General features: G+C 39.7%; 5 protein-coding genes across 9 annotated transcripts in view; 1 reads left to right on the forward strand and 4 right to left on the reverse strand.

Moving 5' to 3' along the window:
* Positions 1-330: 330 nt before the first annotated feature.
* fam83e (family with sequence similarity 83 member E) lies at positions 331-8,320 on the reverse strand. 2 transcript variants are annotated; one of them, XM_061728543.1, is made up of 8 exons: positions 7,781-8,320; positions 6,965-7,111; positions 3,217-3,338; positions 2,707-3,135; positions 2,468-2,527; positions 1,309-1,519; positions 1,012-1,221; positions 331-754 (listed from the first exon to the last, which is right to left on the reverse strand). In XM_061728543.1, the coding sequence occupies exons 1-8, from the start codon at positions 8,243-8,245 to the stop codon at positions 569-571; spliced, it is 1,830 nt and encodes a 609-aa protein (XP_061584527.1). In that variant the 5' UTR covers positions 8,246-8,320; the 3' UTR covers positions 331-568. The 2 variants fall into 2 exon arrangements, with proteins under 2 accessions (XP_061584527.1, XP_061584528.1); XM_061728544.1 differs by lacking the exon at positions 6,965-7,111.
* Positions 8,321-9,240: 920 nt separating this feature from the next.
* emp3a (epithelial membrane protein 3a (MAM blood group)) lies at positions 9,241-14,567 on the reverse strand. Its single transcript, XM_061728545.1, has 5 exons — positions 14,429-14,567; positions 12,018-12,125; positions 11,743-11,845; positions 11,440-11,580; positions 9,241-9,573 (listed from the first exon to the last, which is right to left on the reverse strand). The coding sequence occupies exons 2-5, from the start codon at positions 12,093-12,095 to the stop codon at positions 9,398-9,400; spliced, it is 498 nt and encodes a 165-aa protein (XP_061584529.1). The 5' UTR covers positions 12,096-12,125; positions 14,429-14,567; the 3' UTR covers positions 9,241-9,397.
* A 1,511-nt stretch (positions 14,568-16,078) lies between these two features.
* On the forward strand, positions 16,079-30,822 carry si:dkey-264d12.5 (coiled-coil domain-containing protein 30). Its single transcript, XM_061728288.1, has 14 exons — positions 16,079-16,250; positions 18,480-18,653; positions 20,084-20,204; positions 20,590-20,795; positions 21,050-21,145; positions 21,662-21,827; positions 23,542-23,613; positions 25,234-25,349; positions 25,520-25,732; positions 25,859-25,971; positions 26,147-26,288; positions 29,030-29,166; positions 30,236-30,274; positions 30,542-30,822. Exons 1-14 carry the CDS (start codon positions 16,236-16,238, stop codon positions 30,648-30,650), a joined length of 1,719 nt encoding a protein of 572 aa, XP_061584272.1. The 5' UTR covers positions 16,079-16,235; the 3' UTR covers positions 30,651-30,822.
* Positions 30,823-31,003: 181 nt separating this feature from the next.
* On the reverse strand, positions 31,004-56,925 carry LOC133448651 (alpha-1,3-galactosyltransferase 2-like). Of its 3 annotated transcripts, none has more exons than XM_061727373.1 (6): positions 56,774-56,925; positions 34,544-34,636; positions 34,342-34,428; positions 33,996-34,080; positions 32,660-32,797; positions 31,004-32,470 (listed from the first exon to the last, which is right to left on the reverse strand). In XM_061727373.1, the coding sequence occupies exons 4-6, from the start codon at positions 34,067-34,069 to the stop codon at positions 31,786-31,788; spliced, it is 897 nt and encodes a 298-aa protein (XP_061583357.1). In that variant the 5' UTR covers positions 34,070-34,080; positions 34,342-34,428; positions 34,544-34,636; positions 56,774-56,925; the 3' UTR covers positions 31,004-31,785. The 3 variants fall into 3 exon arrangements, with proteins under 3 accessions (XP_061583357.1, XP_061583356.1, XP_061583355.1); XM_061727372.1 differs by lacking the exon at positions 56,774-56,925 and adding an exon at positions 38,389-38,410 and having other exon boundaries at positions 33,996-34,091; XM_061727371.1 differs by having other exon boundaries at positions 31,005-32,470; positions 33,996-34,091.
* A 2,784-nt stretch (positions 56,926-59,709) lies between these two features.
* Positions 59,710-71,111, reverse strand: part of znf362a (zinc finger protein 362a) — a 20,358-nt gene continuing 8,956 nt past the window's right edge. Inside the window, exons 3-9 of one of the 2 annotated variants that reach the window (XM_061727375.1) lie at positions 70,287-70,494; positions 69,994-70,119; positions 68,224-68,551; positions 65,844-66,068; positions 64,995-65,073; positions 63,855-64,013; positions 59,710-63,757 (exon numbers count right to left, since the gene is read on the reverse strand). In XM_061727375.1, the coding sequence (XP_061583359.1) occupies positions 63,638-63,757; positions 63,855-64,013; positions 64,995-65,073; positions 65,844-66,068; positions 68,224-68,551; positions 69,994-70,119; positions 70,287-70,494 (1,245 nt within the window). In that variant the 3' untranslated portion in view covers positions 59,710-63,637. Of the gene's footprint in view, positions 63,758-63,854; positions 64,014-64,994; positions 65,074-65,843; positions 66,069-68,223; positions 68,552-69,993; positions 70,120-70,286; positions 70,528-71,111 lie in introns of both variants that reach the window. The other variant, XM_061727374.1, reaches the window with a different exon arrangement.

The following is a 71,111-nucleotide window of genomic DNA, read 5'->3' on the forward strand; positions in this document are numbered from 1 at the left end:
CTCCTTTTGGTATTTATTGCTCAGTTATGGCATTGAGCAGACGTGTCCCAGAAGTCATGGAGTGGGCCAAACTCGTGTTGTGGTGTGAGGTATGAGCCAGATGAGTCCTATATTTTATAAACTAGCTTATCATGGGGTATGGCAAGAGTTGGACTATAGGGGAAAGAAACAAAAAAGGCCATCCATCAGTCAAAACTAGATGTGGGCCAAAGAAAACTGCAGATAAGGACCACGTTTGAGCCAAAAAGCCATGGCAGGGCCGGTGGATATTTGAACAGTTGGAAATAACTCAAGTTAGACACAATAGTTTTTATTTTTACCCTGTTATTTTTTTTTTTAATCCTGTTATTACTCATGTCAATATTGTTCAAAGTAAGCAGCAGCCATACAAGTATTTCATTATTCATTTATAATTGTTCAAGATACAGTACACAAAGCATCTACAGGAAAACATTATCCCTTGTATGGTTTTGTTTGCAGAGTGTGATTTGAGCAGATATAGTCAGTAAATAACACTCCAGACGTCCCCTGGTGCCGTTCCTCAGTGACAGATGTTTATCCTCACTCGTCATTCCGCTTCTCCCTCTGTTCTCTTGGCCAGTGAACTCCTCCAGTCCCTATTGTACATAAAAGTGGAGCTGCGAGGCCTCATACTGGGCATAAAGGTTTCTGGAGTTCTGTGTAAAGACGTTTTCACATCATCATTCCTTTTCCTCATCAGGGTTAGAGCAGGCGTCATTTGATCCAGATCAAGCTGTAGAGGAAACAAAATGAGAAGATAAAAGTTTTGAGGCAACGGTGCTTTACTGGTGCTACCATTAAAACAAATTAAAGAAGAACACAATGAATCTTCGGGAAAACTTCAAGTGGAAATCTCAAAACTCAGCAAATAACAGCTGATGAAACTGAGTATACAAAGTAAATTCATCAGGTGAAGTGTTTAAAGAGAATCATCTGTATGGGAACTGTCATTTCTTTGTCTAAAGATAAGATAAAAACAGAAACACTCACGCTTGACTGAAACCTGGGCACTTGGATCGCTCTCTGATGGTGTGTGGCACCTAGGATTGGTCCTCTCAGGTCCATCATAGACTGGGTCCGTTCTGACAACGAAGAACTGGGTTGTTCTCTCTTGAATATGCCTGCCGTGGAATGCTGGATCTTCTTCAGGGTGTCACTTGGACAGCCGGTGTACTCTGGTACCCTCAAGATTAAAGGTCTCTGTGAGAGGGTGAGGGAAATTAATCTCACTTCTCGATTCTGTTAAAGTTAATTCAAGTAGTTTGACAGCGAAGACCAGTAACTTACTCTGGAAGATGGTGTGATCTGTTTGGAGCAGGCATCACCTAATGTGCTCTTCACCTCCGATAATGACTCCCCCCTTGAGTCCTGTTCTCTCTCGGAGGAGGAAAGCTCTGGAGCTTTATATCTAAGTCTTGTTGAAGTTCTGTCAAGTAAATTAGTGCTATTCTCTCTAGAGAGTTGCCTGGAAACAGCTTTCTCTCTTGCATGCTCCTGCCTGACGGGGAAAAAAACAAAAATAAAAAAATCACTTTGAAGTTACATCATAACTGAAAAGTACTTTTGAAGCCTGGATCCGCTTTGTACTGTGCAGCGCTACAAATGGGCTGAACGAGCAGCCCTGGGAAGTTGTTCGGACTTTCCGGTTGTTCTGATCAAATCTGTTTAAATCTGTCCAAATATCAGCATCATTTTATTGAACCAGGCTGTAAAGATGTTTATTTCTGTAACCAAGCGAGACATTTTAACATGGAAGTCAATGCAAATTGATTTGCTTTTGGAGCCACCCCCAGTGGTCAGTTGAGGAACTGCAACATTTCTTTTTCGCGCATGGCCCCTCACAGTTGTTGTTGTTGTCAACTACATTTACCCAAAATGAAATATATAATTCGATTTCTTGGGAACATCAGGTCAATGTCTAGGATACAACACGTGTTCCTCGGCTACAACGTATTTACCCTGCATCATTTTGAGAAGAAGCCTAATGAACAAAGTGCATGTGTGCAGCAGTAAAAAGAAGCTACCCTGCAACAAATAATTTCAATCACAGAATCATCTTATATTGGTTTTTCTCCTGCACATGTTTATACAATATTAAAGGCAGGATGACAAAATCAGCAGTGCTGGTTGATCCATCTCTATGCAGTTGTTCACAGCATCAGTAAGGAATGTCTGTGTGTTGTGTTCAGGTACAGACTTGGAGAATAATGAGACAGAAAAGCACATTTGTGCACTATGTCCTCATTCCTATAGGATTTCAGTTTTGGCCGTCCTCATTAGACCATAACAGCCGAATACGCAAACAAAAACAGGTTCTGCCGCAAACAGAAATTGTCATTCTTGGTGAATGGCAGGTGTTACTGTAACAAAAGTTTCATAGTCTGAAATGTAAAAACGAACTAAAGCTTATGCAGCCTTAATTAATCAGAATGATCACAAAACTTACTTGAAACTTGGTGATTTTTCAGGCACATCGGCTGATTTTGGAGAGCAGTTTTCAAGCATCCTGTCAAATTGAAGATGATTACTGCACACTCAAAGAATGCAAAGGAAACTGTTTCGCCCTGTTTCATTTGATCAAGTAAAAAGCTAAGTTACACTGGTGCCGCTCTGCTCTGTGCATCTATGAACATTTAACATCCATATGTGAAAATTTGTTCAGTCAGGGTCATCCGTGCACAATACCTTATATTTCCTCCAAACTCCTGCCGATTGTTGGAGAATGTTCTTGTGATGGCTCGGCCTGTATCGTCATCATGTGGTGGCATTTTCTTTGCCTCGCTTTCATCATGCAGATCCAGAGAACTGCTGGGGAGGCTGCAGTCTCTCTGAACAACACCCATTTTTTCCCAGTTCAGGATGACATTGGGTTCCGGCAATGGAGGGGTGGCAAGGTCAGGCTCCACAGGATGCTGTTTTTCAACAGAGATATGTGAGCGGTATCGCAGCCGACGAGCCTCATTAACACGACTAGCAGCTTCAGCCGTCCTCGTGTCAGTGGTCGGCTTGGACTGAGCAAAAAGAACCCGAAACTCCCTGTCGAACAAGTCGACAGCTGGTCCTTGCAGAACGGTGATCAGCTGCCGGTGCAGGTGTGCGTCTGTCCAGGTGAGGCTGCGGAGCACGGCAGCAGCTTGTTAGTTCACTCTCACACACAAGTTAAGGGTGAAAAGGTGAGGAGGGATGCATGTTTACCTGTAGCTGCCATGAATCACAACTGAGTCCACCAGAAGGAACCGTTCTTTCATTTCTCCAACCACCATTTTTCCAGTTCTTGAACAAAACATCTGCCCCTCGAGAACTCGCACCCGCATGTTCTGTCAGATTACAAAAAAAAAAGAATCTCAAACTGAAACTCAGGATTGTGTAACATATAATGCACATATGTGACTTCATGTTAATGATCAACTTTGGGTTGAACTGGCTTGTGATATCTTAATTTAAACGCAAAGATTGGGAATGTAAACTGCCAGAATTACTGCAGATGGCACAAGCAGGGACTTGACATAAAAATACATAAAAAAAAAACCTGCAAATCTGTAGTACTATCCATTTATAAGGGGAAGTTTGAGCCTGGTCCTGCTGCAAATGTATTTATGAGAAAAAAAAACACCTGCTGGGCCAAAAACTCTTTAAAGTTTTTCGTGTTTTGCTCGTTTATATTTATGTTATGATTCTTATCATAATTATTTGTTTGTTTGCATAAAGAATCATCAGTCCGAAACTATTTCGTTAGCGGCAGGTGTTCCCCAGGGATACATTTTGGGTCTACTTTTATTTTCTTTATATGTGAATGATTTGCCAACTGTGTGCCCTAATTCAAACACCATAATGTATGCAGATGACACTGTAATTTTTTATGCATGGTTTATGCATGGTGCAGCCCAAGTCGCTGATCGCTTAACCAACTCAATGCAATGCATCACAAAATGGTTAAAGCAAAACTGCCTTCAACTGAATGTCACTAAAACAGTGTGTATGTGTTTTAGTAAAACTAAAACTCACTCTCCAGAGCTCGATGTGGTTGTAGATGAGGAGCGACTATGTGTTGTCTCAGATTTTAAATATCTCGGGGTGGTCATTGATAGTAATCTTAAATTTAAAGAACATATCAAAAAGGTTTCTAAGTGCATCAAATTCAATCTGGCAAACTTTAGACATGTTCGCAGTTGCATGTCAACCCAAGCTGCACTAATGTACATGCACTCAATGATCTTCTCCCATATAACGTACTGCTTGACAACCTGGTCTCAAGCTAGTAACACTGCACTTAAACCACTACTTTCTTTATATAAAAAAACCATTAAGGTACTGGATAAGAAATCCAATGACTATCATCACTGCCATATTTTATTGAAATATAAGTTGTTACATCTGGAAAATCTCATCAAATACTCGCACTTATGTCTATTGTATAAAATCATCCATGGACTTGCTCCTCCTGTACTGAACCGGTTTATAAAAGTGGCATCAACATCCACACGGAGTGCAGCTAGAGGAGATTGTGTGGTCCAGTTTAGGAAAAGTGCTTTTAGCCAGTCTGTATTTTCAATCAGGGCTGCTCGTGAGTGGAACTTCATACCAACTGAGATTAGAAACCAATCAAATTATTCTTCTTTTAAATTTTATCTAAAAAAGTGGTTAGTTAGTGGCCAAGGCTGTCAACATTAAATTTTAGTGCTTAATTTTCCTGGCTTGCTCCCCTGCCTGTCGGTGTTTGTCTCTTGCCACCATGTTGCCTATTAGTTTGTGTAGTTACACTGTTGCTCTTTGTGCATGGCTTTTTATTCTGTGTTTAGTGCTTTTGTCTTGTTTGTTTTTAATGTTGATGTTACTGTTGCTGCTTCATGTTGTTTCTGTTTTCGTTTGTAGCAATTATCTGTTGTTGAGCTTATGTTAACCTGTGTGTGTATGTATTTTAGCTTAGTCTCTTACCTTTTAATCTTTATTCTGATGTAGCCTTCTTATTCGGAAATGTTTTATTGTTTATATCTTTATAATATAATTTTTCTTTTAGGTTGACTATTTTTACACCAGTCCAGGGACAGCAGATGCAAAATAGCCTTTTTGGCTAATTCTGGCATATTTTACATTTGTTTAAATGTATTATTAATGTGCATTGTCCCTGATAACTAAACCTTTAAATAAACAAATAAATAAAAAACTTTAGTACGTTTTTCAGTGGAAGCAAAAACCCTGAGATTCACTACAGGTGTGTGTTCACATGTCTTCATTTTCTTGAAGAACAGCTGTTTACAAATGTTAAAATTGTCTTAGAGGTGCATATTAGGTAAAACATAGAAACAGTGACAGGTTTGAAAGTACCGTAGTACAAGTGAAGAGAGAAGTTGTATAACTCTCTCAAAGAAATTAATTTATCCAAGTAATCCTGATACTTTTCGCTTTAAGCTAAGGAAGATGAACTGGTAATCAGGTTCATGCTCATGCGGCCTGCACTTGCTCGATTACATTGATGGATCACAGACTCCTGATTATTCAAGAGGACTGCCAGTCTGCGACTCTGTGATAACCTGCTCTGCTCCAGAGAGACTGTTGTTGTTATTTAAATCCATCCATTTTTGGAACGACCCACGCTAAACTTGAAACTTTTTATGATTCAGAAACATTTGCCAGGCTGAATAAATCTGCTTTCTCAGTAAATTCCAACGATCCATCCATCCATCCATCCATCCATCCATCCATCCATCCATCCATCCATCCATCCATCCATCCATCCATCCATCCATCCATCCATCCATCCATCCATCCATCCATCCATCCCTCCATCCATCCATCCATCCATCCATCCATCCATCCCTCCATCCATCCATCCATCCATCCATCCATCCATCCATCCATCCATCCATCCATCCATCCATCCATCCATCTTATTTATATTAATTTTCTCCTAATCAGGGTCACGGTGGGTAAGTGGAACATTTCTCCGCTCTGTTCACGTTCATTTAAAAGTGTCTCATACCGACAGATCCCAAAAGTTTTTTGGTCCCCATAGCTGTGAAAGTACACGGACTGAACTTAAGGATGTTTCCAGGGAACAAATGGGAAAAACCTAGACATGAAGATTTTTCTAACATGAAAAGGTCCAACAGCTTACATAGGTTTTTCAAAAGGATCTTTCTAACTAGATGCAAGCAATGCGGCACTAAAGTGGGAGTCTAAACGTCTTGACGTATTTACCCCTAAAAGCAGCATACAACACAAGCAATGACACTCCTGAGCAGCATTTGTGAATTTGATTGTGGCAGGATTCAAAACGGCGTCAACCCCCAGTGAATGATTAATTTATAACCCAAGAGCAGAAACCAAAGAGCACCAAATGTTATATTTGAAACACAGTTTAGAGAATGTCAAAAAGTATGTTGCCTAACTTGAATTCACAGAAACAAGTTTGACTTACTGCTTTTAAGAGCCCTGAAGAGCAACATATAATATGTATGATATGTGCCAGTCTTTGGCACAAATCAATCATTGTGCATCGCTACTGAGAGTCGAGTCGGGACGGCTTAACACTGTGTGATTGGTCTTGTAAAATTAATCCAAGCCGCACTGATCGGCTTAGATCTGCTTAATCTTTGGTTATGAAGCATTTCTACTTTTAGAGCTGAGGAGTATATCTGTAATTCTCTAACAGCTCTACTTAAACATTGGCACAGCATTCAAGAGTTCCTTTTTTTTCATTTTGCTGTTATCAGACAGCCCGGCTTTTCATCGCCTGAACAACACGCAGGTGGCACTGAATGCTGTGCAACCAGTTTAGCTAAATTCTTACTCTACGTTTCTAGTGTAAGCATACCAAAGTGACAGGACACATTTGCGGTTTATAACATAACATTCCAGACAGAGGCAACATGTTCAGCTTTCACTGTCTCTGAAGGCCTATACCTCAAATCTCAGTTAGGAGCACGACCGCTCGTTCACTCACCGGATGCTTCAACCTGTTGAGGGTGAAATTTTCCTGAAGGGACCTCTTGTTCAGGATGATGTAGACGGCGACTCCCCGCGAGGCAGCCATATGCAAATCACTAATTACTGCATTGTCTGTCAGTCTGTCTGTCACAACAGCAATTACCTGCACAGCCAGCAAAAGACTTTTAGAAACCAAAAAAAAATTGAGATGCTCAATGGGTAAATCTGAGGAAAGACATTTTTTTCAAGACGATGATGTTAATTTGAAGGACTCATTCCATCTTTCTGGTAAAAATACACTGCATTGTTATGTAGCTGGGGAAGGTGGCTTCCTGTGTGATTACTCTCTAGCACATGTGAAACAGATGCAAAGCATCTTTTATACTAAATTATTTATCAAATTCTGTTTTAGATTAGGGCCGCTCACTCCCGGTGCGTGTTTTCTGTTGGATTATTATGAAAAATATCTAAATTCACTACAAACTTAATATTTTACACACATCGTTCATGTAGCCTGATTGATTAAATAAGAAATACCTAAAAATATATACTGTATATATTTTTTTAGTAAACTTTTATTTACTTAAACATAGGTTTCCATGTTAGAAAAGCTTACTGTTCAAATTTAGGTGATGAATAATGCTGTTGAGAAGATGTTTAACATACCCTAATAATCTGTGATGTAATATTATTTTTAAGAAGGTACCTACTGAGAATAAAACTAGTTTAACAAAATTGTTTAAGACGCCTTTGCATAAAAGTATATTCTGAGATATCACCTCTACCTTTATGATCCATGAAAACTGAATGAGTTAAGGTCATATTTGCGTACTTGTTGAGCCTGTTGCAGATGTCGTCTGATGATCTCCCTGACAGGTGGCCCCCCGTCGACTGCAGGAGTGGTGTAGACTGTAATGCTTCCCTCCTGCACACAGTAGGGGTTGACGGGCCAGCCCAGCTCTAATTCTGGGACCGGCAAGTCTGTGTGGGAAGGGAAATAGGTGGAGCAGTAGTCCTCCATCTCTGGGCTGCTTTCCACTCCATTCTCCACTTTTAGTGGGATTGAATCAGAATGATAATTCTGAGCCCAGCTGGCGAATTGGTTGACCTCTTCGGGAGATAAGAAACAGCTGGAGTGCTCGGCTCCAACGGCGCTGTAGTAGGCCTCTGGTCCTGCACTCAGGAGCGTCTCCACTGCTTCACGCTCCTTCTCGCAGTGGAGAAACTGTGGGCAGGATTCATCCACAGGCAGGAAGACGACATTCTCGTTCAGGCTCTGTTCTTGAGAGTTTGACATCAGTGCAGGCTTGTGTGTCTCTGTTAAAAGATTCAACCTCTTAATGATCCCACTCTTTGCAGACGACTCTATTCACTCCCTTGAATAAAGTTGTAAATGATACTTCCATTCATATCTCTGATAAAAGCCACTTTAGTTCCATGCCATCATGAGCTGTCAGGGACTACATCAGGTATCTTGATGTTGCCAAGAGTCTTCATGGTTTCAGAGTCCTTTCCGATAAAAAGCCTGAGGACAATTCAAGGTCTGCAGCAGCTTTGCCCCCATGAACATGAGAAAAAAACAAGATTATGCTGAAGTGATCCGCTGTGCAGCTGTGCCTCAGGTTCAAATGTTGCCTGTGAACTTTCAGAGCTCTGATTCATGCTGTCTCCTCCCCTTTGTGGGCGTCATCACGCTCCTCTAAACCTTCCACACCTTGTTGGTGACGTTGCAATTGGATTCCAGGCATTGAATGGAGCTTATGCATCACTTAATCACTTAGCGGAAACCCAGTCATCGCCCCAATTAATCAACCTCAGGATTAAAGCCAGCTACAGTGCTATGTGCCATGTACAGGTATATTCTGCAGCTCACAAACAGCCAACTAACTTTTAGTTGTCCTTTTGGGCTGGTCCAACCGGACAGGTAGGTTTATGAGTAACATGAAGCACTATGTGACTTCGTCGTCTAGATGCAGCTGGGCTGTCACAGTTGCTTCTGTTTTCATTTTTGTAAATGCTTTCTATTTGTCAAATGAAACCCTGCCTTTTTTCTGCAGATACCAGCGTGGGTAACAAGGTAAACAGGGAATTCCACAAATTGATGAGGGATTAAAAGACAACGAGGGAGAATTGTTTCACAACCGGTGTATTGCACCTGCTGCACACAAAGCACTTAATGCTAAACTAAACAGGGCTGACAGATCCAGACATTTATTAACACAGGAATGTTCTTCAGTAAAGCAGCAATACATGCATTTCTTATTTAAATACAATTCAAAATAATCAAAAGGATTAAACAGAAGCCATGCCTTTTATTATTGATTTTTTTTTTCAATAATCCTTCATGTGGTACAAAAACATAAACCGTCTCTGACTGTAGCTTCACAGCAATGTTGGACGGAGATGCAATGAAGATGATGTTATGTCCCTTTCCTTTTTAATTATTGGCTCATTGCTTCTTGCGCAGATGGACATAAAGGACTCCACTAATGAGGAGGAGAGGGACACACAGCCAGGCCAGGATGAAACAGTAGCCGAAGCGCCCTTTGCTCTGATCTCTGGAGTCACCTAAGATCTCATTTTTGTGGAAGGTGAAGATTAGGCAAGCGGCAAAGTCTGTGAAACCTGTGAAAGACACAAATAAAGCTTTAATACTCATATTTAAATCAAAGCTCTGAAATAGATGTGATCATAAAGAGCAGACGCTCAGCTTAAATTTAGGGTGTTTAGAAATCATAGAAGCCTCTTTTACAGGAACTCAAACAGACAATTTCAACAATTAACATGAATACTTTTTCCTATTTTAAGAGTATCCTCTTGTCATGCTTTACCCTACAGGTACTGCAGACATGACAACAAATGTTTTGTCACTTTAATGTATAAAGTAATTTAAAAAAGGCTTATTTTAAAGTATAAATCTGTTTTTATTCTATATTAAATTTTACATAAAAAAAAAACAAAAACAAACAGTTCCTTCGTCAGGCTCAGTTTAAATCCACTCTTTGTAGAAAAACCACTTGTAACCATGCAGGGGCATGTAGACCTGCTGGGTTGACATGAGAGCCACCAGCAATACGGGACTGACTGTGGACATCTTGTAATTCCACTTTGTCCCACTAGAGCTGCTCTTCAATGTGTGTTATGCCCTAACCATCCGCTACATCACTCTTGCTAGTTTGATGCAACCACGAAGTGGCTTTATGTTGCACTTCCTTGAATGACCACAAGGGGCTGGCTGCAGAAGTTGGCCACTCATTGACCTTAATATTAAAATGTCAAACTTTTATTTCTGCAGTAGAAATAAACCTAATAAACCTAACTTCCTCATGCTCGCACACGACAGCTCAGCTGTGCACACTCTAGCGAGGACAGCCCACTCCTCGACAGGAGCAGGAGGAGGAAGAGGGTGACAGCTCTGGAGTCCAACGGACAGGTTGGGAAGGGGATGAACTTGTGTGCGTTCAAGGCCAGTTACTGTATTTTTGGGAGACTCCCGACTTCCCGAGCTTTAACTTCCTTTTGATTTGTTGCCTCATGTAGTCAGATGTCCTATTATTACATTGTTACAATTACAATTTCCCTTTAGGTAATAAAGTATGTTGGAATTTGAATTTTGAATCGAGTGGCTGTTAAAATCCACAGATTCCTCCTGAGATATAACAGTTTTATTAAAGGGCCATTTTGTAACTGTAATATTTCGAAAACCTACTAAAACAAGAGTTCATTCAGCATGGTTTAATACACATTTGAAATACACAATTGAGTTTCATTTGACATTTTCATACCATCAGTTCATGGGGAAAAAAATTTCAGCTCAAACATAGATTTAAGCATTTAAATAAAGCATATCTTTCAGTGTGTGTCTTTAAACAATCGGTATATTCGCGGACAAAGAAATCAAAAAGTAGTTGAGTTATCTGTTTCTGTAAGATAATAGCCCCTTTCACACAGAGATTCCGCAATATTGGTGTAAAGAAGTCCTGTCAATACGCCGCCTTTGTTGGTTCACACAGAACCATACAACGCCGGCATAACGCCGCTCCCGTCTGTAAATTCACACAGCATGCCGGCGTTCCGCAATCAGAGGCGTGACGACAGCGTCAGCGTCTAGTGGCATGCCGGCATGCCGGCTGTGTCATTCACACAGACCCCGTTTCGTCTCTGTGACGGCTCTGTGACTACCTCCGCTGCCGGCTTATTGGTGGGGCCACTTGGCCCCCCCATTCCGCCTCCGTGACTTTCACACAGAACAGCGAGGCGGCTTAAAGGCGCAACGTTCCCGCCTCGAACTGGCTGTGTGAAAGGGGCTATTGAAAACTTTGTCCATATGTGAGCAAAATTGAAAGTGTGTTAATGCCATCCTCTGCACTGTTTAAGACCTGTTAATTACCAGTACAGGGGGCGTGTGTGATCTGAGAGCAGAAACTTGAGAAAAAGCTGGTAGGTCAAGGTAAAAAAATAAAAAAAATAAAATAAATAACTTTCAATAACCTGCAAAGGCCTGGCAGAGGCCTGTGAAGTAGAAGATGCTCCCTCTGTTTAAGGTGAACAGCTGAGCTAGAAAAACCAGGAATGAGATGGAGGAGAAGACCACAGAGAGGACCATAAGGGCCTGGACAGACTGCAGCCAGTCTGGGAAGAAAGAATGAGAGTAAAACACTGAAATACACCCAGAATCTTCTGGCAGTCCCACAATATTCACTTATACAGATACAATTTATTTCTTCTGTCTTAAACAGTCCGGACTCAGGATTGCCTAAAACTTGTGGCTAGTACTGTACTTTGGGGATTTACCGCTTTCTGTGGTAGCAGCACACATCCAAGTTTCTGTGTCATTATCGTGGAGGCAGTTATACCAGAGGTCTGTGATTTCTGAATCTGTCCATACCCACCACGACTGCAGAAAGAAAGAAAGAAAAAAAATACTTTTTTAGATTTTTGTCTTATCATACTGCATCATTCAGCTATGTTGACATGCAACATGTTGGTGACTAAGTTAATAATGATAGTTCGAATACAGGTGAGGAAAAAACATGAGTAAAGAGTATTTGGGCTGTACGTGGTCTCACCTTCTCCAGAGTGGCTATGAAGAGCATGGCCAAGCTGACCAAATGCAGCACGACGATGGATAAGAGCAGAAACATCATAGCTGTTTGGAGTGACGTAGGAAAACCTCCCTGTGTTTTCAATAAAAGTGAAAAAGAAATAAAGGGAATTACACTTAATGATGAAAATCATTTTATAGATGAATGAATTCGTTTTTAGGCAAGGGACACAACACCCAGATACCAGTCTTCCTTCTGCATTTTTACAAAAAAGGTCCAGCAGATGTCAAAGATCTGAAACGGGCTGGAATTCTGGACTTTTTGCCTCCCACCCGAGGAAACTCTGAAGGCTTTCATCATGGATTTCTGCATCTGTGCTGACCATCTCCAGACATTTATCAAGCCACAAACAGGCCAGTAAGAAGAGGAGGTGGGAAGACCGTATCCTCTGTCCGTTCTCTGAGGAACACACTAAAGCATCCACGCCCTGGAGCCTCTGTAAACAAATAACTACTCTGTCTGCCAGGGATTAGCTTTTGATGAGTCTGTGCAAAACATCTATATGAATGAATGATAATGATCAGTTTTTACACTGAAGGGCCTGCAGGTATGACAAAAGGGGGATTCAGGGTTTTTTTTGTTGTGATTTGAAGTCATATTTAAAAAATGAATTGATAATAAAATGATAATGAATACTAAAGACCTTCTTTTATATCATACATCACAGCCTCTATATTTGCAAAGAAGTTGAATGAACATAACTCTTCATTTTTAAAGATTTTTTTTGTCATGATGCGGAAGAATTTTAGTTCACCCAGCTGCTAAAAATAAGGCAGTGAAACAATGCCAAAATTAAAAATATAGTACGTTGTATTTTAATGAGATAGTTGCCTCTCTTTTTACACTGTTATTTCTACATACTGTAAAGGATATATCAGTTTGAGGAAACAAAAGTCTGTTCTGTGCTTATTATTATGATTATGATTAATAATAATAATAATAATAACAACAACAACAACAACAATAATAATAATAATAATAATAATAATAATAATAATAATAACAATAATAATAATAATAATAATAATAACAATAATAATAATAATAAAACTTTGTCTGCTCATGCTCTACTGTCTGCACCCTCACTCAAAAAATCATAGTCAGTAACTGTGAAAAAACAATAATAATAAAACTAGGATGCAACACCCTTCTACAGCATGGAACTGTCATTAGTTTATCAGTGCATCTGGAAAATAATCAATAACTCTGCTAGGGTTTTTTCCCCCCGAATTTGGCACACTTGTAACGATGTGCCATGTTGAGCAAGTATGCAAACAGAACTGAAACTCAGCAGAGATTTTTTGAGAGTGCAAATTACCCTCTTTTTTTGGCTCGATTGCAGTATTCTCTGTTTGGAAAATAACATATTTTCAAAATAAAATTGATGTACTTGCAAAACACAATTTTCTATATTTAGAACGTTCCATTGCATGCTCGGTTTATGGCACAGATTTTACACCAGTTGAAATCCTAATCAAAGATAAAATCCTTATGTCAGTCTGAACTTCCTGTCACAAAATGCTGACAAAACAGACTCAGAACACTCATATTTAGTTGTGTAATAATTTCAATTGTTTATATTGGCAGCAGTTGTTATTTCTGGTGAACAGTTACTGGGATTTGCTTTCATCCCAGTAACTGTTCACTGGCTGCCAGTGAACGAAGGAATGAATGACGGCTTCAAATTTTTCTTTTTTCAATTTCCTCAGAATAAATATATATATATATATATATATATATATATATATATATATATATATATATATATATATATATATATATATATATATATATATATATATATATATATATATATATATATATATATATATGAAGCACATTTGGGTGAAATCTTTAAATACTTCATACAATGCACCCTGAACTGAGATCATCAACTTTCCTGCATCTCACTCATGCCACTTTTTTTATTGATGTTTTTTATTTGTGTGTATGTATGTGTGTGTGTGTGTGTGTGTGTGTGTGTGTGTGTGTGTGTGTGTGTGTGTGTGTGTGTGTGTGTGTGCGCCATCTGGTACAGGTATAAATTACATTTTGGCTATGTCATTGAGGCTTAAAGAGACACAGCTTTAATCAAACACTTCTATATCTTGTTTACACAATAGATTGAGGTTATTAGCAGTTATTAGCAGATTCTGTATAATCACACAACATGCCAGCTTATGTTAGATGAAAAAAAGTAATATCTTTCTAAATATTGAAGAAAAATTGGAAATAATTATTTAGGATTGCTTTCATGAACATTTGATTACATTCCCATCACTTTATCCAGTTGTTTAATAAAACGTGTATCACTAAATACAGGCAATTGATTATATAATGACTGAAAACAAGCTTGTTGTAGGAGAAGATCTTACCCGTTTGAACCCTCTGGAATCTAACTCCTGTGATCCTGGTGATCCTCAGACTTATTTTTCCTTAATTGTGCTTTTCCTCTGTTTCTGCTTTTTCCTTCGTTATGTTTTCTTGTGTCTTAGGTTTGAAACTTTAAGTAAAAGTGTGCAGAAGGGGAATGTTGAGTACAATATGGGAGGAGTCCTCAACACCCATTTCCTCAAAAATACTCCTGCCCTCCTCGTCAAAACTGTGGTCTGGACCAACACAGCACCAAAAATAACATTCCTCTGGACCTACGTAAACACAGAGGTTTTTCTCAAACGCTGTACTGCAGACATGAAATGTACTTGAAATGACAGAAACAATATGGTAAACCTGAGCATCTATGCATCTTTTAAGGTCTGGGACAGAAAGAATTGCATAACTGAAATGTAATAGTCAAAAGTGTGTTGGACCCAGACTCCGGCAACAATTTCAGTTTGGCTTGGTTTTTTGTTTCCCACCACATTTCTGTCCCTGCGCTGCTCATGTTCTCATGCTGTACAACCAAGTGGATGAAAACTACTACACTAACTCCTACATGAGGTAATTGAACGACCGGAAAATGATGATTACTGCCTGCTTTTGATTGTAAATATGCAGGAAATCTCAGACCACCCAGGTTACAAATCACACCCTAAATGTAATCCCCAGAGACCAGATTCTTCCCAGTCTTCCCAGAAGTGACAGTTCCAGCAAGTTCACCTCAAGGTCTAACCATTAGAGAAATGACAACAACAACACAGGAAAACTACCAGATAATGGATCATTTAAAATTCAAATTGAAAAAAGGTTAAAAAAAAAAAACTCTTTAAAATGTTTTTTTTTCTGGTAAAAGACTAAATATTATTTGTGTCATTCCTGTATGCACTAACAGGAGACTGAATTTGAATGTAAATGTTTGTTTTTTCAAATATGTAATTACTCTGTGTCTCTTTGTATTGATTATTCTATTACTTAATACATATAGAATAACTACAAATGCAAATCAGAACAACATGATCGATTTCACTAGTTATTATACACTGCAAAAACTCAAAAGTAAAAAAAAATCTCATTACATTTAAGACAAAAACAACCATTTTCACCTGTTTCAAGTAGATTTTCACTTAAAATAAGACTCTTGTTTTAAGTGTAATGAGATTTTTTGACTAAAAATGAGACATTTTAACTAGAAATAAGACAAATATTCCTGGTAAGATTTTGAGTTTTTGCAGTAAACGAGATTGCATTTGAAAAAGTTGCAATTTTCTTGACCACACAGATAAGCTACATAGACTTCTGTGATGAGTATTTGCTGGACGTGTTGATTGATACTCTAGTTAAGTTCTGTGACTCGTAACCTTGCCATACCTTAGCTTCGACTGAATTGACGCCACTGTTTTCAAACAAATGCATTTGTACATGTTTCAAAATCATAGTTCGAATCTCGGCAAAACGCATGACTTTATTTTGAAATTCCTCTAGAAACCCACAAACTGAAGTTACGGTTTGTGGGACCAATCAGCACTAACATCTTCCACTTTTATTTAGGGCATATAATAAAAGCTTTTTTGTGATTGGTTGTCAGGAAGAGAGTGGGTGGTGCCAATCCAGCAGCAGAGAAGAGCGTCCTCGTCGTTTCACAGTAATTACAGGGTGCGCAGAAAGCAATGTAGTTTATTTTAACACATCATAACAGTGAGACCTGTGCGCCAGTCGATAGTTGAAGTTTGTTTTGGACATTTTCGACCTAAAAAATTAAGATTTCAACATGAACTACTAAAAGTTGTTCCTCGGCACGGGAAGATGGATCAAGCAGAGGTACTGGATACACTTTTATCAGTAACAACAAGGCCAGCGGGCTTAAAATCTGAGGCTTGAAATACTCAGCGTTAACGCTTCTTAAATACAGATTGGCTTCTTTGCGCAAAACGTCTCCTCCAATTGGAAATATTTTAAATGTATTCAAAATTACTGAATTTCCTCACGAAATTGTCCCTAGCCTAGGACGTTAAAGGTACACGAGGTGGAAAAGTTGAAGTGCTACAGTTAAAAGTCACACAAAGTCATTTATTTTAGGTTTTGCACCATCAATCTACAGCCGGAGGAAAGATCTCAGCAGTAAAAGCAGCATCACCAAAACTAGACAGAAACTGAGCTGTCTCCCGCTACTGATCTTTGTACTTTCTTGATAAAACAACCTAGACAGTAATCATTGCTTGTGTTTACCTTTTAAAATTTGGCACATTCACTCTCCATTTTTTATTGGCAAGATAGGTGTATTTGGCTTAGATGGGAGTAGACATGTTCAGTAAAGCCTGAATTATGGTACTGCGTTAAATCGACGCAGAGGCTACGGCGTAGGGTACCGCCGTAGCCGTAACCATACGGTGTGCGTCGCCGCGTAACCTACGCCGTAGGCTCTGCGTTGGTGTAACGTGGGACCATAAATCAGCCTTAAGTCTACTACTAGAGTCCGATAGTGAAGCACAAAGATGGGATGAGGTGTTACTATATGGATACAAAAGGTCTTGCTTAAGTGGCACATAGGCCCGTTTTTTTTAAGTTTTTTTTTTAGTTTAGTTTATTTTCGGTCATGACACACAAATTAAAAAAAAAATAAATAAAAAATAAAACTGACAACAAGAAAACGTTCAATTGTTCAAGGAAAACATAACAAAGAAGTTTCCAGTATACAAATAAACAAATAACATCTAGACCGAAAAAGGGGTAGGCTGAAGCAAAGCTTATTATTTGCCTACCCTCAAAAAGATTAATTAAATTAATAAAATAAAAGCAAAAAGTAAGAGAAAGACTGCCCGTAAAACAAATTGCCTCTGTGGGGATAACAAACATTCCTCAAAAAATAAAAAAGATTTTTAAAATAAAGGTGCAGTCTACATGTTACCATCATCCTTAAAAAATCAAAGCAAATCACCAATTAAATAAATACCCAAATTAACATCAAGCCACTCATTAATTTAATATAAGGAAATCATCCTTCTTTTCAATGTTTTTTTAAATAAAGTTAAAGTTCTACATAATTTCAAATCTATATCTAATTTATTCCATACATCCACCGCTGCCACTGTAATGCATCTCAGTTTAGTGTTGGTTCTGATTGTTGATTTTCTGTATATGCTATCCCCTCTGAGGTTGTAATGGCTTTGTCTTAAATTGAACATATTTTGGATACAGTCTGGCAACATGTTATTGTTGATTTTGAACATGAGCTGTGCAGTTTTGAAGTCCACCAGTTCATTGAATTTAAGCTCATTTGAATCTATAAATAATTGGTTGGTTGGGTGCTTGTATCCAACTTTGTTTATGAGTCGCATTGCTTTTTTTTGAAGTAAGAATATTGGTTCTTACTTACTTCTATAGTCGTTTAGACTTGATAACATCCGTCATAAGTGGACAGCCTCATGTGTAAACCCCTGAGGACACAGAGCTGATCACTGAAACCTACCTACCTGATGTCTTGTGTGTTGGTGAAATGACAAATCTCACAAAAGAGGCTTAGTATTAAAGTGCAGCTCAACAAGTGGGTGTCATAATAACCGTCAGCATCTGTGCTGTTTTGATTTGCCCTCCAGTTTCTTCTTCTTTAGCGTTCTTACGTATATATGGCAGCGAGTGAGATCCAATCACAAGTTGTTACTGGAGACAGATGTGAAAATAAGTGCTTTAATCACTCAGGACAGATGTTAATACCAGGTCTAAACAGGGCCTTATAGATGACAGCATAAATGTATGTAGACATAGCAAGTTGCTGGAAGGGGTTTGTGTTTTTTTAGTAAATCAAAACTGTTACTTTTTTATTTTACATAAAAGCAAATGCCCAAAAATCAGTTTAGAAGCAATTACATTAATATAAAACACTATAAATCTTTTGGTCAGGTAATTTCTAAACAATAGTACATAACAGAAATAAGTGTACACTGTCATATCATGTACCCTCTTCTTCACAATGTTAGAAGCTAAAATAGTTTGAACTTTTCGAAGCAGATACCTTGTCATGGTCACATGTTTGTGTATTTTCACTATTAGGAGTTGGAGCAGATCAGTACGTGGGTACGTGAGGAGGGACTCGCTCCCGATGCTTCTCAGGAGGCCCAGCTGCGTTTGTTGTGGCGTTCCTTGCAGCATACAAGACTCCGCCTGAGCAGCGTGACCAAGGATCTGGAGACACACCGCTCAGAACACCTAGCAGAAATGACCGAAGTAGGTTAACAGCTGACATCAGGGACTGTCTTGATGGCGCGGTCAGAAAAAAAATGGAATGAAGTAATAAAAGGGTTGTTATTGAATTTAGAAATGACTGACTTTATTTCAAACATATAGGAAGGTGATTGCATTCATGATTTGGTTCAAAATGCAGCATGCATGAAAGGGTGAGTCTTTGAAAAGCAAAGATGGGGAAAAAAAAATCTCCACTGTGTTGACAAACGCAAGAAAAAGAAAAATATTCCTCAAAGAAAGACTGGACAAGAGGGTGTAAGAGATTCCTCTTGTACCGTCCATAACATGCATTGTGACAAAATCCAAAATAACCTTGCTTGACACATGGAGGAAGGAGACAGTACAGACCAGCAGGGACCGATGGACAGACAAGACAAGATACAGAAGGCTTGACGAGACACAGGCGCAGACAATCAGGGAAGATGGGGAACAAGGGAAGTCAAGACGAAACTTAAACCGAAGGACATGGAGTTTCAAAATAAATCAGGAACCTAAAATACCAAAACTGTGAAAAGCTGTGACATTAACTCAAAAACCGTGACAATATCACTGTATTTAGTGGAATTTGGAGGAATTGCAATCCATATTAAGGAATGGGCACAGCAAATGGGAAAGGAAAGATAAAAAGGAACATACAGACACATAACAACAATCCCAAAAGCCAAGTTTTGTGATGGTAGAGGATTTTATTGGTGTCTTTTTTTTTTTTTAATACTCTTTTTATTGGTTTTTCAATTTTATGGGTACAAACATTAGAACAGAACAAAATGAAATACAACAAAACATAAAAATAAAATTAAAAGAAAAAAAAAAACCCCACCCCAAACGAACAGAAAGCGCTGCGCAGCACATATGCATAAAATGAATAAATAAAATAGGTAAATTAAGAGACAGGTAAATGAAGAGCACATACATGGGATAAGTGAAAGAAAAAATAGGCAGTCCTCATCCTTCAGGCGCAGAAGCTGAGTTAAGGCTTCTGTAAGAAGGAGTGCAATGGTTCCCAGATCCTCCAAAACTTGTGATGAAATTTGTGATTAAGGTCATGAGTCAACTTCTCGAGAGGAATAAGAGCAGAAATCTGTGACATCCACATGTCGACTGTAGGGACCTGGGGAGTTGACCACCGCAGCAAGATACATTATTACCATTATTGGTGTCTTTAACAAAAGTAATTTAGACCTTCATGATGGTGGCACTAATGCAGGAAAGTATATTCAGATTTTTGAACAACACATTTTCCAAGGACGTCCATGTATTTTTAACCAAGACAATGCAAAACCACATTCTACAAAGATTACAAAGGCATGAAGAAGAGGGTACGTGAGCGATCTTGGATGTGTACTGTATGACTGGAACAAAAGTCCAAGTGAATGTAAGAATCAATGTTTGACAATCTTTCTTCTTATTAGGTTCGCAAGTCTTTGGAGCAGATCCGAATCTTTACAGAATACAAAGACATCTTGGCTCAAGAGATACAAAACGAAAACGATCAGCTCAGGGAGCAACTGCGGCGTCATATATCGCTTCAAGGTTGGAACATTTTACCTGCTCTTCATTTACAGGGTTGAATGATATGAGCCAATATAAGAACTGTAACGCAGATCATTGTTTGGCATACCCAAAAGTGATTGTACTTTCCTAGGGCTTTGAAAAATTATTATGTTTTTGTTTGATACACTAAAGTGTTTTTATGTGGCAGTTAATTTAAAAAAAAGTTTTTTTTAGCATTATTACAATATCACACAAAAGTTCCTTTGATCAGTTTTTTTTTCTGGTTTGTGACGCAAAATTCTGGATAACTTAGATTACTGCCTTCGTGCAACAAGTGTAACAAACACCATCAATATTCACACTGTCAGAGGTGAGATTTACAAATTCGTCTTTTTTCTCCGTCTCTCTTCTTTTATTCTAACAGATGCTCAGACAAGTGAAATGGCTAAAATGTTATATCATCAGGGTCTTACCGAGTTGATTCACAGCAGCCCGAGTGAGCAGGTGGCTTACCTCCTGGTGGAGAGGGCTTCCCTCCTGGAGACCACTCCTGATCCTGACAAGCTCACGGCTGATGGAAACTCAGCTGGCCTTTTAGGAACACAAGCACAAAACACCAGAGTATGCCAGGTTAGAAGAAAAACATCCCATAATAACACTTTCTCCTTGTGTAACTCACTATTTCATTCATGGAATTTTATATGATCATTAATTGTGACAAACATGTGTCCTTTTACCTCCAGAAATAGAAACAACTGATACCTTAAGTGTCAGTGTGTGCAAAGTTCCAATTTTGGATACAAACAAACTACATACCGTACATAAATACTTGAGATATCTTATTATGTAAAATGCCTTACACTTTTCCGCATGTAATTTTACAGTCTAACCACAAGAGGGCGCCACGTCATTGGCAGAGTTCATGGAAGAGACTGTTGGGACTCCAGAGGGCTTCACAGAGCAAACATACTTTAGTTCCTGTATGTATGTATACATGCATGTATATATGAAAAGTTAGTGCATCCCTTAAAAAAACTAACAAAACACTGACTGTGCAAATCATAATGAACTGATGCCGACTTTAGTCTGTGTGTACGACACAAGAATGAATATTCTTTTGCATGCCTGTTCAGGACTCTTCAGCAGCATTCACATTAACTGCAGCTTCTCTTCTTTTCTTGTTTCAGTGTTTTTAGTCTCAGTTTCCAGCAAAAGGTAGGGAACTTTGCATGACAGAAAGATGTCAAGTTACTACACCACTGATGGATTTTGTTCCAGTCCACTTCACAAGATGTTTTCTCTGATATTGCATGTTTTTTTATTATTATTATTATTATTATTATTATTATTATTATTATTATTATTATTATTATTATTATTATTATTATTATTATTATTATTATTATTATTATTATTATTGTTATACTTCATTGAGAGCATTTCAATCATTTTAGCACTGGTCATTGAGTAAGCTGCTTGTGTCCATGTCTTTGCAGACAGAGACGAGATCTTTAGATGGCCAAGCAAGTAGTTTGAAGAAGGAGTGCTCACGCCTGGAGCGGGACTTGGAGGAGGGTTCACGCAGACTGGCCATGGCCCACAATGAGATCCGGCATTTGACTGACGAGCTGGAGTCTGCTCATTTCACTCAAAGAGCATATGGTGAGAGCAACTGATGACAGATAGCCCATCTTTAAACCCTTTTTGGTCTCAATTGTTGGATTTCCCATCTATGACAACTGAAATTGTTTATAATTTTTTTTTGTATCACATCAGGGGAATTTATATAAAGCAATACACTCTCAAAATCACTAATCAGGAATCAATGAGTCAGCATCTAGTGTTTTTACCATCTGTTATTATACAGTAGTTAAGTGTTACAAGTGTCTGTGTGTTTGTGTGTTTTTTTAACTCTGACATCAAGCAACCACAAATGTTAGAAAAGAAAGATCAACTGCAGTCAGCACAGTTCCTTTTACTGATTTTCTAAAGTTATATCATAATCATACTCAACAAAAATGGGTGGGCTCAACCTAATCCCCTGTACTTACCATCAACACCGGGATCCCACAAAGATACAGTATGTGTTGAGCCCTTTCCTGTACACTCTACACCAATGATTGCTTTCGCATCTCTCTGAAGTCTGAAGAAGAGCAAAATGCGCTTGAAACATCACGTGTGATGTGCTAAATAAATCTGCACTGGGGAGCAAAAGTGTGCGGTTTCCTCTCTTGTTTTTTCTTGGACCTATGCTTTGAGACCAGCACCTGTTGAGCTATTGGATGTGCGCAACCTATTTTACCCTTTGTTCCTTTTCGCATCTCTCCCACCACATCACATCATATTTAAATATTCAGACAACAAGCCATTCTGGCATTTCTCTCACACAACCAATGCACTCTGGACTATCAAAATACAGTCACTCATTTCACCAAGTGGTGCACATCATCTCTGAATCGGTGTCAATAAAACAAAGGAATTGCTGTTCAGCCCCCCCCTCACCCCAGAACCTCACCATCATAAACACCCAAACAGTTGAGACAGTGGACACTTTCAAATATCTGGGAATAATAAACTCACCTTTGATCAGCACACAACAGAGATTCAATAAAGAAGCCAACAAAGACTGTCAGGCATCCGCAAACTTAAAGGACTATATGTAGCACCACACCTCCTCTTACTACTCTACCAAAGCATCGTTTAACACGTCCTTCTGTACTAATCCACACGTTTCCTTAATATGCTCTCCGTCCCCATCTGGGCCAAACTCACACGCGTCACAAACACAGCTGCTAAAATCATCGGTCTCCCCACACCCAACCTAACAGAACTAAATACAAGTCCATCTCTCGCCTAGCGAAAACCATCTTACAAGACATCACTCCCCCACTGAACCAATATATCATTCCTATACACTCAGGGCGCAGGTAAAGAACCATTAAGTTCAGGAGGCCTCGGCTGGGGAAAAGCCTGATCCCTCCGGCCATAGCTGCCCTGAACAGCAAGCCCCGCTGATATGTCTGTTGGCTTTTGTGCTGTCATTTATTTCATCTTTATTGTTATGCATGTCATTTATTTATTGTTGATGTGTTTAAAGTGTCCGTTATTGCTGAGACAAGAAATGCACTGTCTGTGAAGACAAATCTCTCTACGGGACAAATAAATCAAATCAAAAATACAAACATAAAAATCTGATAAAAAAATCGGATTTAATCTAATTTGTATATATGTTAATAAGAGCTATCATTTGTCTATTTACTGTACAGTGAGCGAAAATAAACGAGTCAAATTCCCTGTCTTGTTTGACCTGACTTCGCCAAATAAACATGATTCTGATTTCTGATTCTGATTCATTGAAATGTACCGTGTTTTTCAGAGCCAGAACTGCAGTCAGCTCAGCAGGAGGTGGAGCAGCTCAGACAGGAGGTGCAAAAGTTGAAGGAATACGGTGAGTCTTTATGTTCTGCCCCTGAACTGTGTCGCTCCTCCACGAGTGTTGGCGTGGTCACACCGCAGCCCGCTGAGCAGTCAACGCAGGAAGTGTACGTGCTATAAAAGCAGGTTGTTTGTTTTTTTTTATTTGTACCTTAGTAACAACCGTTAAAAGTTTCATGACAGAATAGCGTTTGGACGCCAGAGGATCAGGCAGTACTGTTGCATCAATCAGATTAAATTCTTTCCACTCCGCCCCCACATAACGCACTGCTCTATTCATTTCAGATTCAGATTCCTTTTATTTGTCATGGAGTCAGCGTCACGACATGAAGAAATTTCCTTCCAGTACAGCCCGTCCAAGAGAACAAAAAACAAATGACAACATAGGACACGGGCAGACAGGTGCAGACAGGTGCCTGGGGCTGCAGCCATGGTGGGCGCTGCCCTTAACATTGGCTGAGAAATGATGACACTGGGAAGGGTGGACAGAGGAGGGACAAAAATACATCTTCACACTGTGTAAAGACACAGTATGAAGGTGCAATAACCACAGCACAGGGAAAAGCAACATAGTCAAACAATTTAACAACATCATACTAGCATATGTGGAGGGGGGAGTTCCCGGCATCTGTAATTGTTTAATGGCTTGTTTACTTCTTTTGTGTCTATTGGAGGTAAATAAAAGATTTCATGTTTTATCAGAAATGAAACTCTTCTCCTTACTCGTCTTTAATTTTTGATGGTACGCTGAATTTGGCTTAAATATATTCAAAATGTTTAATATTTGTTGATAACAAATTTGTATCCAACAGTAACCGTCGATGAAATGTGACAACACGCCTGCACACTGACGTTTAGTGTTTGTGATGTGAAAACCAGAATATAGAGTTTCCCCAGAAGAAGGTGTAGTCTGAGTCAGTGATTAATTATCTGACTCAGACAAAAAAGTACAGATTATTTCCATTAACATGATGCTTTAAGGGGGGCCTATTATGAAAAACACGTTTTCTCTTGCTTTAACATATATAAAGTGGTCTCCCCTCAGCCTGCGAACTCAGAGAAGGAGGAAAGCAACCAAATTCTGCAGTGTCTGTACAGCCGCCCGGATGAGCCATCCATTGTGATGTGGCTTCTACGAGCCGTTCAGATTCTGCTCCCGTCGTTACGTAACCAAAATGCAATTTGCTTCGGTTGGCTTCCGATGCGTGAAACCACGCCCACAACTAACTCTGGCCAGAACAACAACAACAACTCCGCCAGCCGGAGCTTCCGCCATTTTTCCGTAGCGGTGTATCGCGTCATTCAGGCAGCCGTTCAGCACAGAGCCTCATTATCATAGCTCAGCCCACTCAGAATCCCACGTAGAGAATGAGGTTAGAGAATGGGATTCTAAAGACATGGCTCAGAGGCTGAATTTCTAATTTATTTAGCAAAAACAATCAAAAGCTTGTTTTTAAGACATTCCAGGCCTGTTTAAAATAGGTATTAGATGCCATAATAGGTCCCCTTTAACTTACAAGTTAATGGCATCTTGTTTTTGTCTGTTGTGCCTGAAATTTCATTCAGCTGACTATCTCACGAGTAGCTTTCTTTAGAGTTCAACTATTGAGTTCATTTGACTCGTTTCCAACAGAAATGGTGGAACTGCGAAAGGCCAAAGTGCTGAATGATCGTCTGGACCTGGAGATCAGAAGCTTGAGGAGCAGGGTGCGCTCTCTGAATGCTGAGAAAAGCTCCTTGCAACAGGCGGTAAGACATGCACCGACTGAAGGTCGTTTGTCAAAACACATCAAACGAAGTTTCAAATAAAATGAAAAGAAACAATATACAACCAGGAACATTATAGTGAAAAAAACACAAAACAAAATCAATTCACTGGATAGACTCTTTCTACACTGATGTGCGGAGTCTTGTCTTAGGTTAAATCGCTGCAGGAGGACGTGGAGCGACTGGAGTCAACCCTTCAGGAGCAGCAGCAGCTCAGCGCTTTGCAGGTTCAGGCCGAGCAAGCTGATGAGCTAAACGTACATGTACAGCCTGGTGACAACATTCGCTCCCAAACAGAAAATTCTGAAATGACAAAGGATAAAGAGCTTGAGACACAGGCGTGCAGAGAAAACATACTACTTGAGGTAATTAACTTATATCCATTTGTTTGCTTACATGTAAAATCTTGTCACAGTAACGCTGCTGCACAGAAACGGTTGCCTGGGTGACATTGATAAGGGTTCTGCTGATGTGTTCATGTGAACCTGCAGGAGTGTCGTGACTGTCAACAAGCAATAAGGACTCTGCTGTCAACCCAAAATCAGTGTGAGACACTCAAGACTGAGATCTGCGAAACGCTCAAATGCGTCGACACGCTGCGAAGGTGGAGGCAACGTTGTCACATTAATCTTATCTCATATGTGATGAGCAAACACCGAAGCCTTCTCTTGATCCTGTGGGAAAGTTTAAAATTCAGATTTTCTTTGCTGCACTGACATCTGATTGTGATATGAATATGATTGATTTGATGGATCAAGTGTGTGTTCATCTGCTTGCAGTAAATACCACAACATGAAGGAAAAGCACAAGGAGAAACTGGGTCGGGCCAAGCAGAAATTTGACGATGAAACCATGCGGCGTGATGAGAGGATAAAAAGTCTGGAGCGAGAGCTGTCCTTGTGTTCCCACTCTTTAGCAAAGGTGAATCTGCAGCTTTGACTCATTTTCCAGAAAACAAATATGTGGATTTTTGAGGAAGGGCTCGTGGATTTCATTGATTATGTCCATGCTTATAGCAAACATCCGAAGTTGTAAAAATGCATTTCAGGGAGATACAGATACAACTGTGGGCAATGTGCACCGAGCGCGTTTCGTTTAGTTTGTTTTTTTATATGCTTCCCACTGAAGGGTGCGTTTTTGAATACTCTTATCTCGCCTGCTTGCACATTCTTGGCCCTCTTGGCCCCTCAATCTAGATTCCGGGAGATTTTATTTGACTTGCGGACATCAGGGAGCCCCGATTTGAACACAGGAGACTTGGGATGTCTGTTATAGTCGGCCCAGTTTGAATTCAACATTTTTCTTAATATTAAATGTAACTAGATGTTGTAGTTTGTGAACAACGTACATTTTCTGGTTTTTGCATGCACTCACGCATTTCTGGCTCAACCTTAGCAAGAATATGTTTTTTTCTGGCTCTGTTATACGCGCGTGCAGCTGCGCTCTCTGCACAAACAGTGCAGGACAAATGCTTATTTTCAGGGCAGCTATGTTTGATATCTTGTCAAACAGCAACAGAAGGCTTTTTCACAAGTTTTACAAATGTAAAGTGCTAACCATTTCCTGCGAAAGTCTTTGTCCAGCTGGTAACTGCCATAGCGAATTTCCCCATTGAGGGAGAAATAAAGGACAATCTAATCTAATTTAATCTAATCTAATCTAATCTAATCTTAACTCATAATGTGCTCTGGTGTGTCCACCCCCCAACAGAGAGCACAACGCACATCACATCCTATCTGAAGGACCATTTTTCCGTTTTTACCTTGCAGTCCTGGGAATCCTGAGACATAAAAGCAACTTCAAAAAGGGACCTTGCATCTTTTAAGCGATCTCATATTTCTAATGCTTCCCATCTGGAGCTCCATCAAATTATTGGATTGTGGAGGACAATCTTTTAGTTATCAATTAGCCTCAGTTAATAATGACAAAGCAGAGTGTCTTTTACCAGATTTTAGGGAGCATCTGTCACATTTAGAAAAGGGACACTCAAATCCTTAGTATGGTGATGGGACAAATTGAAATGACTTACATTATATATTTTATATCATGAAACAAACTGTTGGGGGGGCATGCTAACACATGTCGCTATCCGCATATTGCAGTTCTGATGACTTTGTAGGTGTAATCTTTCGCCAGCTTACTTCTCGATTTGAGTCACGTATTTGAAAATAAACACAGTATTCTGGTTCACATGAGCTCCTGTAGTGGTATGAGTCTAGCTCAGGGTAGCCCTGCCGCTCTCCTGCATTGAGCTGTGATGGGCTCCAGCAGACCTGCGCAGGACTGAAACGGGTATAGAACATGGATGGATGGACATGACGATATGCCTTTTATTCATGGTTCACACATTCATACTAAAAAGGAGAATTGGGGTCTCCAGGAAATATCTGGTTTAGAGCGGTATCTGGTTTAGAAAGGTACGGATGTGTGTCCAAGTTAAAGGACACGGATACGGATTTCCAGGTCAGATTAACATTAACACACCACCTCCAAAGAGGTTTATAAACAATAGAAATGAACATAGTAGCATAACTAATATATTACATAACAGCAAATTAAAGCAGCACTATGTAACTTTTCCACCTTAATATAATATTTCCAGAGTCATTGTGATGGTACATCAACTTCCAACAGGTTTAATGACACCTCTGTCATGGTCTGAGGGGTCTGTATCGCCTTCACTGGCACTATGTAACTTTGAGGAGCATGGTAGGCGGAGCCGTCTGGGAGATTTGCGAGGCCCTGTGTGAAATGGCCGGGGGGGGGTCATTGCGCTTACGTGTGAGCGTAGCAAGCGCGCGTGAAATTTTTGGGTTTTTCGGGTCGGATCGGGTCTCTATATGCGCAATTTTAACTGTTCAATTAGCAAAATACTGGATACTGGATACCTTCCCCTGCCTCATCATCATTTGGCTTGCCTCGACGCGGGGCCCCACGGCTGCTTGAGACCCGGTCGGATCGGAGATTTTTGTAACAAATTTATCAAACAAGCCTTTCAGAGAGGCATTAAACTCTTCCATTTTCTTTAGTTTTTTTCTTTTTTAATCCCCTGATGGAAATTTCCTGAATCTGTCTCGTTCGCACATAACGGTTGTGGTGCATTCAGGGACCGTTGGTAAGGTCTGGTGAGTTCAGTGACGTAAGACAATTCAAACCACAATGGTAAAATGAATGATATAAAATACTAAGAACTAGTAACAACATAAACAGTGTGGGCTTTCTAACACATACCTTTCATGTTTTTAAAAGCCTACCTCCTCATTTGCAAGAAATGCACTCAGGCAAACAGGTACCAACATAGTACTCACAGTGAAGAAGATGCAGAAAAGACAACTAACAGCTAACAAAAGCACAGAAAAACTCCTGACACGCACGGATCCTTGAAGAATCTTCACTCAACCAGATAATATGACATAGTTGTTGATGAAAGAAAGAAACTGATTTCAGCAACAATATTGGAGAAAACCTAATGTTTTTTCCAACGTTCTGCATTTATGACTCATGAGAGACATTAAACTGATTAATATATTATTTTTTTCAATAAATTCTGCGCCCTATGTCTATATCCACTTTAGGTGTAAGTTAAAATAGTAAAAAATATAATTCCACTTCCTAAAATACAACTGGCAACTAAATTCTCTTTGTGTTTTTTTCACTCTTAGGAGAAAGAATTTGTTGTGTGCGTGACTGTGGAAAATGAGAACCTGCTTAATGAGAGGAGGAAACTGTTACAACAGCTTAATGAAGACGAGCACATGGGCAGAGACAGTAATCTAACATTGTCTTTGTCCAAATGCAGGTAATCAAATTTATCAATCTTTTTGCATAAATCATGCAGGATAGTTAGGTGCATCCCAGTCGCCAGAGCTGGCGACATACAAGCAAATGTGAAGCTGCTGGCAAAGAGTAAATATAAATTGAGTAAAGTTATCATTCATATTTTTGGGTACCCTTCCATTAGAAGAAAGAAAAACCCATAATACTCACTGAAATGACTTGAACTATTAAAAGTAATAATAAAGAATAATTTACTTAAAATTGACCAATTAAAATCAGTTAGTACTTTTGAATAGTGGTTCAACAGAATGAATGAGACTTGTGCAACTGTAGACAGTTATTTTGGTCCTCTCCTCATGATCAAACTGATCCGGCTGTCTCATGTTTGAAGGGTTTCTTCTCCTGACTGCATGTTTCAGCTCTTCCCACATTTATTCAATATGTAAATCAAGGTTGATAGATGGTCTCTTCAGAATAGTCCAGTCGTTATTCTTAGTCATTACTGGTTTTTAGTTGGGTGGTGGTGTGGGTGATTATCCTGTTGGAAGACTCACAAACTGCAACCGAGACCAATTTTTCTGACTGTGAGCGGCTCATTTTGCTCCAGGGTGTCTTAATAGTCTTTAGATTTCATTGTACCTGCGCAGCAAAGCAGCTCCAGAACATAACCTAGCATCCTCTATGTTTCCCAGTCGCTACAGTGGCAAGATCCAGTTTGTTTGTCTCATCTGTTGTGGCTTATCAGTATGTCTGGCTTTTTTATGATTCGCTTTCAACCGCGGACACCTCCTCGGTAGTCCACTTTGGCTCAAAAATGAATGGATAGTTCAATCTGACAATGGTGTTCCTTGACCTTTCAGCTCAGCTTGAATCTCTTCGGAAATTGTTCTGGGCTCTCTGTAGCATTCTTGTTACCATAACTACCCACACTAATGTTTGTTCATGGCAATAACATGGGACGTAATAATGCAATAATGAGTGTATTGTGTGTGTGTGTGTGTGTGTGTGTGTGTGTGTGTGTGTGTGTGTGTGTGTGTGTGTGTGTGTGTGTGTGTGTGTGTGTGTGTGTTCTCTTTTTCTTTTTGAAACAGAGGAGAAACTGTTGTACACGTTCAGCCAAATACTACAAGGTACTCCTATTTCTTTTAAGTCACAGTGGATAAAAGAGTCTGTTTAATGAGTAAATATATCTGTTTTAAAAGAGGATCATCTATATATGCATGAGACAACTTCCTATGACTGTTAATATAATCCACGGAATGTTATTAGTAATACATTCAAAATTTGAATATGTCCCTATGGATCAAACCATCAGTGTCTTAGAAGCATCACTTTCAAAATTAATTCCTTTGGTCAAATAAAACACCATCAAATGTCTCTTTACTTTGTGGTTCTAGGGGGATGTCGACTGAGTTGTCTGCTACTCAGGGCACACAGGACTGTCACACCAGAGAGACAAATGCAAATACATCTCGTCATTGTGGTACCCCTGTTGCTTTATGCTGAACAGCAAACCTGAATGTGGCTCACTAGCAGAGTTTTTGAGACGGCTCAACCGTGATCTGTGCTCATCCAACACTGAACGTATGCCTTCCTGAGTTTACCTCTCTGTCATATAAACTTAGGAAGAAACCAAGTTTAAGTAACAAGTTTAAATGTATATGAAATAAATATCACTAAATCATCAAACTGAGTTTGTGTTCCAATAAAACAATCTGCATTAAATCGGTCAGAATCAGCACAAACAGGCAAGTGTTCTGGAAGATTTACCAGAAGAACTGAAACACTTCCAACCACAGTTTCCTGCACATCTCAAGCAATGGAAATATGTTCAACTCACTCACCTCATCGCATCGCCCCACGTTTTCCTCGCATTACATTTTTTAATGATTTAAATCTGTTTTTATTTCCCTTTGGAGTTGTAAAGATGCACATTTAATAATGTGCACTTCAGTTACAAAATGCTGGCACATGCCACTGTAACAGCGTAGGCAGAGACATGTCTCTGGAAGAATGACATGAATACATGTCCTAAACAGCCACACCACACAACTTTTAGATAAAAGTCTCACCGTATTTTATTTCTTTTTTTTTTAGCACATTTTTTTCCAAAATTGCATCCATCATAATCCATTAAATAACAATAAATTCCTGCCATGACAAGCATCATCTGTAAACTAACTGTTAAAAAAAAATGCCAGAGAAAAATAAAGAAAACAATTGAATTCATTGAAAATGAAATTATTTTTCATTTCAGCCAAATATAAGCTGAAATTTACAGTTGATGCCATATAAATACAATTTTTCCATTATTTCACAGATCAAAGAGTTCATATTCACAATGCAAGATAGTAGGAATGTGTCAGTTCCACCTTTACTTCAACGTTTCAGCAGAAAGCAAAGAGCAAATCTAAATAAATGAAACGACATTCACATTTTTAGTCTTTGCATTTTTAAGGCTTACTGTTAGCAGTTGCTATGCACATGGTATTTACCCGAGTCACAGGAAGCAAAGCCTGACAAGTCTTTTGTCTGATATCTCTGCAACAAAATTTGAAAAAAGGCAAATATAAACAAATTTTCTGCAGAGAAAACCCATAGCTGATTTTGAATATTTCTCAACCTGGAATTTCAAACAACATTAGTTTGTACGTAGGGTATCGTAATGTTTTGGTGCCCATATGAGTCGGCTGATGCGAATGTCACGACCGTATCTGATGTCTGGGTCCCAGCAGTACTCGGGAGACAGAATCCTGCTCGGTTTATGAACCCAAAAGTATTTGTTCAGATGACTCTCGTCGTGCCACAAAGCCTCCACATTATTCTTTTTATCCTCCAAGATGTTTTTGTAGCAGGTCTCAGTCAAGGCCTTCACACTCTTCCAGGAACCTCCAAAGATGGCAGCGTGGTAGTAAAAATCCCCCGTTTCCATATATGCTTTGGACTTTGGGTTCCCGTCATAGGTAAAAAACTTCCTGGGAGCGCGGAAGTAGTAAGCATGGAGCAGACCGACCAAGTCTCCCAGAGCCTCGGTGCCGAATCTCCCAGTAAACACCTGATCAACATCGAAACAGAAGACGTGCGTGCATCGGTGGCGAATATCTGAGTCTATGAAATCTGATATCGTCTTCATTCGCATCATAGAGATGTCCTGCCACCTGCTGTGCCTTTCGACTTTGATTATTTCCAGACTTCGCTCAGCGCCAAGCTTGATGTTTGGCACCTTCTCAGGCATGTCTGTAAACACATAGTACGTGACAGGAACACCCAACATGAAGTGATGTTCTGACGAGTTCAAGAAGGTCTCGAGGTAAGCATCCAAGTACCTTTGTTGTAGACAGAAAGAAATAATAGTTTTAAGCTTTTTTTCCTGCAAAAATAGTTAAAAAAAAAACAAAAATAACAGTAACAAGTAACAAAGTAACAAAAATAGTTACTTCAAATATTAAACAAACTACCAAAGCAGTGGCAATTCAAAAACAGTAAAAGTTATAATCTTAAAATGAATAACACACCTGCCGATTGCAAATACAGTTAGAGCGACAGATGATCCTTGTTTTTTGTGGACTTGGTCATAACGATCAGGGTCAAACATTCCCTCCCACATGATGGGAGCTTTCCAAGGTGTGCATGTTAGCACGTCTGGTCTTGACCTGAAACACAAGATTGCTTCAAGTTTATTTGATACATCTATCGGATTAGGTTGAATATGCTCTTCCATACACAGCCATTCCCAATGGTGCACAATGCGCCAAACTAACCACAACAGGGTAAAGGTAGCCTTTATGTGATGACTAATACAAGTTTTAACTGCCAGTTGGGAATTTTTCACAGAGGCCCAAACTTGCACTGCATCCTTATTAGATTTTTCAAATCTCGTCTAATTTCACACCAATCTGCAAATTTGGTAACAGACAGTGGTTACGTCTCCATTAGACTTTTGCTCAAAAGAAAATAGAATCTCTGAAAGTTCAATAAAGACAGCATTGCAGGGGATTGGTGTTTCCATTGAACGCTGTTTTACAAATAAGCGTAATTCCCGCAAATCTCCCTATCTTGTCCTGCAAGACTTCTTAACATTCTTAACTTCTTAATCTTAACATTGAAGAAAAAATTGACTAATTATTGCAATTGCCGCTACCGCTGTTGAGAAACTGGCCAGATGATGAAGGCAGAGGATGATCATTCAGAGGTAAAGCCCTCATGTAATGTATAATGATTAAAGAGTGTTAAAGCACAATCACATCACATTAATGAGGCCAAAAACTTTTGATTTGCAATCATTTGCAATCAATCGTTTGTGCATTACTGTACTAAAAAATGAAGGTCCGTGCTGCACTTCTAAGCCCTGCCGAGTTGTTAATCATGGACCTTCCCCAAAAGTGAAAACAAAGCTGAAATCTAATGTACCGTAAATAAATAACTTAGAACTCATTTTCAAATTCTTCACAAATGTTTTGAGATCTCGCAAAAAAAATAAATGTTTCTTCACAACTGATTGACTCATTGCAACTCAAGAAAATAAAGGCTTTTATTTAAAATGTTCTTTAAATAACATAAATCATAAATCATTTTAGTCACTGTGTTTTCTCAGACTGACACCATTCTTGTCCGAAGTATTTTTGAAGCTCAATGGTAAAAACTGGAAGGATTTTTTTTGTTCTCTGTTCTTTTCAGACGTCATGGTTGTTGGGGTTTGACCCACTTAAAGACAGTTCATGCTGAATATATATACATATACATTTTGTGGCTGGAAACATAACTGAACCTAGTGGTCGAGAAACCACATGCATGATAAACAATTGTGTCCTAACTGTCTGCAAGTGTCACTGGAGGTTTGAATTATCTTACAAAAGATCGAGGGTCCCATCAACACTGTTTTCCAGGTTCAGCATCTCTGCACTTTCCAAAGAACACCTTCCCATCGGTATGAGACCTATAAAATATCTGATATCAGAAACATTTTCATGAGATTCATGCAGATAAAAATGTGAGTTTTTTTTGTTTTGTTTTAGCTGTTTCCAGAGCATTACTGTTCACCATTTTGGATAATACAGTTTGCCTCTTTGTTGAGTCGTGTATGATTTACTCAGTAACACTTATATAAAATGGGATTATTAAATGATGGAAAGCAAACAAGAAGTTTCCCCATCCAATATAACCATATTGTTGTATGAATAATGATTTTATTACTCACCGCTCTGGTTGTGTGAGGTAGACAACGAAGACGACTATTGGAAAGAAAAGTAAACATGTCAAGCTATTCTTCATCCTCTGATAGTGCCTGTGGGGAAAATAGCAAACACATTTAACATTAAACTGATACTTCATTATAAAAATAAAGACCAAATATTTATTTCTGGATGGATGGATGAATGGATAGAGTCTAATCCCTGTACCTCATGGTTGAATCTAGTTCTAGTTGACCTCAGTAGAGCACAAAGTCTGTTGAGACTGTTGTACCGGACACTGGTTGTTCACTGGACAAACGGCTGAAGAAAAAGAGGAACTTTATTACATTGGTTAATCAGTGGGAACATAAGTACATCCTAAATGGCAGAACTTCCCACCCTATCTCTAAGGGAGGCTGCAGCCACCTAGGAGAGGAGACTCATTTCAGCTACTTGTATACTGGATTCATGGAAATTACAATGTAGCACAAAAACTTAACCTTTCACATGGAAGAAAATAAGTACTTGAATTTTTTAAAATTATAACTCTTACAGGAAGAGAGCCCTTTTTAATTTGTAATTTTTTCTTTAAAGTAAATCTAGGTCTACTGAAGTTACCAAATATAGTTACTTGCCCTGAAAAGGATGATACGGCTACAAAAATGCCCAGAAGGAAAAGAAGTATGTGCCAACAGTAAAAGGGAGTTTCATCATGTGGTGATTCTGCCTCTGTCTGGAAGACTGAAGACTACTAGCGTAAGAGCAACATGTTTTACTCATCCAATGTCTCATCCAATGAACCTGAGCTTGAATTTCTGGTTTTTAGTTTCCAGCAAGAAACATGTTCAGCCAGCCATTCAGCAAGTAACTGAAAGACACGACGCTTGTGACAACAGCAACGTTTTGTCAGTGACAACGCCGTCTCACCAAACAGATTATAAATGTACAGCACTTACTGAAGGAACTTTAAACATTTAGATTTTACTCAGCAAATATGCTTATTGGCTGAAATAATCCATACAGTCAAGGCTTCAAGCTAAAGGATGACCACACTGCATTTTATATCCACTCATTTTCTGTTTCAGCATTAAAATCAAAGCTTTTCTCCATCACTTGAATGTTTATTCATCAAAGTATACAGGGGGTACAGAAAATATTCAGACCCCTTTAAATGTTTCCCTCTTTGTTTCATTGCAGCCATTTGCTAAAATCAAAAAAGTTCATTTTATTTCTCATTAATGTAGACTCAGCACGCCGTCTTGACAGAAAATAACTGAAATGTAGAAATTTTATTAAAAAAGAAAAACTGAAATATCACATGGTGATAAGTATTCACACCCTTTGCTCAGTGTTGAGTAGAAACACCCGTTTGAGTGAGTACAGCCATGAGTCTTCTTGGGAATGATGCAACAAGTTTTTCACACCTGGATTTGGGGATCCTCTGCCAGTATCCTAGCAGATCCTCTCCAGTTCGGTCAGGTTGGATGGTGAATGTTGGTGGACAGTCATTTTCAAATCTGTCCAGAGATGCTCAATTAGGTTTAGGTCAGGGTTCTGGCTGGGCCAGCCAGGAATGGTCCCAGAGTTGTTCCAAAGCCACTCCTTTGTTTCTTTTAGCTGCTTAGGGTCATTGTCTTGTTGGAAGGTGACGCTTCGGCCCAGTCTGAGGTCCTGAGCACTCTGGAAGATGTTTTCTGCCAGGATATCTCTTTACTTGGTGGCATTAATCTTTCCTTCAGTTGCAACCAGTCGTCCCGTCCCTGCAGCTGAAAAACACCCCCATAGCATGATGCTGCCACCACCATTAACGCTGTAAAGTTCAATGTTAGTCTCATCAGACCAGAGAATCTTATTTCTCATATTCATGTGTTTTTTGACAAACTCTATGCAGGCTTTCACACGTCTTGCACTGAGGAAAGGCTTCTGTCGGGCCGCTCCATAAAGTCCCGACCTGAGTGATGGAGGGCTGTAGTGATAGTTGACCTTGTGGAACTTTCTCCCATCTCCCTGCAGCATCTCTGCAGCTCAGCCACAGTGATCTTTGGGTTCTTCTTTACCTCTCTCACAAGGCTCTTCTCCCACCATTGCTCAGTTTATCTGGACGGCCGGGTCTAGGAAGAGTTCTGGTCGTCCCAAACTTCTTCCATCTAAGGATTATGGAGGCCACTGTGCTCTTATGAACCTTGAGTGCTGCAGAGATTCTTCTGTAACCTTGGCCAGATCTGTGCTTTGACCCAATTCTGTCTCTGACTCCTTGGGCAGTTCCTTCAACCTCATGATTCTCATTTGCTCTGACATGCACTGGGAGCTGTAAGGTCTTATAGAGACAGGTGTGTGCTTTTCCTAATCAAGTTCAATCAGTTTAATTAAACGCATCTGGACTCCAATGAAGGAGCAGAACCATCTCAAGGAGGATCAGAAGAAATGGACAGCATGTGAGTTAAATATGAGCGTCACAGCAAAGGGTCTGAATACTTACGACCATGTGATATTTCAGGTTTTCTTTTTTAATAAATGTGTCTACATTTCTGTTTTTTTCTGTCACGATGGGGTGCCGAGTGTACATTAATGAGAAATTAAATTAACTTTTTTGATTTTAGCAAATGGCTGCAACAAAACAGAGGGAAAAATTTTAAGGCGTCTGAATACTTTCTGCACTCAATGTAGTAGCCTATACAGGTGAACAAGCAATTAAGAGTTAAAAGTTGTTTCAAATTAATTAGGCACTACATTCCAAACCAGGCAGCCCTGCTGTATATGCACGCTATGATCTTTTCTCACATTTCATATTGTGTTACAGTCTGGGCTCAAGCAGTTCCTTCTGCAATAAAGAAAATTGGTACTTTATACAATCAAGCCTTAAAGAATATGGATAAAAAGCAAATTTGCTGGCATCATTGTAACATTTTAAAGAAATATAATCTGTTGAGCTTTGACAGTTTTATTATTTTATCTTTAACTATTTTTCAAATGTATTAAAAATGTGGCCCCAGAGCCACTCTCAGTGTTTATTCAGAGAAAAAACAGCAGCAGAGTCACCAGGAGCTCTACAAACTGTAACTGTCAAATACCTTACCGCAGAACAACATTCGGACAATCAGCTTTCTCAGTAAAGAGCGGTCATCTCTGGAATGGACTCCCGAATGAAATTAAATTGGTATCAGATAGCAGAATCTTTGCATCCATGGTTAAGAACTGGCTGAAAACACAACAGGATTGTACCCACTTTTGAAATGTTACTGTGTGTGTTGTGATGCGTGTTGGGAGGGAGTGAATGAGTGAGGGAGTATGTGTATGATGTGTGGAGATTGTGGGATTATGTGACTGTTTATTTTGTGATTGTTTTTAAATAGATGTAATTTTATATTTTGTATTATAGGTCCTAGATATTGTTGTATTGTATTTTATTGTTAGAAAAGCCCAACTAGGGACAAGAGTTGCAAATTAGCAATAGCTATAAACTCTGTGTGCAGAACATCAGTTGCTGTCATTGTACTGAAACTATGTTTAAACTGCATTGTCCCTATCAACTAAACCAATAAATAAATAAAAAGTCAAAATGATGTACATGTTTTTAGACTGTGGGAGTAAGCCGGATTACCCAGACAAAACCCACATAAAAACACAAGGAAAACATGCAAACTCAACATTGAAAGACTCCTGCCAAGAGTTGAATCTTTTTGTTGTGATGAAACATATTGTGCCGCTTTCCCCATTGTATAATAACCAGAAATATTAGGCAATAACAAAAAAAAATGATAGTGCAGTTTGGCTGTCTGGGCAACGTGTAAAAGAATAAAACCAGACAAATATACAGTATCTATATGGTTGTAGAAATAAATGCCATATAACACTAAGTAAAGTTCTGTACACATTACTAGCTCTATATATTCAATTGTAAATGTATGTAATTGAATGTAATTTACAATTTTTCTTGGCTTGACCATCTCAGCCACAGTGCACAGAGCTTAAGCAGCAACAGAAAATGAAGAAGATAAACAAGATCCCATCCATAATATTGTACAAATGCACTCAAAACAAAAAAGAAAAGAAGAAATATGTAACTGCTCTACCTGGGGGTCACCGTCATCCGTAAGTATCAATAACTTGTGACAAAGACGTTTTGAGATGATGAGCTCTCTGAGACATCTAGTGAAACATCAAACACCTTATTTTATCACGGATGGTTTACCACAGGTACTGGTATAACAAATGAGAGGGAAGACAGCGACACCCCTTGCCCTTTATCTGAAGTGAGATACCCGTAACCTTGACTTGGGGTAATGGATACATATACATATACATATACATAGATATCAAATTACCTTCATGCCTATAACCTACTAGTTTGTAAACTGGAAATCACTAGTTTTTAAACTGGATGCTGCCTGGGCACATCTGATCTCTGCTTTTGCGAACCGTCAAAGCAGCACGGTGCCTGTCACACCCAGGGGAGAGCGGAGATGGGGAGATGTTTAATTAAGTCTACATTTGTTAAAATGCTAATTTCAAAATCAAAAGTTATCTGCATCTCAGGCTCAGAAAAGATCTCCTGTGCTCCAATGCTGTAATCGTGGATCATCCATACTGACTGGATGTGCCAGTAGGAGTGGAAACAGTCCGGAAACTCTGCTGGAGGTCATACTGTATGTGCTGATGTTGGCAAAGCAATGCATCAAAAGAACAGAATAAATACAGGAAATATGCAAAATATGTAAAACAAACAGGCCCAGAAGGATGAATGAAACACGCTCAGCCTATGAGGGATAAAGTTCACCATGGCTACCAGCCACTTCAGTTGTTCTATAGCGGAAGGGCTTTGGCGCTCCAAGTGAACGTTTTCAGCGGCATATTTCGTCTTCTCATACGCAGACAACCCAGTGGGTGATTGAGCAGGTGGTGGAGAGAGAAGTCTTCTCATATTTCGGCATCTTCGGCTTAAGGCTTTTCTCCCACTATGGGAGTTTTTACCTGCCATTGTGTAATAATTGCTCGGGGGTCATGTTCTGGGTCTCTGGAAAGCGTCTAGAGACAACTTTTTTTTGTATTAGACGCTATATAAATAAAATTGAAAAAAATGTAATAATTAGACATTTTAAGAGTAGAGATTGAGTCGCTTTTGGAGCCAGTGGTCAGTCCAGGAACTGCATCTGCCTGGAGCTTTGAATGCTGGAACTTCGTGTGGACTGTTTAAAACCCTTTCATAAGTGCAAAATTGACTGAATTTGATTATATACTTTCCATTGTCAAGCTTTAGTGAATTTTGGTAATATTATGTTACTTGAATAAAAAACAAATGTGAAAATGTTTCCAGTTCCTCTATTAAATTAACGCTGATGGATACATTTAAAAAAAAAAAAGCCTATTTGGCCTATTTAGTGATATATGATTTAAAATGGATACAGTGAAATGCAATCATATTATCATATGCAAATCATATTTATGATTTCAAATAAAATTCTGTGCTTTTTTAATTTTTGAAACGACATATAATGTCAGACCATATTGCACTAACTTTAGTTTACACACAGAGAGGCGCTAGGGCAGACGGGACGAAGATGTTAAAAGGAATAATACTTATGGGTTAGGATGACAGGAAGCCAAATACAGTAAGCAAGCTAAATGTAAATCATGATGACAGAAGAAAAAGGTGGAATGGAAAAAGATCAAAACCAAACAGGAATCAAGACACCTGAAGAAGGGTTCTGTGAGAGAAAATTAAAGTGTCATTCTCTACGTGCAAAGATGACATTGTTGCCCTCCAAGCAGAGATTAAACTTCTTTCTCCTGAGCTCATAAAGTTGGAGAACAGATGTGAGGTTTCGGTGAGCATCTGAATTGAGTTTCTGGTTTGGTTTCGGGCACTTGATTGCCTTTGTTAGTCTGATTCTCTGCCGTTCGCGGCTCTCTCTTCCCAACAGCTGAGGTCGTTGCGCGGACCACACCTACTGTTTTGTAACTGCTTGGGGGGCAGCTAAGCCGTCCCCTGGTATTTCACCACACTTCGGGTTAAGACCACGTAGGGTAAAGACCTGCGAGTCTACTTGCGCGAGTCCAACAAGCAGAGTTCCAACTTAAGTAGTGCAAAATGTGTCTCAAACCAATGCCGGTCACATATGAGTACAGACTAGGGCTGGGCGATATGGCCTTTTATTAATATCTCGATATTTTTAGGCCATGTCACGATATACGATATATATCTCGATATTTTGCCTTAGCCTTGAATTAACACTTTGATGCCTACAATCACACCAGTATGATAATTCTATATGTCTACATTAAAACATTCTTGTTCATACTGCATTAATATATGCTCATTTTAAACTTTCGAATAAGTCAAATTTACCAAAACTGTATTTATTAAACAGTTACTAAGCAGTGAGTGGCACAAACATAAAAAGTGTAATTTGAAAATAGAAAGTGCACGTTGCATCTTTCTGACTCCCCGTCTGAAGAACATCTGCTAAAAACATGTTCTGGTCCTGGTTTTACCAGGATGACCAGGTTTCACCTGGTTTTACCAGGATGAGCTGCTCTGAGCAGCAGGGGCCCCTTAGAGCACCTTTATATTAAATTGTAGGTGCAGCCAGGGGCTGCAATGTTTCATCCTCTCCTCCTTTAATTTGCATCACTTTCACTTATTGTTAGAAATATGACGTCATATAGTCTTGTTTGACTTTGTTTTGATGATAGTGATTGATTTCATGTGGCCACATTTAAGCAACACTAGGTGACGTTTCCCAGTTCTGGAAAAGAAAAGCCTGAATTATGGTTCCGCGTTAAATCGACGCAGAACCTACGGCGTAAGGTACGCGGCGATGCGCACTTACGCCGTAGGTTCTGCGTTGGTGTAACGCGGTACCATAAATCAGCCTAAAGGCTCGGCTGCGCATGTCGCGCTAAGCGGCTCCTCGGCTCTCCACAGAGCCGTGCGCGTCGTGCGAGGAGAAAACATCCCCTCCCGTCTTTACTAAGCCGGTTAGCTTTGAAAAGAGTCCGCTGCGCGTAGCAACCGCGCAGATGAGCTCACGGCGCAAACAGGCCGAGTTTGGGAAAGTTAAAGTAAAGTTAAAGCGGGGAAGTGACCGGCGACATGGATGTATTAAATAACGCGGCGGTCCCGGACAGCAGCGCCGACACCAGCAGCTGGTCGGGGGCCAATGATAATGCACACACGACAGCACGTGACTGACATGTGTAACAGGGTGCGCTTGTTTTATGTCTCAGAAGGAGAGACGAGACGAGAGAGTGAGAAAAGCCTGTAATTTAATGCCCGCGGCTAAAAGCAAAATGCGTGAAAATTTATATTCGAATATGCACGATGGAGTCATTTTGTACATCGCACAGAGTAGAAGCCGAGATACATCGGCAATACTCGATATATCGCCCAGCCCTAGTACAGACCAAGACGCGGTTCCTGCAGGCAGCACAATCCGCAAAACCTGTGTTGTCCCGTGGTATACCCGTCTGCCACATCCTCTGTTACCTTTGTTCTCTGGAACTGTCAGTCCGTTAACAATCGAGTTAACAAAATCGAGTTCATCAGTTCATTGTTACATCTCTCAGACATTCAGGCCCTAGCCCTGACCGAGACTTGGATCCGCCCAGAAAACACAGCTACACCAGCTGCTCTATCTGCTCTATCTATCTACCTCTTGGACGAGGTGGCGGTACAGGCACTCTAATGTCCAAAAAGTGGATTTTCACGTCCATCTGCCCCGTTGCTAACTGCTCATCGCTTGAATATCACGCTGTAAAAATCTCTAAGCTCTTCACTGCTTACATTCTGGTCATATACCGCCCTCCAGGAGACAACATAGATGAGTTAATCTCTGAAATGGGCATGATTCTCTCTGACATCTCCGCTAATTGTACTGGGAGATATGAACATTCACATCGGCAAAACACAGGCAAATGAGTTTCTGGCTCTCATCCACTCTTTCAATCTTACACTGGTCCAGACTCCTCCAACACACAAAGGTGGTAATATCCTTGACCTGGTGCTGACCAGAAACTGCACTACAGCTGATGTGTGTCACACCACTGCACCTCTCAGACCACTTCCTGGTTAAATTTTCCGTCTCCCTTCCTCAGGTCACTCAGCTGACTCTAAAGATGGTTTTCTACCGCAGAAACTTAACGTCCTCTCAGCCTTTCACAGCTGTCTGAGGTCTGCTTTAACTTCCCGTCTATCTCAGACTTTTCCACACTATCTGTTAATGAGGCTACAGAAACACTCTGCTCCTCACTCACCTCCGCTCTGGATAAACTCTGTCCTCTGGTGTCCAAGCCAGCTTCTTTCACATCCAGCTTGATGGCTGCCAAGGTATCCTTTTACCAGAACAAAATGCTCACAACTCCCAACAACTGTTCATGGCATTTAGCTCTCTTCTCTCTCCACCACCTGCTCAAGTCTCTAAACACCTGCTCAATCTCTAAACTCCTAGTTGGCTCAAAACCAACGACCTGTCTACTTGATTCTGTTCCTACCGACATCCTGCAGAACATTTTCCCGACAGTCAAACCGGCAATAACCCACATGATCAACTCCTCTCTTACTTCCGGCATCTTTCCCTCTGCCTTCAAACAAGCTTGGGTCAACCCACTGCTGAAAAAACCCACACTCAACCCTGCCCAGGTTGAAAACTACCGGCCGGTCTCACTGCCCCCGTTCATGTCTAAACTTATAGAACCGTCTTCAGTCAGTTCCTTCACGACAACTGCCTGTATGATCCACATCAGTCTGGCTTTAGGCAGGGCCACTCATCTGAAACTGCTCTTCTGTCAGTTACTGAGTCACTACGAGCTGCCAGAGATTCCACCACACTTGTGCCCACATCTTCTGCCAGGAATCTTGGTGTCATGTTAAGCCGCGTTTATACTTGCAGTTCAGAACGCGTACGCGAGACGCAGGATACGCGTGACGTCACGTCTCGCGTATCCTGCGTATCCTGCGTACATTTGACGCGTCGACGTGCACGTTCTCAAAAAGACACTGAACGCGTACGCGACCTGCAGTTCTCGCTCTGGCCGCTAGTATCGCTGTTCCCGGTCTGATCCCAGCTGGCACGACTATGCTGCTCTCCCCTGGAGAAAGTCCCCGTGCATATATTTATGCAATATTTAACTTCCCCCCAGGGTTTCCGTTGTCCGGTAAAATATGCCGAAGTCCGGTATTTTATAATCTCTCCGGTCAAAATACTCACTGGTGCTGCGGGACTAGAGTCCCCGGGAGTACCGCGGATGGCGACCCCCGGCCGCCGAGCCCCGGACAACCCCCGGCGGCCGAGCCCCGGTGGCCGAGCCCCGGTGGCCGAGCCCCGGCCGCCGAGCCCCGGTGGCCGAGCCCCGGCCGCCTAGCCCCGGCCGCGGAGCCCCGGCGGCCGAGCCCCGGCGGAGGTACGCGCCGAGCCTCGGTGCCTCCCGGAGCCGGGAGGAAGCGGAGCCGGGAGCCGGGAGTCAATTGACGGGACTTATTTTATTTTAAATACTCTGTTTTTCAATAAAAATACTATTGAATGACTTGCAAATGAATGACTTGGAATCATATTAGGAACAATACATTTTTTTACCATGTTAATCTTTCTTATATTGACATCTACTTCTCCATATGAACCTAAAATTAACTGGATTTATTGTTTCGTCATTTTTGTTGAGATGGGTGAGGAGAATGCTGGATAAATTAGTCTGGAAAGACTATCCACTTTTGATAATAAGCAATAATAATAAGATAAGTCCTTTATTACTCCCTCAACGGGGAAACTCACGTAGCAGAAGTACACACACACACACACAGGGAAGGGGGTAAAACAGTAATATAAATAAGTAATACACATTAAAAAAAGAGTAATAATAATAATAATAATGTTATGGTTTTCTTTAGCTTCCTTCTAGGCACCCAGAGCTTTACAGAGATCATTATTCATTCACACACATTCTCCCCGGTGGTAGCTCCGTCTGTAGCCGCAGCTGCCCGACAGACTGACGGGAGCGTGGCTGCCATATCGCGCCAAACGGCCCCTCCGACCACCACAAACATTCATACACACTCATACACATTCACACGATGTTATAATCTCCTACATCATCCAATATTGTCCTGTAAAAGTGTTCGTTTTTCTAATCTGCTACCGCTGCTGCTGCTACTACTTCTGCTACTTAATATAAGTAGCTTTTCCAACTGTTGCTCTGCTTACTGCCCCCTATCGGTCACCATCGGTATGACAGGCTCTACTCGGGTGGTACGCGACGTACGCAGTGGAGCATGAACAGACACAAAGCAGGCTACGCAGGCTACGCAGGTTACGTGCGTAGAGTATATCCCGGGCTTTAGACAGCCAACTGACCTATAAAGCATGTTGCCTTGGTTTCCCGGTCTTGCCGTTTCGCTCTCTACAACATCAGGAAAATCAGACCCTACCTGAGAGAACATAAGACACAGCTCTTGGTTCAGGCTCTGGTCATGTCACGCATTGACTACTGTAATTCCTTGTTGGTCAGCCTACCTGCGTACTCAGTATAACCTCTACAGATGACCCAGAATGCAGCAGCACGTCTGGTCTTCAACCAGCCCAAGAGAGCTCATGTTACTCTGCTGCAGAGAGGACTGCAGAGACTGCAGAGAGGATAGTTGGGACTAACCTCCCATCTATCGACGACCTGTACCGGTCCAGGACCAGGAAACGGGCAGGTCGAATCTCTGCCGACCCCTCACACCCGGGACACTGCCTGTTCCAACTCCTCCCCTCTGGACGGCGCTACAGAGCTTTGTGCGCCAGGACTTCAAGACACAGGGACAGTTTCTTCCCGCAAGCGGTTGCTCTGATGAACTCTCACAGATAACAAAGTCTCAGAGTAACCGAACACATGCAATATAAAAATAAATCATCAAAATATAAATAAATCATCCAGCACCCCTCTTTAATATTCATGTTGCCTCACTCTGCTGCAGCTCTCACTTTTTTATTTCTTTTGAAAAATTTGTAATTTTTTATCTTGTACTTTTGCATAATTCTTGTCTGTAGAAATTGTAAATAGGTCATAATTATTCTCACTACCTCAAACTGCTGCACCTTAAAATGTTTATAATTTTTGTACATAGAAATTCCACATTTGTCTATTGTTTATTTGTTTATTGTTTACCTTTAAGACCATAGAGAGCGAAACTACCGGAGTCAAATTCCTTGTTGGACAATGTTCGAACCTGGCCAATAAAGATGATTCTGATTCTGATTCTGATTCTGCTAATCTCCCTGCACTGGCTTCCAGTTGCAGCGCGCATCAAGTTCAAAGTTCTGCTTCTGGCTTACCAGACAATCACCCAAACGGCTCCTCAATACCTTCACTACTTGATCCAGAAATACACTCCCTCCCGACAGCTCCGCTCAGCCAGTCAAAGACGCCTAGTGCTTCCACCACAACATGGCGTGAAATCAGTAGCCAGACTCTTCTCCTCCACTGTTCCCTGATGGTGGATTGACCTACCAAGCTCTGTCTGATCTGCAGGGTCTGTACCTACTTTTAAGAGCAAGCTAAAGACTCAGCTCTTTAAGGAGCATTTTGGCATCTAATAAGATGCATGCACTTATGACAAGTTGGTGTCTTCTTAGATGTAGCTTTCTTATTTAAAGAAGAAAAAAAAGGTATATTATTCTAGCACTGGCGTGACAGCACACCAACTGGACTCTCAGCAGTCTGACCAGCACTTATCCAGCTGTACCCTCCTATGTGATTTTGTGCTTGTGTTGTTCTCAGATGTAAGTCGCTTTGGATAAAAGCGTCTGCTAAATGACAGTAGTAGTAGTAGTAGTAGTAGTAGTAGTAGTAGTAGTAGTAGTAGTAGTAGTAGTAGTAGTAGTAGTAGTAGATCCCAGCATAGCAATATAAGGATAATCGGTATCTCAGAGGAGTCACCCGTCAGCTACTCCCGGTGTTGTGTCTTCACTGCTCAAGAAGCCTCTCTCTCTCTGAACAAGAAACCCCTTCTGGGCCGCGCTCATTGGACCCTTCAGCCCAGACCAAAGCCAGGTACCCACCTTCGCCCCATTACTACATGGCTGTACTAGCACACTCATTGTGTGGACATTCGTCAACGTGTGAGAGCATAGGAATCACACTTGGAGAGGTGTCCACCTCAATTGTTCCTGACCTCAATGCAAAAACAGCATCCTCTAGTGCGGCATTTAATTACATTCATTGTTAACTCAATTCCAGGGATGCGTTTTGGCCTTTTCTACCCACACATATGGGCAAGCAGAAAAGACATTCACACTCCTGAGGACGCCCCACATACATTAAAACTTTGAAGACCTAAATAATATGAAAGTTCACAGGTCTTTTTGTTTTTTCATCTTCGTATGTTCAAAAACATACAACTGTAACTTGTTTGAGTCTCTATGACGTAATATATGTCTTTTTTCTTCTCTTCTTTTCTGCGGCTGTACAGACACTGCAGAATTTGGTTGCTTTCCTCCTTCTCTGAGTTGGCAGGCTGAGGGGAGACCACTTTATATATGTTAAAGCAAGAGAAAACCTGTTTTTCATAATAGGTCCCCTTTAAGTGGTATTGTAGTCATCGTTGGTGGTGATATGAATTGTGTTATTAATCCTAACCATGACCACTCCAACCCTAGTAGGCTGCCAGGAATCGACTTTTTTTTCTTTTTCTTCGGACACAAAACTCACTCTCAAAGTATCAGCAGTCAAATATAATCCAATTGTTATCCGAGACCATGCCCCTTTCCCTTGACAATCAGATGTCATCACAACCCCGCTATTCAATTCCATGGAGATTTAATCCTGTACTACTGTCCAATGAAGAATTTGTTAAACAAATAGTCACTTTAACAGATGATTTAATTGCTTTAAATCGAAATGAGAAACATCCTATCTCATATTCTTTTTTCCTGCTCATTCAGGCAAAACACATAAGCTCAGGCTTGAAGAGGTCTCTACTAATATTGCTCGTATCGATCAGTTAATTGCTGCTCCTTTATTTTCAATTTTACCCCATCAACACACAGACTTGTAGTCAGAATTTGATTGAATTTCAACGAACATCTTCTTTTAACGCTCCCAATCCACATAAACATGGTGAAAAGCCAAGTCGTCTCTTATCTTGCCAATCACATGACGAGGCTGCCCCTCATGTGATTCCCTCTGTAAAAAATTCAACGGGTGGTTACAAAAACACGTTTACATATGCTGATTTTGCGAGGGAGGATACTTCATAAAATGAAGTAGATCATCAACAACCCTGACCATCCTCTTTACAACACAACAGAAGGTCTTCAGTCGGAGGATTCTTCAGAACGTCTGCAACATAGGCCGCTACAGGAGATCCTTCCTGCCCACAGCTATATACCTGTACTATGACTCATGAAGAGACTTAAGTTATGACTACTGCAACAATTCATTTCCTTTCTGGGTTAATTCAAATATTTTTGGATTTGAATCAATTAACACAGTTTTTTCAAATTTTTATTCTCAGTTAGAAAAGTCTGAATTCCCTCCTGATACTACTGATATGTCAAATTTTTTTTAGAAAACCTTGAATAGATCCTTCTACTGCCAACAAACTTGGTTCACCATTGACCGTTCAGGAGTTGATTCATGCAGTCACAGATAAGCAGACTAATTAAGGTCATGGCCCCAATGGATTCTCTGCATAATTAAAAAAAAAGGTTTCATTCAGAATTTGGCTCTATCTTGAACTCTTCAGGGTCCTCCCTCCTACCCTCAGACGAGCTTTTGGTGACAGTACAATTTATTTAATGGATAACTCTTTTATACATATCTCCTCTGGCTTGTGTTTGTACTAATGGGATTCATTCAAATTTCCCTTCGTTTCAAGGTTTCACTTACACTGAAAAAAGTGACTTTTTGGTGCTGAAAACTCTGTTGGTCATAATTTCCTTAGTATTTTAAAGATTCTGTAAGAACTAGAGTTTCTGAAGTAAAATGTAACTTTTTTTTTTTTACATAATACATAGATTATGGGGGAAGAGTGAGTTTTACTGAGGTTTCCTTATACTATTTAAATGTTCAACAGTTGTCTTTACCCACAACAGGACTGGCTCTGCTCCGGGTGCGACGGTACAGGATCACAGAGCAAGGTGTCGCACCTACAACAGTCATTTCAAAGGTACGTTATTATCATTTTGTTTTAAACTTGGGATAATAAATAAGTCTGCATGTAGTCTGGCAAGATATGTCACTGTTCATAAGATTATCAACTGACAGAACATGGTTTTGTTCTCTGTAAAACTTTCGGTGGTAACACGGAAGTAATGTAATGCTGTGCATTGACAATGGGGGGTGGGAGTTGATGAAAAACTTGGAGAAAAGCCCCAGAATAGGTTTTTAAAACACTTGTTTACTAGCAGAGGTGAGAGCACCAGTTTGGAAATACAAAAATACTCAGTTTTCTTTCTTTTCTTTTTTGAACAAGAAGCTAGTTAGCGCCGCTAGGAGCATGTTTGTGCTGTGCGATTTGAAGGCCACAACAACTTCGCGATGTGCTACTACGTACCAATACTTTCAATACCAAAAGTGTCCGTTTTAGTATCGATACTCATCCATCCATCCATCCCTTTTCTTTACCCGCCTAATCCCAAATTAGGGGTCATAGAGGTCTGCTGGAGCCAATCCCAGTTCTCTTGGGCGAGGGCAGGGGTTCACCCTGGACTTCACAGGGCCAACACCTACACAAACAATCATTCACTCACATCTAGGGGCAATTTAGAGACCATATAAAAGGTATAGTCTGTAATCGTATTCAAAAACATTTATTGTTATACTGTGTGAAATGGTCCTTCCATCCTGAGAATAGCCAGTGAATAATGTGTTCAGAAAAAGGAAAGAAAAAAATCTGACCTCTCTGACAGCTTTAATTCTGTAAAAACTCTGACCAATCTGTTTTTTGCGCACCGAATGGCACGGATTGGTCAGAGGACCAGAGGATTGGCAGGGGGGAAAGAACCAATCAGATGCCTTCATTTTAAGTCCCGACCACGCCCCCCTCTATCCCATGCGCGCACTTGTCATGTCAAATGTAACGGCTCGCCCTGCTAAAACGGCTAAAAAAAGAAAACCAAACTGCGATTCTGCGGCGCAGGTTGTCCGCTACTGGGGGTCTGCTGGGGGATGGAGGCGTCTCCATCCCGGCGGGGGCGGAGAGCGCCGGTGCTGGTGGTGGTGCGCTGTGGTGCTGTGCAGGCTCTGGAGCCACGGCGTAGCCTACGGCGTAGGGTACGCGGCGACGCGCACCATTCTGCGTTGGTGTAACGCGGAACCATAAATCAGCCATGGGCAGCACGGTGGCTTAGTGGTTAGCACTGTTGCCTCACAGCAAGAAGGTTCCTGGTTCGACTCCCAGGCCTAGCAGGACCCTGTGTGGAGTTTGCATGTTCTCCCCGTGCTTGCGTGGGTTTCCTCCGGGTACTCCGGTTTCCTCCCACAGTCCAAAAACATGCATGCTAGGTAAATTGATCATTCTAAAATTGCCCGTAGGTGTGAGTGTGTCTGGTTGCTTGTGGGGACTGCGGGTGGAAACTAGCATTTCTGCTAAACCCGGTGTATTTACACTGCTTAATGTAGTGTTAATTAATATACATTGTCCCGTCTAAATAAACTTTGAATAATAAATAAGCCTTCAGTGTGTGCTGTGTCCTGTTCTGAACACTTCTCTGTTGTGCTCATTTTGCTGGGACGTCGGGTCCCTCCGCCGAGACACAACTTTTGCGGTATGCGTTCATTGTTGTGTCTAAAAATGATGCGCACCCAATCACGGTACAGATATTCTGTGGTATTTTTTTATATTTATAAAAAAATTAAATTATAAAAAAATAAAGGATCCCCATAACTTTGATTGGCTGGGCAGGACGCACGTTTGGGTGGGCCCTGACCCCCCTAAAACTGGCCTCGCTTACAGGTGTATGAGACATGGGGTAGTTTTGTTGAAAATGTGCTGTCCAAAATGTCCTGGAAAACTCGACTCCTGCAAATGCGCGTTCCCCAAAGTTTGTGGGGGCGTGGCTTTGGACGGAGCGCTGACGGGAGGTGGAGGAGGGGATGGGGCTTAGAGGAGGTGCCACTTTCAAATCTTGCTAGCTCTCCAACATTACTGACTATACCTTTAACCTAACCTGCATGTATTTGGACTGTGGTCCCCGGAGAAAACCCGTGCAGAAACGGGGAGAACATGCAAACTCCACACAGACTCCCTGAGCGGGAGTCGAACTGTGAGGCACGAGTGCTGCCCATCGATACTCAATAAATGTTTTCATCAGTCTGCACCAATTTGGGTTAACAACTGTTTTTGGACCTATGTACGGTTTCCGGTTGTCTACTTTCAACTGAGGCAACTAAAGTTGATTACTGTAAATATGCCTGTCTGTGTGCAGGCACGCGACTATATTCAAATGGCCGCCAGTACTGCATGCTGCATGGCACAATTTACTTAAAAATTTGAATAAAATGATGTTCTTGCCTATGAAAAACAAGTAGACTTTTCTTAATTTGTTTAAATAAATATAACTTACAATTTGGATGTAATTAAGTAAATGTTACTTAATATCTTCACAACTGTTATGTTTGGTGGAAAGTAAAATTCACTTGATACTGGCAAGTGAGTACTACTTGAAGCATTACATTTTACTTAAATCATTTGCGTTACAATATATACATATATACCATATATACTTACAATATATTTTGTAAGTACATTTTACGAGTTATTTTTTTCAGTGTAAGTTTTATAGTAGGTGTTAATGGTTTGGCAAGTATCTAATTACTGTTTTCCTTTTTTTCTACTTTTTTTTTCCTTTTTCTTTTGTCTACATGATTTTAAAAATAATTTAAATATTCTTTGCATCCACTTTTGGCTGTAAAAACTATAACTGATCACTGTCAGGTATGATTATGACCTTTGAAAACATCAAAGCTCTGTATTATTACTACCGTATTATGTGTGTTTATAACTCTTGTAATCATTAATAACCCATTCATCATCCACACCTGCTTATTACTACTTTGGGCCACAGGGATCTGAGATGAGATGAGATGAGATATACTTTATTGTCCCCGAGGGGAAATTTGTTTTGCGTCAAGTGCATACAGCGTCTTTTTAAAACATGAGACAAACAATCAACAAAAGCATTACGGCAGTTCACAGTTCATCATTGTAAAAATTCAAGTACTATCAAAAGATCAACAATCAAAACCCCAGTTATAAATCATCATACAAGAGTACTATCAAAAGATCAACAATCAAAATCCAAGTTGTAAATCATCGTACAAAAGTACAGTAGTGCAAAACACACAGATACAAAAAGTACAGTACTAGGGGCTGCCCCTATGCACCCCCCGCTCCATGCCCCCCCCACTCGGTAGGAAGGGTGAGGGGTTGGGAGGGGGTAAGAGTGAGGAGGGAGGGGGATTAGGTAGGGGTTGGGCAGTGGGGGAACATGGAGCTGAGGGAACACAGGCACAACCCCCAACACAGCATACAAAAGGCCCTATTTTTTGTTCAAAAGGGCAATTGAAGTAGGTAGGAAGGACATTTTATAACGATTATACCTGCAGCGGCTCGCTCTGTAGCGCCTAGCCGAGGGTAGCAGCTCATACTCGGGATATAAAATATGTGAAGGGTCGGACAGTATTCTATTTGCCAGGCTGACAACCGTTTTCTCGAAAGTTGCCTGTAGTGACGGAGAGTCTTTCCTACCAATTACCTTCATGGCTGTTTTTTGCATTTTAGCTATTCTAGATTTGAGCTGGACTGACAACGTCCCATACTACCGGATCTGCTGGAGCCTATCCCAGTGCTATAAATGCAAAAGGTAGGGCTGCACCCTGGACCGGTGGCCACTTCCTTGCAGGGCTACATATACAGACAAACAACCATACGCACATGCGCACGCGCACAGACAGCAAGGATGGAGAGAACCTGCAAACCCACAGAAGGGACATGGATTCAAACCAGGAACCCTCTTGCTGTGAGACAGCAGTGTTAACCACGCCACCATGCTGCCTGCTGATGTTTCTGTCACCGAAAGTGCAACAGTCTATTGAAGTTGGGCCACAGTACAAATCTTTTGCGACAATTAGTGATGATAAGTTGACCTGTGATCCACATGTTGAAGCTGTTGCACTTATATCAAAAGCTTCAGAGTTTTAATGTTGACAGCACTTTTATGAGGACGTTTTACTTGTGTTTTATTAAATATGTTTTGTTTTTTTGTTTTTTTATTCAATGGTTTTGGATCATTGCCTCTAGATAATAAGAGCTTACTGATGGGCATTGTCAAGGTGCGTGGCAAGATCCCAGGTGGGAACCTAAATGATCTTAAACCTTATATAGTTTATAGGACTTTAAAATAGGCTCAGTCAATCTTGGCTGATCCAAGCCACCCTCTTTCCAATTATTTTATGTTGCTGCCATCTGGTTACAGATAGTTTGCCAGAATGCAGAAAAAGCTTCTTCTTTTTTTTGCAGCCATTGACTTTTTAAACATGTCACTTTTACAGGTAGTTTTTAACCTGTTATTGTGTGTCATTTTTACTTGGTTTATATGTGTCTGCCATAAAAAATGCCTTAGGGATCAATAAGATACCTGTAACTGAAAAAGAGGAACGACAGTGGCTGTTGTTTCAGTTGCTGACTGTTAGACCAGATTGACAGCTTGGAATTTATACGTTTGTGTCTGTCATTATATGTTGGGATCAGCACGACTTTTCAAACAGATAGCACTCTTAACACAGTGACTGCACCGACAGCATCCTGAAGACAACATCCCTGTAGAGCAAACCAACGTTAGAAAAGTGCTGAAAACAGATGCATGTCCCCCGAGTTTCACTTTTCACTTAAAGATCAGTTAAACTCTGTAGATATGCTTTCTTTTCTACCTGTGAACTTTAGCAGAGAAGGATCAGTATCAGCATGTGGTTGTTGTGCAGCAAATGGTGGTCAGACCAACTCTGCTGATAAATATTCCCATCCAATTACACAATAATGCAATAATTTACACTCAGGTTGGTACAGAGGTCTAATTCAAGGCCCCTATGATAAACCCCCTGCTGGACACTACCTTGATCAGATGTTGAGCTTTGTAATTAGCCTGGCAGAAAATAATTATTTTGTGTTCAAATGGAAAATGAAGTTGGTGGAAGTCTATTTGGGCCCACTCTGTGAAGCGAAGAAGAGTGTTTAAATATTTAATTACAGTGGTAAGTTCCTTGGATAAGACTACAATAGAGATGACATTTTGGCCAGAAGCTGCACTAATGCTCATGGAGCCTTAGTGCAGCGGATGTGGATGAGGGGAGGGCCAAACAGAAAATAGGAGGGCCAAACAGACCTCTCGACATCAGTTCAGGGATGTCATGGAGGTCTGAATGATGGGAAACGAAACCCATGAGAGGAAACACTCCATGTGCTGACGAGGTTTAAATGAGGTTTAAAGATCTCTACTGTCCTCAAGAAGGCAGGTGATGAACATCAGGTTAAAGCAGTTAGTTGACTGAAACAGAGAAGCAAGGAGGACAGAAGAAGACTGGGATGGAAAAAAAAACAAATAGATATATTGAATCTGGAAACCAAAAGACAAAGTGGAATGAAAAACCAGAGACTATGAGGAAAGTACAATTACTGTTTCTCCAACAAACATCAGAACTGCATTTTGATTTGCGACTACCATGCTCTAATTCATTAATCTGCGTGATAAATAGGAGGCAGCAGAGTCATCAATGAAGCACATGGTTTGTGTCGTTGGACAACAAATCAGTTGCTGTGCCCTAAAACTCCACATTTTTTAGCGCCATCGCAAGTTTTTCTATTTTTTTATTTCTGCAAGTTTAACTTGAATAAAATGCACATGGCATATCTCTTTTCATGAGTTTTGTATGGAGCTAGAACAGTCTCATAATTCACAAATGCACAGGACAAGTTTTACAAATGCACAGACCGATTTGCAAATACACACACCGTTTCACACGTGCACAGAACAATTCACACGTGCGTAGGACAAGATATACAAATGTATATTTGATGCACACACAAATATAACCTGATCTACAAACGTTTTTTTGTCTGTGAGCTGCGCTGGATTTGTGTGTGACTTTTGAGACTCTCCTGACGTGACTCGATCCACAAATAGGTTTTTTTTAACACGGAAGGATCTGCAACCAATCAGATTAAAGGGGCGGATCCACCTGCTGTTTGAACTGCGTTCGCTTAGAAAAGTGATTAATATTTCGAGTTGTTGGAGTAAAGATAAATAAACAGCAACAGGAGATAAAAGATAAATAAACAGGATGGAGAGGAGATCACTATTCTGATTTTCTTGTGATCTAAAGAAACAGCGCGATCGGAGATGGTTTGTGGGGCTGTTCAACCAGAGCCGTTGGGAGAGCTCTTAGTCCTGCCGACAAACCATCTCAGATTGCGCTGTTTTATTTACCGGGATCACAAGAAAATTAGAACAGTGATCTCCTCTCCATCCTGTTTATTTATCTTTTATCTCCTGTCTTGTTTATTTATCTTTACTCCACCAACTCGAAATATTAATCACTTTTCTATGTTAACGGCGCTAACGCAGTTGAAACAGCAGGTGTATCCGCCCCTTTAATCTGTTTGGTTTAGAGTAAATCGTGTTTTATCCACTGCTCTGCGTCCCCCACGTGGGTGCGCTCTTATGATTGGCTGGAACAAAGGAAGACATCTGATTGGTTGCAGATCCTTCCGTGTTAAAAAAAACCTATTTGTGGATCGAGTCACGTCAGAAGAGTCTCAAAAGTCACACGCAAATCCAGCGCAGATCACAGACAAAAAAACGTTTGTAAATCAGGTTATATTTGTGTGTGCATCAAAAATACATTTGTATATCTTGTCCTACGCACGTGTGAATTGTTCTGTGCACGTGTGAAACGGTGTGTGTATTTGCAAATCGGTCTGTGGATTTGTAAAACTTGTCCTGTGCATTTGTGAATTATGAGACTGTTCTAGCTCCATAGTTTTGAGAAGGCTGTAAATATATTTAGTCACTGTTTTGATAGGGTGTCTTTGTCAAAAAGTGAGAAATACAGTTAATTTACTGCCTCCAGGAGGCAAACAAATCAGAAATGATGCTCTGTTTCATTGATTGGATTGTGGTTTGTTTTTTACTGCAAGCTTTTCTTGCATACATCCCCTTGTGTACATCAAAAAATACATTAAAAGAAGTTCTTTGGTACGAATTTTTCATCCTTAATTTTAGGTTAAAGGTTGCCATTTCTCCAAAGAAACAGAGCAGTTATTAATGTTCCAGATGTTTAGGGTTGGGCCATGACTAATATGTGAGAAGAAAGGTATTTGTTGTTGTTATCTTTGACTGTAAAGCAAGGAGGTGGTTGTGACTCTACCATTAAACCACTAAATGTTTTTTTAGCTTTAATGTTACACCAGTCAAGAATGTATTTTTGTGTTCCTATAAATGTAAATATTTCTCTAAGTGTATGCTCCTGTCTAGGCATACATGCCTATATGTACGTCTATCTTAAGATATATGTATATATTGGGTGACTTCCAGTATACTGCATCTGTAATGTATTTCTCTACATTAAAGGTGCTCTGTTACTCACCGGACTGGTTGTGCAAGGCAGACTATGATACACAATTGGAAAGCAACCTACCATTTAAAGCCATTGTTCGTGGTTCCAGCAACAGAGACAAACAAGATCTATTCTAGTCGATAATAATCCTTGCGTAGAAAAGTTAGTTCAAATTAACACAGTAATCAGCATGCTAGATAGTGGCTAGTATGTAATAAGTGGCGTTATACATGATGGTTTTACTGCAAACACACACCCACCCACTAAATACACACATGGAGACCCAATCTCCTTCCTCTTTATTATGACCTGAGCTGGAAAATGCACACTTACCCTTTTGTCCTCTGATTAGAAGAGTGTCTTTTCTCTAGAAACTTTGATAGTATATTTTCCAAGAGAAAAGACACGTATTACTTGTTATTTCTCACTCTTCTTTCTCTCCCTCAAATGTATATATATATATATATATATATATATATATATATATATATATATATATATATATATATATATATATATATATATACACCCAAACACACGTTAACACATTGCTTTTTAGCGTTCTTCTTTAGCGTGTATGTCATTATTATTTTCCTGTCCTTGTACGACTTTGTCTTGTTTTATCTTACTACTTTCAAGGAGAAAAAGAGAAGTGTCTGACACAACAGGTGAGGCAGGAAGGACGCGAGTTAGATGCTCTAGTTAAACTTTTGAGCTGAAGTGAGTTTTTGAATGTTGATTAACATTTTTTATGGCAGCAGAAGAAATGGAGATAAATAAGAAAGTTTCATAAATACCCTACAAAATACATTTCACGACAGCATAAAAAAAAAAAAAAAAAAAAAAACAAGATATAAAATGGTACTCTACCTGGAAGTCGCTGTTATCCGTAAGAATTCATTTAAAATAAAGAAAAAAAAGACAACAACGATGATTTAACATAAACAGCAGAGCGGGGAAGTGTAAGAGCTCCCAGCTAAAGATTAAATCTGTGAGCGAAGACTGTAAAAAGCGTGGCTGATGGCTCACTCCAGGGAGCAAAGTCTGTTTAACTAGGCGGCACACACGCCCTGTCGCAGGGTGTGTTGATGCAACATACCATGAAAGGCTCGACACTTTACCATCACTATTGTTACATTGTGTATGACAAGAAACAAACAAAATATAAGAACAAATAAAAGGTCTGCCCATCTCTGGACCGTTTTATTAGTCTTGAATGTATGAGAAGTCGTGTTTTGCTGCTGAGAGTCCAGTTGGAAACAGGTTCTGTCACGCCAGTGCTAGAATATCTTTTTTTTTTTCTTTATAAATAAGTACGGAAGAGTATTAGGGCCAGGCAAGGAGAAAATAAAAATAATATTTTAGAGGAGGAAGATTCAGTACAATTTCGAGAAAAAAGTCGAAATGTTGAGGAAAAAGTCAAAATTTTGTGAATAAAGTTGAAATGTCGAGAAAAAAGTCGAAATGCCGAGATTAATGTTGAAATACAATTTCGTGAATAAAGTTGAAATGTTGAGAAAAAAGACGAAATTTCGACTTTATTCTTGAAATTGCATTTCAACATTATTCTCGACATTTCGACTTTTTTCTCGAAGTGCACAATAAAAAAAAATCTTCCCCTCTCAAAATATTTTTTCTCCTGCATGGCCCTTGTTGTGCCGGATTCAGCACCCCTGCCGTGAAAAGCACCCCCTCGTCGTACACACAATGACAAAAATTATATTCTCATTCCACACACTCAGAAAAAAAACAACACACTGACACTTCAATATATATATATATATATATATATATATATATATATATATATATATATATATATATATATATATATATATATATATATATATATATATATATATATATATATATATACACTCACACAAACACATACTTAGGAGTTTATATTATATATATTTACAAATATTATGGAAGACAACACAGTAAGCAGGCTATTAATTAATGACATCAATAACCATTTACCCGATTTTTGTTATCTGTGACTGTGATTGTGGGAAAGTATGACTAATGTGGAATCCATGAGCGCATTTAAACATGAATCATTAACCCAAAACTGGATGCTAAACAGTGTGTACGACGAGGGGGTGCTTTTCACGGCAGGGATGCTGAATCCGGCACAACAGCCCTAATAGCCTACTGTTCTGTAAATAAGAAAGCTACTGTCTGGATGAATTATTTGAAAGGTGCCCAGGGACACCTGGGCAAATATGAAATGATAATAATCCCGATAAGAGAAAGTCCTCTACTTTCAAATGACTTTTAATTGATTTTTGTATTATTTTTATTCACAATAGTTCTTATCATTAGCTTCCAAGTATGAGACCCAGTGGCTTGAAACCTAAGCTGAATTATAGGTCAGCAACACAAGACAAATTAGATACGCTTACTTTTTTTCATTTCAGATGTTCCTTCATTGTATAATAATATTTTTATGGAAGAAATGTGTGGTTGTTTTGCACTGTGGCAGGTCGCCAGTCCACCTGCTTTTTGCTCCAGCTGGAAAATGCTCCAGACGACCCCCAAGATCCTTAACAGAAGTAAACAGGGATGTCTGGATGGATGGAGTTGTTTCTCTCCGTATACCTGCAATTTAGCATCAAGAGGGTCTGCTAAACTACGTGACCCAGTGACTCCAAACATAAGTCAAATTCTGGTGCTAAATGAGACGAACAAGACACACCTGTCTTTACTGCAATTATGGTTTTGATTTATTTTATTTTAGCATTTTCATGTTGTTCTGCAATACAACTTATGGTTTGCAGTAAAATGACATAGTGTAGGCTCGATTAAAAACAGAACTACTTGAAAAATTAGATAAATTGTTGGCTTTACATGATACATACATACAAACCTGTGTTATTTGTCTCTTGTTATACTACTATTCAGCTGAGAGTTGGAGTCACATGGTTTTGAAGTTACTTTTAAAAGAAAAACTATATGAATGAGTAGGCCTTAAAATATTTTTTAATTTCTTAAAAACTTTAATATCAAATAGATTTAGGCCTTAAATGCAATGAAAAGGTGTATGCCTCCTTTGCCTGTTGTCGTACAAAGATTTTCCTTTGGCTTGGACTCATGAAAAAAATCGATTTCACTTCATTCGGGATCCCAAAAGATCTAGTCAAATATCCAAAAGATCTAGTCAAATATCCAACATAAAAGTATTTCCACCACAGTGAAGGTGACATTGTAACTGTCCAACAAAAGTAAACTAAAGAAAAAAAGGACAGGAAGCCCAACACACGCTTGTTAAAGCATCACCTGGAACCCTATTCATGCAGCTCATCCACTGCCTTTGATAACGTATTATGTAAAAAATAAAAGACTAAACTACAGTTTCTTTGTCATCAAATCTTTCCATGCAGGTTCAAGCCAAAATCAGCTTAAAATTAAATGAAATAGAGAAAAGACATCAGGACAAACTGTCCCAACAAATATAACAGCTGGACATGTTTGTTCAGCAGATTATGCTCATTAACTGCTGCTGGATAATAGTACACAATTAAGTATTTCACTTTGTCACTGTTCTTTTGTATACTGTACACCAAGAGCAAACATTATCACTTCCATGATGCCAGAAGGCTTGCGCTACTGCAACAGGTCCAATCCAGGTAAGCGACTGCGGGCCCATCAGAGCTCTGGCATATTGATGATGCTTCAGTAGTGCAACTTAAAATGAGAAGATTTGTACAGGTTTAATCAGAATTCCTGTAAAACAACATTATTATATGCCAGTAAAAGGAAAGAAAACTGTCAAACAATTTTTTTCTTTTTTTTTATTATAAATGGGTTGACAGTTAATATAGTTTACAGTATTTACAGTATATCTTATATCTGGCTACGACATAAAAGGCAAATGTTCAGTGAACAAACAAACTCATGATTTGTAGCAAAGTTAAGGCTTAAATGCATATAAAATGACAAAGTATAAATGTACAAATCAGTGGAAAAGTTCATGTTTGATGCTTAGAAGTGGAAACCAAATGCATGAAAACCATGGCTAATGTTTGCCTGAACAGTAACATAAATCTGTGTCGGTGTGTGTGTGTGTGTGTGTGTGTGTGTGTGGCGGGGGAGGGGGGGGGGATTTACAGTAACATTGCGATAGAATTTGAGTAATTTCACATTCAGTTGAGTATTAATATGGATCAAAATAACAATGTTATGGTGCATCATTCAATGTAACAGAGACACACAGGCATGCATGAATGAGCTAGCTGAAGTAAGCAGAACAGTTGCAGATATTACTGACTTTAGACTTGTTTATGATTGACTTGTAAAACTATTGAAACCATAAGCTTCACAGTGTCAGCTGCTCCATTGCTATTTATTGTCTTCATGAAGTACTTAAATAGTGCTAATGATTTAGATCTTTGAAAATGTAATCAAATTCAAATGAGAACTCAGGAACTGCCTTGAGCACAATACTGTAAAACTCAACTGTGGAAATGGATATAAACCCCACGGAAACTAGACTATTAAATGTTTAAATCAAGTTGATCTTCTGTGAAACAGCTTATGAATGATACTGAGTGCTGAAATATGTCACATAAAAATTGATATTGTATTCTTTTTTCATTATCTAAATTATTAAATGAAATGCCACAAATTGAACAGTAAGCACATATATCTACTTAAAAAACAACAAAAAACTAAAAAAAAAAGATGAATTGGGGTTTAAATTTAGGTGCCAAAGATTACATCAGGCTCAGACCATTAGCGATGGGCCTAGGTCTGATTTAAATAACGATTTAAAATGAAGAAACTTTCACTGAACCATTTCGGTATAAAAAGAATCATCAAAATACAGGTAATATTTCAAAAGAGTGTCAATGCTCATGCCAAAATCAGCAAAAAAAAAAAACAGGGTATTAAAAAAAACAACCAAAAAACCAAAATGTCGATATGGTCTCTGCAAGTAATGCTTGCAGATAAAAAAAAAAAACGTTCAGTCTAAATATAACATTATGTTGTGTTCCATTTACTGTTGGTAACAACACTGGTTCATAACATACGTTATGCAGTACTTGGGTCACATAAACAGCATAGCAAGATGTCCAAAGATAACAAAAAAACAAAACTAAAACTTAAACTAAACTAAAATGTGTATGTTTGATTTAATGTGAATAGCACGAGACAGCTGAGTGTTTACTCTGTTGATGCGAGCAGCAGCCATGTTGCGTTCTGAAATTAAGGCAGATAACTTTGCTCTGACTTTCCGAGTTGAAATTTCGACTTCGTGGATTATTTCAGATGAAATCCCAAAAAAGGAACTCAGAAATTTGGACTAAAAGGAAAATGAATGCACTATCAAGCTTTATCAGTAAAATAGACGTTTGGATTTAAGCTGCAATCGCTGAACCTTACTCTGATTGATAGTGGCCATTTCTTCAAGAACCACCAAAAAAACTACAAATTATTTTCCATGTGGTCATATGTGGATATTCCGGTTTGGAAGGCGCATGCGATCAGGCTGGTGATGACCTCTGCATGAGCTGCACACAGTGTGATACGTGTAAGGATGTAGATGCATGGAGCCAGATGCATGACGCTACTTTCCTGTCTAAAATTGCAGTTTGTGTCAGAATTGATGCTGGACATTTAAAGCTGAAAAAATAAAAACTTGCCCGACTTATAATACCACAAATAAATATCACCATTACTGAGTAGTTTGCATGGCCCCCATTTGCTTGAAAGCATCCTTCTAATGAGACGACGGATGGTACCCTGGGGTATTCTCCTCCCAGATGACCAGGGCATCACTGAGTTCTTGGACAGTCTCAGGTGCAACCAAGCGATACATAATGCCCCAGAGGTATTCTGATGGACTTAGGTCAGGTGAGGACGGGGTTCAGTCAGTGGTATCGATCCCTTCATCCTCCAGGAACTGCCTGCATACTCCCACCACATGGTCTGTAGAGGTCTGAGAGGACGACCCTCATGAAGTCTGTTTCTGATTGTTTGGTCAGAGACATTCACACATGTGGCTTGCTGGACGTTTTATAGGGCTGTGGCAGTGCTCATCCTAATCCTCCTTACACAGAGGAGCAGATACCCGTTGGGTGATGGGTTGAGAACATTTACAGCCCTGTCCAGCTCTCCTACAGTAACTGTCTGTCTCCTGGAATCTCTTCCATGTTCTTCAGACTGAGCCGGAAGACACAACGTCTAAACCTTCTGGCTTTGGCACTAGGTAAAAAATGTCAGAGGCCTCCGCCTGTAAACTGACTTGATGCTATGATTACAACATAGTTATTTTAATTTGATTTAATACAGATAACCAGACAAAGCAATTCCTGAAAAAATTGGGGTTGGATGGCTGCTAATGACCATAACTTGTCTCTTGGCGAAAAGGTTGAGACAAATCCAAAAGGGTCTTTTTCTAGGTGGAGCATGTAACAGAGAAGCTATTGATCAGCTGTGAATTCTTAGAGGCAGTCAGTCTTTCCAAGACGATGAATAATGCTCATCCCTGCTCTCCTCCTTAATGCTGAAAATGTTCAGTTCCATCCTTACAAATGCGTGTAAAAGTTTGAGATGAATTCATGAAAGTGTTTGTAACAGCTTCTGAAAAGCAGCGGATTGTGGTTGGCAGTCAGTGATGAGCTCATGGTTTTCATGGTGACCTGAAGTCAAGAATCCACTGGATTCACACTGAAAATGCTTTTAATCAGTGTGTGAAACAACTGCTACTTAACGGGAAACTGTTATCCCAAACAAAACCTATTTGCCACCATGAGAGCCAAAAAAAAAACAAGCATTGCCTTAGAAAGATAACTCATGAGAGAGCGGAAAAAGTTTTTTCTATATTGATAAAAAGCTATGGTCCAAGAAAACATTTTTCTTTTAAAAATTGAATCTTCCTCCACTCTACTCAATGCCAGTGATTCTCAGGCTCATAAAAAATGAATGTCTTTTTATTAGTATGGGCAGTTTTGCAGATAAATGGTTGATTTTTTAGTAACTGTTTAGGAACAGTATGAGTCACATGAACTAGCTTTTCACTTTTGCAATGTTTACAAAAACAAAGAAAGTGTTTCTGATCAAGTCTTGTTCTTGGATACCACACTCATCTGTTTTCTTGTACAAATATGTTGAAAAACTCAATGACTTCCAAAATGTACTTACGTTAATAGGTGACTGTATGTGAAATAAAAAATATATGATTTTGATGTGATGTTAGCGACAGGTTGAAAATGGTTGACAGGTTAAAAATGACTAACTTAAGATGTTAACATACCATTAATGTGCGCATTATTGCCATATAAAACACTAACAGGAGAGGTGGCACGACAGACATTAATACACATACATACACTTTTATGTTAAGTTGGCCACACAGCAAATGGAAGACTATTATGATCCCGATATATTTTTTGCAAAGACTTGAGGAAAGAATGTAAAGGAGCGTATAAAAAAAGACAAAGTAATCCATAAAACAGATTTTCCATGTAGCTGCCGGGAGCAATTTTTTTTCTTCCTTTTCTTTTCTGTCAAGTCACATGGAAAAAGACATTTTTGGCCTGTTAAGTCTCAAGCCTGAAAGTGCTGAGAGATCATCTTTGGACGTCCCCGTTAATACTATCTGGTCAGCAAGAAAAGGAAATTGGGATACACTCATCAAAGGAGCACCTCTCCTCAAAATACTGGCACGTATTTGGAGCCTGTTTCTGGGTCCCGTGGTCCACCTCGGCCCGAGCGGTGCGGTGGAGCTCAGATGAGGGAGATCCGTATAGGAATGGAGGGAGAGTCTGTCCTGTGTGCAGGTGAATGATGGGACACCACATGTTCCACCACGGCGTGTTTAGACATGTGCTTCATAAGGTAAGTTTCCTGGGGGAGGAAAAAAAAACACAAGAAGATATTGTGTTTCAGTGAAAGCAACAGTGTTCAGTCATGTTTCGAAAGCAAAACTCGATTTGCAACTCACCGAGGTGTATGCCCTGCCACACATGCTGCAGCAGTAAGCCTTGGCATTTTTGATTGCGTGTGCAGACAGGTGGATTTGCAGCGAGGCAGAGTCTGAATAGGCACGATAACAGTTGGAGCATTTGAAGGGCTTGTCCTTGTTGTGTTGCCTCTGATGAGACTTTGGAAGAAAAAAAAACAACACACCCCAAAGGGACGATGACTGGAAGGGGTGTACAACAAAGCAAGGCCCTACACGACTTCTAGCATCAGCAAATTGACTTCAAGACTTCTGATGACAAGACATTGCATCTTAAAGTCATTGCAGTGTTCACACTTCGTGACGGATGTGGTGACTGTGACTTTATAGATATCCATTGGCCATTGGCAATGGCTTGGGGGCGCCCCAGAGAGAATCTTTGATCTTTGATAAGTCTTTTGAGTTGTTCACATATAAAGATTGAGTGCCGACAGGTGACCAACAGCAGCAATTTACCTTTAGTCTGTGAGCTTGGTGACTGAGAAGTCAGGCTTAAGAGTGAAGTGGGAAAGAGGTTTAAGAAAAGAGAAAGAATTGCTGGCAGAAAACCGTTTATCGTGTAAATTAGTCAATCAGTATACTGTAGGTTATTTATTTAGTTATTTAAATCTATAATATAACAAAAGTTTAATTAATTGATACCCACAAGGAACTTTTGATTTTCTGTGTTCGATTAGCTACAATATCAGCATTATGAAACAGCCAATAGATTGGATTGAATGAATGTTGGTTCCCGTGGCAATGTTTGGCTCAGATATAACACACTTCATCTTTTGAGAATATTCATCATTTTTAGATTTCCAAAATGAAAAAGGAAATATAATGGTGAACCGACATTGTATTCTGGTTAAACTTGATGATTAAAATGTTTTATCAACAATTTTACTTTAAGCTTTACCATTTTTTCTGATTTCGCCATCTGGGATATTAGATTTAATTATAGATTGGCAACTTCTTTTATTTTAATTTTATTTTTTTACATTACTTCCTATTGGGCGGGTCATGTGCTCGGTTAAAGTCATGACAGGGAGTCAACAAACATAATTCTCTTTCTCATTAATCTCTCCTTGTAGCACATTGTTTGTTGGATGGTTAAACAGAAATAATACAACACGTGTTTACCTGCAGATTAGAGAGTTGGGTAAAAGCCTTTTCGCATCCCGGGTGGGCGCATTTGTATGGCCGATCCCCCGTGTGGATTCTGAAACAGAAAATCAGTTGGCTGAAATAGGAGAGTCAGACAGGAGGCTAGAGGAAAAAAATGGAAAAAAAAAAACAAAGACAAGCAATTCAGTGCCCTCAAATATGTTGACACATGAGTTGAGTTTGAGCCTGGATAGCCTGATCTACACACTGATCCACGAGACAAGTTAATTTAACCTGAATTGATTTCATGTATATGCAGTCATGTGCCACATACATGTTTGTGTTTGTGGCGATGAGTGAATGAAAATCATGAGAAAATCATAGATTGATACTCTTACCATCAATACTCTAATCAATTCAACTAATGTGAGTTCATAGATGGGTATGGGCTGCCCAAAATGACACAGATGCAACAAATGACACACGCCAGTCTAGTACTCACTACATTCAACCGGGTTCTTGTAGCAGGCTGAACGAAATTCAAGTGACAATTGTCTGCATGCAGTGACTACTGGGTCTGCATTCAGCCATGTACATACCTGCCAACCACTGGGATTCTCTCAGGAGCAGCATCTTTATGTACAGGGCAAGGCAGCGGAGCATCTACTTTTAAGAATCTATTAAGACTCATTTCTTCATAGATTACCGCCATCCTAACCCACCCAAACTAAGAATCTGACTAAGCTTGGCTGTGCACATTATGAAACAGTAAATTATAGGATTTTCTGCCAGGAAAAGATTATACTGTTGCTCATCAAAGCTTTAGTGGGCAACATGACAAAGCCACCCGTCACAAGTGAACTGTAATTATGTCAATGGTCAGACCTGGTGTGCTGCTGCAGGTGGGAGAGCTGGCGAAAACACTTCTCACAGTAGGAGCAGCGGTACGGTTTGGTGCCCAGGTGTATGCGCAGATGCTGGGCAAGGTAGGAAATGTTTGTAAAGGTCTTGGTGCAGTGAGGACACTTGTGAGCCTTTGCCTCCGTGTGTGTTTTGGAGTGAATCTGCATGTCTGACTTGGAGAAGAAGGTCAGCGGGCACACTTTGCACCTGTAACAAGGACACAGCGACACAGAAGGAGGACATGCATCAAAGAGATGCACAAATGACAATTTTCTCAGTGAAGTTCAGCTGAAGATCACTGAAACAATGCTTGGTCATTTTCTTTTCTCACAATAACGAAGATGTTGAGGAAGAATAATCTTTTTAAAATCCTGCTGTTGGTTTATAAATCTCTGAATGGTCGAGGGCCAAAATACATCTCTGATCTCCTGGTCCATTTTGAACCAACCAGAACACTCAGGTCGTCAGGGTCACGCCTAGTTTCTGTACCCAGAGTTCGAACCAAACACGGTGAGGCAGCAAACAGCTTTTATGCTCCTCACCTGTGGAAGAAACTCCCAGAATGCATCAGGTGCTGAAACTCTCAGTTGCTTTAAATCAAGGTTTAAAACCTTTTTATTTACTGCTGCATTTCAGTCATCACCCACAATGCACTGCAACCTTTATTTCTTGCATCTCATTTGTAAATTATTATAAAGTGATTATTTTAAATCCTATAAATTATTTTATTTTATTTCTTTAGCTTATTATTATTAATAATAATAATAATAATAATAATTTTTAAATATTATTATTAGCAGTATTATTATTATTATTATTATTATTATTATTATTATTATTATTATTTTGTTTAAACTTTAAATCATGAGTTTTAATATAGCTACTATTCCTTTTTAATGTTCCTACTCCTTTTTCAAGCATAACATGCTATTATATTTATTAATTCTCGTCTACTTTGTTTACGATGGTACTTTTATTATTTAGTTTTTATTATTGTCATTTTTTATGTTATTGATTTATTGTTCTGCTGTTTTATTTTTTGTGCTTTTTATGTTCGAAATAAAAGATATCAAATCAAAATCAAATCAAATGATGAATCGCTGTCAATCACCCTGTTGTTGAATGGTGCTATATAAATAAACTTGCCTTGCCTTGTGGTTTACAGTGTGAGAAGATATCATCTTTATAAGGGCATATTATCAGGTATATATCTGGGCGTTACATCTTATCTATTTGTACTTTACAAAACATTTGGACATGAAACGGTGTTAAAGTTTTATGACTGACTATCTCTGCTGCTCTGTTATTCATCAAAGATTGCGGTTTCCTTGTATTATTAACGTCATGATTCAATGGTAAATGTGAACTCTTGAGTTTGGAGTCTCTGATATGGAAGGATCAAATAATTCAGTTTTCCCTTTAAGTATCCAGAGAAGAGCTCCCTCCTGAAGACAGTTAACTAAGTAAACAAACGAGCGGTTCTTGTGTATTCATGATCTTGACTTTCAGCATTCCACCAGCTCGAACAAACACGGGGCAAAACTGAGCTGCTGAGTTCACAAATTATATGCAAATAATATACAGTACAGACCAAAAGTTTGGACACACCTTCTCATTCAAAGAGTTTTTATCGTCTTTATTTTCATGACCTATGAAAATTGTAGATTCACACTGAAGGCATCAAAACTATGAATTAACACTAATTAATTAATCACAGCAAAAGGTGGCTACTTTGAAGAAACTAGAATATAAGGCGTATTTTCACGTTTTACACTTTTTTGTTAAGTATATATTTCCACATGTGTTAATTGTTTTGATGCCTTCATTTTGAATCTACAACATTAATAGTCATAATAAGAAAGGAAACTCATATAATGAGAAGGTGTGTCCTAACCTTTGGTCTGGACTGTATAATATAACTAAAGAAACACATGTCCATGCTAGAACCTTATCAATGAGTTTAGTGATGTGTGTCAAGGGTGTGCTCTAGTAGTTCAACAACCAGCGCTAGACTCCTGCACAGCACATGTAGGACATGACACGCTTACTCTTCAGCCACAACAAGACTGAGTGCGAACCCACAATGCACCAATGGATCTCTTTCAGAAATCTGTTCACTTTGAGGTCAATTTATCACCAATTATCAGCATTAAATACAGTTCATGAGGAACATACAGTATATAGGCGAAACTGTTTCAATTAACTTTTTCAAAGGGTGGACAACATGCAAAACGTGAGCCCCTCGAACTGACTCACTATGAGCCGGCGCCACCAGTGATGCATTCACGAGCCTTGTTTCCAACGATTATTGGGTAAAAAACAAGACAAAAAAACTGGTAGCTCTATAAAAGAACTTTCTTACCTGTAGGTTTTCCCCTCTTTTGTAGGGATGGTGATACAGGACTGGTCATTGCCAGAGGCCAGGATTGGGTAGGGTACCACCAAGAGCGAAGACCTGTTCTCCGCCTTGATCTTCTTGCGCCCTCGTTCCACCTTTGGCGGAGGGCCGAGGAGTCCTAAAAGACCCCCGCTCCCTTTCCCGGGCTCTAACCCACGGCCGCTGGCTAACCCTGAGATGAGGTGTGGGGTGGGAGTGCCACCCAGCCGGCTGTGGCTGCTTGAGGTGGGTGTTGTAGGGCTGATGATCTCTGAGGTGTTGAGGTTCCCTGTTCTGGACGCCAGAGCCACACCTGATGGACCCAAAAGGGAACAATGAGGGTTTACATCTTTGAAAAAGATAATAACCAAAGGTTTTGGATTTGGTTTCAAAAGAACAAAATACTGCTCTCAATTTGTTTATTTATTTATTTAAAAAAAAGGATCCCCATTAGTCTTCACCATGGGAAGACTATTCTTCCTGGGGTCCACACATAGACATACAAAAGAACAATAATACAACTCAAAAAGGGTGAAAAACATTCACTAGAATTCCTGAAATAATAAATTGAAACAAAAATAAAAGATTAAGTAACCAACCAAAACCATCCACATCTTAAGTAACAATATCTGCTATTATCACCAGATCTGTATCCACTTTTGGGCAAAATAGTTTGCAACGACTTTATAATTTATAATATACCTATACCACTATTTATAGTAGTATAAATATACTATATATCATAATATACTTATACATTATAATGTACTTATACTACTATACTATATATACACTCATAGCCTACAGTAATTTAGAATATATTTACTATTAAATTTATAATATACTTACAATTTGGAAAATAATCACAATATCACAATTCAATTAAATTAAGATATTTAACTGATGTGTTCAGTTAAAAGAAGAAAAAAAATTCCATGGAAAAAAAATGATTAACTCTCTGACAATTAATAATCAATAGTGAGGTATTTATGACTTGCAACAAGGTCAAAATACTCGGTGACCGAGCCTTTTCCGTTGCCGCCACCAGGGTCTGGAATAAGTTGCCTGCCCAGATGGGCCATATTTCCGACCTCAACATTTTTAAATCTAGGGTACAAACCCACTACTGTATTTAAGATGGCTTTTAACACCCAGTAGTGTGAGGAAACTTTTATCTCATTAGATTTGGTTGTATTTTATTGTTTTTGATTGTTCTTATTTATCCTCCTTTTTTATGTATTACTTGCTATAAAGCACCTTGGCACACCGCAAGGGTATTGTAAAGTGATATATAAATAAAGTACATTACGAATAAAGTACATTGCAACTGGTTAGTTTGTTATGTTGGTTACAAATTAAGTCGGCACATCTCATTGATTTCATTCAGTTGTTGCTCCGTTGTTCACAAACTGTCCAGAATGCAGAAGGGACAGGGAACAATTGGCGTGTGTTTATATAATTAAAACTGAACCACAGGAACAATTTTAAGGGAAGCTCCCAGAAAATTGAGGGTTAGTGAAAAAAAAAAAAAAATAATAATTTTGTTGACTGCTACCCATATGACACTGATTTAAATCGGTCATCAGCACATACATGCACAAAATTCAGCTGAGTTTATAGCAGAGCACTTCGGGCATTTCAGTGTCACACTTTTCTCTGCAGGTCTGCAGCGTACACACAGTACGCCCAAAGGTCCTGTTCCTATTATGAATACAAAAACCACATCCTGAGGATGAGAACGAGGTGTGTGCTCACCTGAGACATGGTTTGTTCTGGTAGGATGGTCTATGAGCTGACGTAGGTGCCAGTCTTCCCATAATCCTCTGGCTTTGATAGCTGCCTTATCATCCAAATTCAGGTTTACATCTCCTAAAATACGGCCTAGTAAAGAAAAATAACATATATACATACAATTTATAACGCTTCGGTCACTTAAGGTATATCAAGAAGAAGTAGCATTAAGTTGTGCACTACTTTTGTGTGTTGTATTGACTGCAACATCAATACTCAGATAAACTCAGCCCTGTGGAGGCTGGAAGTCCCAGTACCTGTCACTGAGCTGGAGGCGGGGCGGGCGTGCAGGGCGATGTCTGGCTGAGACGGGCTGTTACTCTGGTGGGCCGCCATCTGCTGAGCTTTGGTCACCCCATGCTGGCCGGCTTCAGCCTGACTTGGGGTAGCCACTAAAGGCTGCTGGGAAGCGGACGAAGCAGCAGGCAGATGCGGTGGTCGGATCTTCTCCGCCATAAGCTGCTCCTTGATTTTATTAATCAAGACTAGGTTATCCAGCTGATAGCCAGAAAAAAGCATTAGTGAAAAGAGAACAGCCAGCATCAGTTCACTGTCATTTTCTGAGGCGACGGTCCCCTCTAATGGCTGCAACCCGACATTGCTGCCATGGATTTTAAAATTTCATGAGTTGAGGATCGGTTGTATATTTCCAAGTGTTCAGTTTGGAGTTGTGACCAGAGAGCGGGAAACTGGATGTGAAATATTGTGAAAAAAACATTTTTTTGCCTGATTTAAATGATTTTTAGAGGACAGAAAGTTGAAAGTGTCTTTGTTTCACAAAATTTAAGCCCCCAAAAGATTCATCTTGAATCTATTATTATTGCATTATTTTGACTAAAACCGTTTGCAATTTCTTTTTCACACAGTACAAACATAATGGGTATAATGTTGACACTTTTAAAAGGTACAATTAATGCTTAAAGAAGTTATTAAAGAACACATGTTGCCATTCAGGTGAGATCTTATGCATATGCTATTTCAGTAAGACAGTGCTAAAAAACACTTTGTCATTGTTACAACAAGGTGCTGTAGCAGAAGAGTCAAAGTGACCTGCCTGCAGTCTAGACCTGGATGAAGGTAAA

Source organism: Cololabis saira, chromosome 8 (assembly GCF_033807715.1).
Source record: "Cololabis saira isolate AMF1-May2022 chromosome 8, fColSai1.1, whole genome shotgun sequence".
Taxonomy (NCBI): Eukaryota; Metazoa; Chordata; class Actinopteri; order Beloniformes; family Belonidae; genus Cololabis; species Cololabis saira.

Excerpts from the sequence above, each read along its gene's own strand:
- fam83e (XM_061728543.1), bottom strand. The coding sequence starts at position 8,245 with ATGTCAAACTCTCAAGAACAGAGCCTGAACGAGAATGTCGTCTTCCTG. Across the intron at positions 1,520-2,467 it reads GAAAAATCACCAAGTTTCAA|GCAGGAGCATGCAAGAGAGA; the intron begins GTAAGTTTTGTG and ends TTTCCCCGTCAG. Across the intron at positions 755-1,011 it reads TGCCCAGGTTTCAGTCAAGC|CTTGATCTGGATCAAATGAC; the intron begins GTGAGTGTTTCT and ends TTTCCTCTACAG.
- emp3a (XM_061728545.1), bottom strand. The coding sequence starts at position 12,095 with ATGATGTTTCTGCTCTTATCCATCGTCGTGCTGCATTTGGTCAGCTTG. Across the intron at positions 11,846-12,017 it reads TCATAGCCACTCTGGAGAAG|TCGTGGTGGGTATGGACAGA; the intron begins GTGAGACCACGT and ends TTCTTTCTGCAG. Across the intron at positions 9,574-11,439 it reads CCTCTGCCAGGCCTTTGCAG|GTTTCACAGACTTTGCCGCT; the intron begins GTTATTGAAAGT and ends TGTCTTTCACAG.
- si:dkey-264d12.5 (XM_061728288.1), top strand. Across the intron at positions 25,350-25,519 it reads AAAGCTCCTTGCAACAGGCG|GTTAAATCGCTGCAGGAGGA; the intron begins GTAAGACATGCA and ends GTCTTGTCTTAG. Across the intron at positions 29,167-30,235 it reads TTGTCTTTGTCCAAATGCAG|AGGAGAAACTGTTGTACACG; the intron begins GTAATCAAATTT and ends TTTTTGAAACAG.
- LOC133448651 (XM_061727372.1), bottom strand. Across the intron at positions 32,798-33,995 it reads GATGGGACCCTCGATCTTTT|GTCAAGACCAGACGTGCTAA; the intron begins GTAAGATAATTC and ends CTTGTGTTTCAG. Across the intron at positions 32,471-32,659 it reads ACTGTATTTGCAATCGGCAG|GTACTTGGATGCTTACCTCG; the intron begins GTGTGTTATTCA and ends TCTACAACAAAG.